This window comes from Melospiza melodia, chromosome 10 (assembly GCF_035770615.1).
Source record: "Melospiza melodia melodia isolate bMelMel2 chromosome 10, bMelMel2.pri, whole genome shotgun sequence".
NCBI classification, from domain to species: Eukaryota; Metazoa; Chordata; class Aves; order Passeriformes; family Passerellidae; genus Melospiza; species Melospiza melodia.
In genome coordinates this window covers 5,203,639-5,275,359 of record NC_086203.1, presented here as the reverse complement: position 1 = coordinate 5,275,359, position 71,721 = coordinate 5,203,639, and positions in this window count along the sequence as shown.

Genomic DNA, 71,721 nt, shown 5'->3' with positions numbered 1-71,721 from the left:
CTCCTGTGCCAGTGCCCAGAACACAGAGCAATGAGCTCCGCTTTGGAGAGGGGGGGCAAGTCCAGCCATTGGACACAACTGCCAGGCAGGATGAGCTCCCTCCCAGAGAAGGAAAATTCCAGCCATGAGCAATCTGGTATTGCTGGGAGAGAAAATCGTGTTTTGTAATTCTCGACCTCAACCAGCTTCCTTTAAATGCTTCTCATAGGCAGGGAACATTCCCAGTGAGGCTGCAGTGTAGGAGTGGCCAGTCCATGGTTGTCCAACGAACAGTGCTGAGGGTTCTGCTGCTGCCCAGAGCTTTCATTGGCCTCCTCATTGCTGGGCCTTGTCCTGGGGAGCCCGCTGGGGCTGCAGCCAGTGCTGGCTCCCACTGAGGCTGCCTGGCCAAGAGCAGCCCCAGGGGCACAGGGCAGAGGCAAAGCACGGTGGGGAGGAGAAAGGGCAGGGACGAGATTGCCCTTGAAAGGCAGAGGCGCTCTGGGGCCCGCTCCTGGCCAGGGAGCCTGCCCAGAGCCGTGCCCTGCTCGCCAGGGCCTTGAGGGGCAGCTGTGCAGCTGGGCCAAGCTGTGCCAGCAGCTCCAGCCGTGCTGGGGAGCCTTGCCAGCTCTGGGCCCTGCTGTGCAGGAGGCTCCCTGTGTGCCACTGGCAGCTGGGACCTCAGCCGCCTCCTCTCTCCACAGGTGCTCCTGTGCATCTACAGAAGAGAGGCCTAGCAACTCGGGCAAAGAGAACTTGGCCTGTTATTCCAGGTCTCCACTTATGCCCTTATCTGGCCTGCCGTGGCTGCAGCACCATCACGAGGCCTTCCCAAATTACTCTCCCCCAAAACGAGACCCTAAACCTCAGGACCCCCTTGTCCTGTTCCCCAGCCAGGATTGAAGGTGGGCAGCTCCTGTCTGCCAGGGCCGGGCTTGGCCCACATTTTATATTTCAATAAAGAAATGGAGTTTTCACAGCTCTGTCCAGGTGATAGCAGCAGGAAAGCCCACACGGCACCAGCACAAGCTGAGGTCCATGGCCAGGAGCAGCCGTGGATGCCCACGGTGTGGGCAGGCAGGAGCCAGGCAGGGGCTGCTGTGACCAGCGGCGGGGCCCCGAGGGCTGGGGGAGCCCATGCTGAGCGTCCCTGGGCTGAGGGCACATTTCCTTCCCTGGCATCAGCTGGGCCTGGAGCTCCTCCAGTGGCATGCCCAGGGAAAGAGGGAAGCCATCAGGAGTTGCTTTCATTGAGAACAATGGAAAGAGGCTGGACTCTGAAGGAAGTCCTTCATAGCCTGAGGGATGAACTCAGAGCCCGACAGACACTGGGCCTGTGGTAGCCCCGGGTCTCTTATCAGCATAGAGGGGATTTGCCCCCCAGGCCTCATCTGTTCACCCAGGGACACATGGTGAACACACACACACAGAAGATGGCTCAGCACTGGTGCTGCTCCCTGAGTGTTATGTTTGGGTTTCTCTAAAGGCATGCAGGGGCTTTGGGTCACCTCTGTGCTGTGCAGGGGACTGGGGACACCAAGAAGTTGTGCAGGGAGTTTAATGTATGTACCAAGTTGTGCAGGGGCATCTGTAAAATTGAGCAGAGATCCTATGTCTTTCTTCGAGGACATACGGGGATTTTAGGGTGGCTGAGGACACCCATAAGATGTGCACAGGATTTGGGTGTCCCCTAAAGTGTGCAGCTACCCTGAAGGCCTGTGTTGCATTATTTTTGTCAGCTTTGGCATCAAATTCTTCACTTTTTAAATACGGGCCAAAGGGCAGCAAAGTGCACAATAGGGAGTTGGTGTCAGCATGGCAGGGCTGCTGCTGCCTGCGATAGTGGGAATCACCAAAATGAGTGGAATTTTGACTTGACATTGCTGTTATATGTAGAACCACAAAAAGTCTCACTTGTGGAATATCGTGTAACTCACTTGAGAAAAAAACCGAGCTTGCAAATAGGTACCGGGTGGGATATCCTCTCCTCGCTGGAAGGGCACCGCTGGAGATCCATTCCAATGAAATCCTGCCCCAGCCATGAGGTCACAGCAGGCTCTGAGGTCACAGAGGTGCCAGAGCCCTGTGGTTGCACAGCAGCACAAGGAGCGAGCAGTCAGTGCTTGAGCACAACTGTTGCGGCAGCAGCAGCGGCGGTGGCAGCAGTGGTGCTGACATTGGGACAGCGGTGTCAGGACAGCGGTGGCAGCAAGAGCTGCGGGACTGGCAGAGGGCAAGGCAGCATGGCCCTTGCTCTGCGCCTCTTCCTCCTGCTCCTCCTGGCCGTGGCCCTGCCTGCCAGGGCTGCCCAGGCTGCTCCGCTGCAAGCGCGGCGAGCAGGTGAGCCGGCAGCCTGGCTCCCCTTTCCCGGGACAGCGCTCCCTGCTCCCCGGGAAGCGCTGGGGATGGTTTTCCCCAGGCCTTCAGGGAGGGTTTCCTCTGGGGGAGGGAGACAGCCCCCACAGGCCCTGGGCTGGCCCTGTTTCCTCTCCAGGGATGTGTCACAGGGCCTGCAAAGAGGGTGGAGAGTGACCAGGAGCCTGCCCAGAGCTCCCCAGGCCCGTGTGCAGCTCTGGCCTTGTCCATTGACATCTGGCTCCCACAGCCTTACCCGATCCCCTTGCAGTGCCCAGGTCCCATAGGCAGAGGGGGGATCCTAGGACACCATGGAAATGGTTTTTGGTGTTTGCCTCCCTCTAGATGAGCTTGCTAGGGAGGTTTCTCCAGCAGCTTGGCTCCATGACGATTTGCAGTCTCTTCAGCCTCCTGCAGGTATGTTGTCAATGTTCCCCTAAGCGGATAATCCTTGACAACCTGGCAGGAACCAGGTGACAGAAGCTTCTGTAGCTGTTGTGTTACAGGAGTCTCTGCAGAGAGGACTTATCAAGCTCCTTTCTGGGTTGCTGCTCACAAGCCCAGCTCCCATCGCAGGGGTGAGTATTGTGTCCCTGCTGACCCCACGGGCTGAGCCCTGCTTCTGTGGGATCCGCTCTTCTGACATGCAAACACGTCACTTAAGGCCCTCCAAGAGGTAGGAACAAGCATGGAGGAGGCACTAATTCCCTAGAGGCGTCCCAATACATGGAAAGGACCCTGAGTGACGTGGAGAGACGCCATGGTGGGTGCATTTCCCTCAGCCTTGTCCTGGGGCTCAGCAGCCGGGGGCTTTGGCTGCACATCTGGACACGCCGTGCCCGGCACAGCGGGAAGGGATCCATGGCAGCCTCGCTGCCCCGCTGCTGCTGCCATGCCCTGCAGGGCTGTTTGCCAGCCTGGCCTGGCTGCAGCGCCTCCCCAGCCTCTGCAGGAAGGCATTTGGCATCTGCAGACAGAGAGCCCAAACTGCACCATGGGCCTGTGATCCCCTGCAATTTCCCTGTCTCTGAGCACATCTGGAGGAGCAGCTCTTTGGAGGAGGGAGGACCCTGCAGCAGCCCCAATAACCTGATCTTTCTTCTGCATCTTATCCATTACTTGGACATGCAGTTCCTCCTGCAGATGCCACCTTCCCATTGGGGAACAGACCCCCTGATCCAGCTGCCCCTTTTCCTTTCTGCAGAGATGGAAGGAGAGGATGCGCTGAAGGCTCAGTTTCCCGGAGGAAGCAGGGGCTCACTGACAGCCTCTGCTGCAGGAAGGGAGGCGATGCCAGGCACAGCCACAGGAGGTAATTGCTGTGCCTCTGGGCCTGAGCCCTGCTGAGGCTTGAGCTGCCCTCTCTGCTGCTTGGCACTGCTGGCACGCAGCATTACCTGACTCCCTTCCAGTGCTGGGTTCCCTATAGAAGGGGATCCCAGCACAGCATGGAACGTTTCCCATCTGTGCTCCTTTCTAGACTGGGATCCTGACTTGAGTCATTTCGAAATGGTGGTAAAGCAATACTTAAGGATGTTGGAGCTTGGTGAAGGTAGGCTACCAGCAATCCTTCCCTAACAGAGTAATCATTGTCCAAGTGAAATCCTTGTTCAGAGTAATATTCCTGTGTCATTTCCCTCAAGATCCGCTGAAGTTTGATAAATTGTGGGAATCCTGGCTTCCAAATTTCTGCTCCTGTGTCCAACAGTGATCCCACTGGATCTCAGTCATAGAGAAAATGGATCATTTATCTGTCCATCTCCTTCCCATGTGCAATGCCACTGTGTCCTTCTGTGTGCTCTGTGCAGCCACGGAGAAGAGCACAGAGGGAAGGGGCTGGGCCCAGGGCTGTTCCCCGTGGCTGAGCCTTTCTCAGCTCCTTTACCGGCCCCAGGGAGCCTGAGCTGCTCCTGCTGTGACTGCCAAGCCCTGGCCCTGCCTGGGGCTGGGTTTGGAGCTGCAGCAGCTCCAGGGAGTCCATTCTGCCCCAACTGCCCTGCAAAGGGCTCCTTACATCCCAGTATGGGGCCACTGCAGGCACGAGGTCCCCCTGGCCCTGCTCCTGAGTGGAAGGCAGAGCTGAGAGAGTGCCTTGGAGGGCACCAATCACCCAGGTGCCCTCACTGCCACTCCAGAAGGAAGCAGAAATGGAACAACTTTCTATTAAGGTCCTCCTAGTTCGATGAACCAAGGGACAGGAGACAAGAAATCCCTGGAGGCAGCCAAACTTCTGGACGAGATGCTCAGTGACCTGGAGAGGCCCCATGGTGGGTGCATTTCCCTCAGCCTTGTCCTGGGGCTCAGCAGCCGGGGCCTTTGGCTGCACATCTGGACACGCCGTGCCCGGCACAGCGGGAAGGGATCCATGGCAGCCTCGCTGCCCCGCTGCTGCTTCCACGCCCTGCAGGGCTGTTTGCCAGCCTGGCCTGGCTGCAGCTCCTCCCCAGCCTCTGCAGGAAGGCATTGGGCATCAGCTGACAGGCACCATGGTTCATACATGCCCTGAGATCCCCTGCAATTGCCTGGACCATGGGGATGTCAGGAATGACAGCAGTTTTGAGAAGGGCAAATCCTGGCCAAACCCAAAATTTTTTATGATTTCCTGCTCCTTATCCATCAGTTTGACCTGTATTGCCTCCTGAAGATGCCACCTCCCAGAAAGGGGAACATCTCCATCTAATTTAGCTGTCCCTTTTTCTTTCTCCAGAGATGAACCGAAAGTCTGTGCCGAAAACAGCATTTCCTGCAGGAAGCAGGGGCTCATTGGCAGCCTCTGCTGCAGGAAGGGAGGTGATGCCCAGCACAGTCACAGGAGGTAATTGCTGTGCCTCTGGGCCTGAGCCCTGCTGAGGCTTGAGCTGCCATCTTGGCTGTGCGTCAGTGCCTGCCCTCCAGGGATGTCAGACAGGCCCTGCAAAGAGGGTGCAGAGTGACCAGGAGCCAGCCCAGAGCTCCCCAGGCCCCTGTGCAGCTTTGGCCTTGTCCATTCACATCTGGCTCCCACAGCCTTACCCGATCCCCTTGCAGTGCCCAGTTCCCTAAGGCAGAGGGGGATGCCAGCACACCATGGAAATGGGTCTGGTCTGTGCTCCCTTCCAGATGAGAGTGGTGCCATTGCTTTGCCAGCAGCTGGAATGGAAGATGGTTTGGAACCCTTGGAAGCTTCGGCAGGTAAGTGCTGAGAGAATAATCACTGGCAACCTGGCAGGAACCAGGTGACAGAAGCTCCTGTGGCTCTTGAGTTTCAGGTGTGTCTGCAGGGAGGATCTTCCCAGGTCCTTTGGTGGATGTTGCACACAAGCCCAGCTCCCATCGCAGGGGTGAGTAGTGTGTCCCTGCTGACCTCACGAGCTGGGCCCTGCATCTGTGGGATCTATTCCTGGTTAAATGGAAATACTTTCTCTTAAGGTCCTCTGAGAGGGAGGAAAAAACCTACAAAACAGAATGTGCCCCTGGAGGAATCCAAACAACTGGACCAAGTCTTGATTGACCTGGAGAGGCACCGTGGTGGGTGCATTCCCTCAGCCTTGTCCTGGGGCTCAGCAGCCGGGGGCTTTGGCTGCACATCTGGACACGCCGTGCCCGGCACAGCGGGAAGGGATCCATGGCAGCCTCGCTGCCCCGCTGCTGCTTCCACGCCCTGCAGGGCTGTTTGCCAGCCTGGCCTGGCTGCAGCTTCTCCCCAGCCTCTGCAGGAAGGCATTGGGCATCAACTGACAGGGAGTTCAAACTGCACCATGAGCCTGGGTTTTCCCATTCTCTGGGCAGATCCGGAGTGGCAGATCTTTGGAGGAGAGAGGGCCCTGTGGCAGCCCCAAGAGCCTTGGCCTTTCCCTGGTCCTTATCCATGTCTTTCACAAGTGGTATCTCCTGAAGATGCCACCTCCCCCGTGGGGAGTGGCTCCACCTGATCCAGCTCTCCCTTTTCCTTTCTCCAGAGATGGACCAAAAGTCTTTCCAGAAGGCAGCACATCCTGGAGGACGCAATGTACCTGTACTAGCCACTGATACAGGAAGTGAGGAGATGCCAGACAGTGCCACAGAAGGTGATTGCTGTGCCAGGCTCAGCCGGTCTGAGCAGTCCTGCTGGGGTCCCCCCGTGTGGGACATGTCCTGAAACCTGGGAGCGATTGCATGGGGTGCCCATGGTGGGGAAAGGGCAGAGGGGGAGAGCAAGGCTCCATTGTGTTTTTAGAGGGCCTGACTGTGTGTCCCTGGCGCTGGGGGAGCTGTCACGGGGCAGGGAGGGCCAGGGCTGGCAGTGGCTGCTCAGGGATGGCTTTGGCCCGTGTCCCTCCAAGCAGTGACTGCCCAAGCAGCTGTGCTGCCCCCGGGCTCTCCTCCCGGCCTGCTGGGCTTTGTTGGGTGGCACAGCCTGTGCCAAGGGGCAGCAAGGTGCCTGCAGGCCCCAGCTCTGGGGGAAACGGAGAACGTCCTGCCCGCATCCACCGTGCTGCCAGCTCAGCAGTCCAGCACAGCACGGGCTCACGCTCCCCATTGCTCCCACAGACGTTGTCACTGAAGCAGGAATATATGGCCCGGATCCAATGCGCCTCCCAAGAATTGTCTGTCCCCAGGATGTGCGCAGAAAGTGCATGATAGGCACAGTGGTGATAGTGTTCACTGTGCCACTTGTGCTGCTAGGCTGCTATCTTGGCATTCGCAAGCTGTATGAGATCAGACGGTCAGTTGCTGATTTTTCTCCACGGTTTTCTTATAACTTTGCTCCATAGCATTGCTGGCCTGACTCATAGTCATGCTGCTGTGGAGGAGTGGCCAATCCATGATTGTCCAAAGAACTCTGCTGAGGGTTCTGCTGCTGCCCTGAGCTTTCATTGGCCTCCTCATTGCTGGGCCTTGTCCTGGGGCCCGCTGGGGCTGCAGCCAGTGCTGGCTCCCACTGAGGCTGCCTGGCCAAGAGCAGCCCCAGGGCCACAGGGCAGAGGCACAGCAAGTTCTCAGCAGTGTTTGGGCAGCACAGTTCAGGACAGGGCAATGCTTATTTTGTAGCTAATGTAATGTTTAATGGCAACGGTGTTGCAGCACAAGCAAATATGCTCCAGTTCAGTGTTAAAACATATCCAACCTTATGAAGGTTTGGATTTGGCCCTGAAACTTTGCACTTTTTGTGAGCCCTGTTCTGGATTGATTCCCAATCAGTCTTGGAGCCAATTCTGGGTGAAGGCTCATCCCAGCCCTTAGTGTTTGCAGTTCTGGCCTCAAAGGGACAGCTGAGGCTGCACTGGACATGACTGGGAATCAGGGCTCTATTATCAAAGGGCTTTGAGAAGTTTAAATTCCTATGTTTTTTCTTCATGTTTTTCTTTATGAAATTCATTCACTTTTTCTAAACTTAGTTTTGAAACTAACTTGTTTTCCAGTGCCTATTCCAGTTTTTTGGTATAGTGAATGATGGCCTAATTATCCCATGGCTGATTTAAAAGACTGTAAGTACTATAAAATGGGATGATTTTTACCATCTTATGTCTTTCACAGACTCATGAAACTTTTGTTGGTTTGATGTGACAAACGGAAGAGTTTTTCTCTACTTTTAATTCAAACAAGAGCAGAGCTGGAACCTGTTGAGAAGAGTCTCTTCACTTCATTGCTAAAGCAAACTGCCTGGGTTCTTTATTGAGCAATATAAAATCTATATTTTATGTATATACTCCTGTCAAGTGACTGATAGATATGAGGGATTTGGACTCTGTGGGAAGTACTGACCAGCTGTGCATTGGCTCTCCATAGCTCAGTCTGTAATAATCAATCTTTTTCAGAAGAGAATGTTCAGTTTCTTCCTGGCACTCACTCTTGCATTTGTACTCAAAAACACTTCTTGACAGAAATTTACAACGGCTCTTTATGCTCCCTTAGATGACTTTTCTCTCTTTCTCCATAGATGCAGATGAAAATCTGGATGATTCCATTAAGAAAGCTGCAAAGCAGATCCTGGAGAAGAGGGCATATATCTGCTCCCACCCTCTGGACAGGACCTTCTGATCCCTCCCTGACAGCAGGCACTCATCACTGTCAGTCAGGGAGGAATTTGCTGCAGTTTCCATATTTGACAGCTTAAAATGATCTGTTATTTACTGTCTTTAATCAATGTAATTGTACAAAATAAAACTTCTTTCTAAACACTACTTCATAGGATAAGGATAAATAAAGAGATTTAATTTAAAGCTGAAATTATTTTGTCAGATAGATAGATGGGTAGACATGTAGGAAGATATGTAGATACTTAGATCGCTAGATAGTTAAATAACTAAGACAGACATAGATAGATAGATAGATAGATAGATAGATAGATAGATAGATAGATAGATAGATAGATGGATAGATAGATAGATGGATGTATATATATGTTTGTTCCTCTTGGAGTGGGATAAAGACAGGGAGAGGAAGTTTGGATGGGGAGATATTTCTTCCCAGGGAAGGGACTGTGTGGTTTCTCAGTATCTTTTCACTTTAGTGAGCTCCTCATTCCCTGAGCAAGTCTGAAAGACTTGGGCAATCACAACAGTTCTGTTTTGGAGGCCCCTCCAGCTCTCTTGTCCAGCAGCACCACCAGGACACTGAGTCCCCAGTGTCCAGGAAGTTTCTGCTGTCACCCTGAGGGACACCACTGGTCACTGACGTCTATCGGGCCTCTGAGCCATTGACCACAACCCCCTGGATGTGACCAGCCAGGCAATTGCTCATTCTCCAAACTGTGCCTCCATCAGATCCATAGCTCACCAAAGGAGGGACAAGGATGCTGGGCAGGGCTGATGTGTCCAGGGCATGGCAGAAGTCCAGAGTGGTGCCATCTCTAGCTCTTCCCTTGTGCACTGGGGTGTAACTTCGCGGCTGGGTCACAGGCAATATGTTCTCTGGCCAGCTCACTGCCTCAGTCCCATGGACAGTCACAAGAGAGCCTGCCCCTGGATCCCTACAGGGACCTTCCCGAGCCTTCCCTACAGGGGCTCGCAGCTCCCTGCAGCCGACACCTGTGGCACGGGTGACACAGCAGCAACCCAGTACGAGGGACCAAGGTGAAGGAACCGAGAGAGTTCACTTGTTTGAGTTCTAAGGAAGGTTTATGTCCCCAGAGGAGGCAGGGACAAGTGACAATAACTGAGGGCAAAACACTGATTTTTAAGGAAGGGAGGGAAGAAGGGGAGTGACACAACTTTTCACCAAGGGGAAGGCATTGGGGAAGGAGTGCAGGGCAAGGGCTATCCAATAGAAACCAACAAGGGGAAGGAGCAAACCTTGAAATCCAATCTTGCTTTGAGGAAGGGATGAACTACAGGGTACACACCAGAACAAAAGGCTGTGCTTTGTTGGACAGGGGCATTGACATATACTTGGTGAATAAACAACTCAGGTCTGAACCACCAGAGAAACCAAGTGGGATACGTGGAATGAAACATTACAAACATATAACAAGGAATATTTTAAACTTACTACAGAAGAACAAACTGTAAAATAACAGACTACCACACTGGGGTGTTGCAGTGTGTCTCTATTGTGTTTTCAACTGCAATTCAGTTTCAATGTTCAGTTCTAAAATCCACCCCCCACCCCCCCGGCTTTTGTATTTTTATAGCATATTTTAACCCTTAATGGATTGTTCCTTTGCACCTCTCTTGTTGGTTTTGCCCTGGTTTTCCATCTTCCCAAAGACCTGCCCTTTGTTCCTCAATGTTACCTGTTCCTTCTCCCAGGAGGAACCTTGTCAGTTCCTCCTCATGCCTGCCCCTTTCTCCAGAAACTTCCCTGTCATTTTTGTATCCCTTGAGGTCCCATTGGTTTGTTTACCCTCTTCCCCTCCCCTGTAATTCCCAATTGGTTTAAACACTGTATTCCCTGCCTTATGCTTCTCCCCAGGTTTCTCCCACTTGGTTAAAGTTTTGTACTCTCCTCTTGAACCTCCCCTTGTTGAAAAACCCCTTCTAGAGCCTGGACTTGTATCTTTCTGTGCCTGACCTTCCTGGACATAAACACCTTTGGGAGTCATACAGAAGACCTCTCCTTATTCCTTGTCCCTGCCCTTGAAGAATTCCACCTGTGCCATTGAGCAAATGTGACCTATAGCAGCACCCAAATTGTGTGGCTTTTTGGGGGCAGCCCTGTCGCAGACATTTTTTCACAGAAATCCTTTCTTTCAGATTTCTGTGTCTTCTGGAAGGCAGAGGCCTCAGAAGAGAATGTAAACAATTGTTATCAGCTCCTGTGGAATGCAATAGGATTGCATTTGTGATTGGTTCATGTTCCATGTTTATGGTTAAGAGCCAATCACAAGGCAAGCTCTCTGGGACACAGGGACAGAGAATTCTCTTGTTTTTAGATTCTTTCTGGATATTCTCAGCCTAGCAGCAGCCTCTGCAACTTCTCTCTTTATTCTATTTAGTATAGTCATAATGTATTCTATATCATATATCAATAAATCCAGCCTTCTGATCAAGAAACAAGATTCCCGTCTCTCTCTCACCAGCAGCGACCCACTCAGGACGCTGTAATACAGCCCCCTCCTGGTGACAGTGCTGGGAGCAGCCCAGGCTGAAGAAATCTGGCACCGCGTCACTGAGGCAGCCACTCCATCATGGAAGGCCTCTGGCTTTGTCAGGCTGCACACACCAACCCTATGTTCCTCAAGGTTTTTTTTGGCATATCCAAGCATTGAAGAGGTTGGGTGGTTTTTCCCCCTGTTTTATTCACTGTGTCCTTTGAGGACCACAAGAGGAAGCAGTGCCTTAAATTGCATATGAAGAGCAAATGGTGAAGTAAAAGCTTCACCTTTCCTATGAAACCAAAGGGCTGTGCTAGCCATGGCCTCCCCAAGGTGCCAAATTTCCATCTGGGAAGCTGCTGACAGGAGGGAATGTGGCACTTGTCTCCAGCCAGAGATCACTCACTCCTCAGCATGCTGGGCTGTGCCTGGCAGTGCCTGAGGAGCTCAGAAATCATTGGATGTGATCTCCTGTGCCAGTGCCCAGAACACAGAGCAATGAGCTCCGCTTTGGAGAGGGGGGGCAAGTCCAGCCATTGGACACAACTGCCAGGCAGGATGAGCTCCCTCCCAGAGAAGGAAAATTCCAGCCATGAGCAATCTGGTATTGCTGGGAGAGAAAATTGTGTTTTGTAATTCTCGACCTCAACCAGCTTCCTTTAAATGCTTCTCATAGGCAGGGAACATTCCCAGTGAGGCTGCAGTGTAGGAGTGGCCAGTCCATGGTTGTCCAACGAACAGTGCTGAGGGTTCTGCTGCTGCCCAGAGCTTTCATTGGCCTCCTCATTGCTGGGCCTTGTCCTGGGGAGCCCGCTGGGGCTGCAGCCAGTGCTGGCTCCCACTGAGGCTGCCTGGCCAAGAGCAGCCCCAGGGGCACAGGGCAGAGGCAAAGCACGGTGGGGAGGAGAAAGGGCAGGGACGAGATTGCCCTTGAAAGGCAGAGGCGCTCTGGGGCCCGCTCCTGGCCAGGGAGCCTGCCCAGAGCCGTGCCCTGCTCGCCGGCACCTTGAGGGACAGCTGTGCAGCTGGGCCAAGCTGTGCCAGCAGCTCCAGCCGTGCTGGGGAGCCTTGCCAGCTCTGGGCCCTGCTGTGCAGGAGGCTCCCTGTGTGCCACTGGCAGCTGGGACCTCAGCCGCCTCCTCTCTCCACAGGTGCTCCTGTGCATCTACAGAAGAGAGGCCTAGCAACTCGGGCAAAGAGAACTTGGCCTGTTATTCCAGGTCTCCACTTATGCCCTTATCTGGCCTGCCGTGGCTGCAGCACCATCACGAGGCCTTCCCAAATTACTCTCCCGCAAAGGGAGACCCTATACCTCAGGACCCCCTTGTCCTGTTCCCCAGCCAGGATTGAAGGTGGGCAGCTCCTGTCTGCCAGGGCCGGGCTTGGCCCACATTTTATATTTCAATAAAGAAATGGAGTTTTCACAGCTCTGTCCAGGTGATAGCAGCAGGAAAGCCCACACGGCACCAGCACAAGCTGAGGTCCATGGCCAGGAGCAGCCATGGATGCCCACGGTGTGGGCAGGCAGGAGCCAGGCAGGGGCTGCTGTGACCAGCGGCGGGGCCCCGAGGGCTGGGGGAGCCCATGCTGAGCGTCCCTGGGCTGAGGGCACATTTCCTTCCCTGGCATCAGCTGGGCCTGGAGCTCCTCCAGTGGCATGCCCAGGGAAAGAGGGAAGCCATCAGGAGTTGCTTTCATTGAGAACAATGGAAAGAGGCTGGACTCTGAAGGAAGTCCTTCATAGCCTGAGGGATGAACTCAGAGCCCGACAGACACTGGGCCTGTGGTAGCCCCGGGTCTCTTATCAGCATAGAGGGGATTTGCCCCCCAGGCCTCATCTGTTCACCCAGGGACACATGGTGAACACACACACACAGAAGATGGCTCAGCACTGGTGCTGCTCCCTGAGTGTTATGTTTGGGTTTCTCTAAAGGCATGCAGGGGCTTTGGGTCACCTCTGTGCTGTGCAGGGGACTGGGGACACCAAGAAGTTGTGCAGGGAGTTTAATGTATGTACCAAGTTGTGCAGGGGCATCTGTAAAATTGAGCAGAGGTCCTATGTCTTTCTTCGAGGACATACGGGGATTTTAGGGTGGCTGAGGACACCCATAAGATGTGCACAGGATTTGGGTGTCCCCTAAAGTGTGCAGCTACCCTGAAGGCCTGTGTTTCATTATTTTTGTCAGCTTTGGCATCAAATTCTTCACTTTTTAAATACGGGCCAAAGGGCAGCAAAGTGCACAATAGGGAGTTGGTGTCAGCATGGCAGGGCTGCTGCTGCCTGCGATAGTGGGAATCACCAAAATGAGTGGAATTTTGACTTGACATTGCTGTTATATGTAGAACCACAAAAAGTCTCACTTGTGGAATATCGTGTAACTCACTTGAGAAAAAAACCGAGCTTGCAAATAGGTACTGGGTGGGATATCCTCTCCTCGCTGGAAGGGCACCGCTGGAGATCCATTCCAATGAAATCCTGCCCCAGCCATGAGGTCACAGCAGGCTCTGAGGTCACAGAGGTGCCAGAGCCCCGTGGTTGCACAGCAGCACAAGGAGCGAGCAGTCAGTGCTTGAGCACAACTGTTGCGGCAGCAGCAGCGGCGGTGGCAGCAGTGGTGCTGACATTGGGACAGCGGTGTCAGGACAGCGGTGGCAGCAAGAGCTGCAGGACTGGCAGAGGGCAAGGCAGCATGGCCCTTGCTCTGCGCCTCTTCCTCCTGCTCCTCCTGGCCGTGGCCCTGCCTGCCAGGGCTGCCCAGGCTGCTCCGCTGCAAGCGCGGCGAGCAGGTGAGCCGGCAGCCTGGCTCCCCTTTCCCGGGACAGCGCTCCCTGCTCCCCGGGAAGCGCTGGGGATGGTTTTCCCCAGGCCTTCAGGGAGGGTTTCCTCTGGGGGAGGGAGACAGCCCCCACAGGCCCTGGGCTGGCCCTGTTTCCTCTCCAGGGATGTGTCACAGGGCCTGCAAAGAGGGTGGAGAGTGACCAGGAGCAAGCCCAGAGCTCCCCAGGCCCGTGTGCAGCTCTGGCCTTGTCCATTCACATCTGGCTCCCACAGCCTTACCCGACCCCCTTGCAGTGCCCAGGTCCCATAGGCAGAGGGGGGATCCTAGGACACCATGGAAATGGTTTTGTGTGTTTGCTTCCCTCTAGATGAGCTTGCTAGGAAGGTTTCTCCAGCAGCTTGGCTCCATGACGATTTGCAGCCTCTTCAGCCCTCTGCAGGTATGTTGTCAATGTTCCCCTAAGCGGATAATCCTTGACAACCTGGCAGGAACCAGGTGACAGAAGCTTCTGTAGCTGTTGTGTTACAGGAGTCTCTGCAGAGAGGACTTATCAAGCTCCTTTCTGGGTTGCTGCTCACAAGCCCAGCTCCCATCGCAGGGGTGAGTATTGTGTCCCTGCTGACCCCACGGGCTGAGCCCTGCTTCTGTGGGATCCGCTCTTCTGACATGCAAACACGTCACTTAAGGCCCTCCAAGAGGTAGGAACAAGCATGGAGGAGGCACTAATTCCCTAGAGGCGTCCCAATACATGGAAAGGACCCTGAGTGACGTGGAGAGACGCCGTGGTGGGTGCATTTCCCTCAGCCTTGTCCTGGGGCTCAGCAGCCGGGGGCTTTGGCTGCACATCTGGACACACCGTGCCCGGCACAGCGGGAAGGGATCCATGGCAGCCTTGCTGCCCCGCTGCTGCTTCCACGCCCTGCAGGGCTGTTTGCCAGCCTGGCCTGGCTGCAGCGCCTCCCCAGCCTCTGCAGGAAGGCATTTGGCATCTGCTGACAGAGCCCAAACTGCACCATGGGCCTGTGATCCCCTGCAATTTCCTGGTTTCTGAGCACATTTGGAGGGGCAGCTCTTTGGAGGAGGGAGGACCCTGCAGCAGGCCCAATAACCTGATCTTTCTTCTGCATCTTATCCATTACTTGGACATGCAGTTCCTCCTGCAGATGCCACCTTCCCATTGGGGAACAGACCCCCTGATCCAGCTGCCCCTTTTCCTTTCTGCAGAGATGGAAGGAGAGGATGCGCTGAAGGCTCAGTTTCCCGGAGGAAGCAGGGGCTCATTGCCAGCCTCTGCTGCAGGAAGGGAGGAGATGCCAGGCACAGCCACAGGAGGTAATTGCTGTGCCTCTGGGCCTGAGCCCTGCTGAGGCTTGAGCTGCCCTCTCTGCTGCTTGGCACTGCGGGCACGCAGCATTACCTGACTCCCTTCCAGTGCTGGGTTCCCTATAGAAGGGGATCCCAGCACAGCATGGAACGTTTCCCATCTGTGCTCCTTTCTAGACTGGGATCCTGACTTGAGTCATTTCGAAATGGTGGTAAAGCAATACTTAAGGATGTTGGAGCTTGGTGAAGGTAGGCTACCAGCAATCCTTCCCTAACAGCGTAATCATTGTCCAAGTGAAATCCTTGTTCAGAGTAATATTCCTGTGTCATTTCCCTCAAGATCCGCTGAAGTTTGATAAATTGTGGGAATCCTGGCTTCCAAATTTCTGCTCCTGTGTCCAACAGTGATCCCACTGGATCTCAGTCATAGAGAAAATGGATCATTTATCTGTCCATCTCCTTCCCATGTGCAATGCCAATGTGTCCTTCTGTGTGCTCTGTGCAGCCACGGAGAAGAGCAGAGAGGGAAGGGGCTGGGCCCAGGGCTGTGCCTCGGGGCTGAGCCTTTCTCAGCTCCTTTACCGGCCCCAGGGAGCCTGAGCTGCTCCTGCTGTGACTGCCAAGCCCTGGCCCTGCCTGGGGCTGGGTTTGGAGCTGCAGCAGCTCCAGGGAGTCCTTTCTGCCCCGACTGCCCTGCAAAGGGCTCCTTACATCCCAGTATGGGGCCACTGCAGGCACGAGGTCCCCCTGGCCCTGCTCCTGAGTGGAAGGCAGAGCTGAGAGAGTGCCTTGGAGGGCACCAATCACCCAGGTGCCCTCACTGCCACTCCAGAAGGAAGCAGAAATGGAACAACTTTCTATTAAGGTCCTCCTAGTTCGATGAACCAAGGGACAGGAGACAAGAAATCCCTGGCGGCAGCCAAACTTCTGGACGAGATGCTCAGTGACCTGGAGAGGCCCCATGGTGGGTGCATTTCCCTCAGCCTTGTCCTGGGGCTCAGCAGCCGGGGGCTTTGGCTGCACATCTGGACACGCCGTGCCCGGCACAGTGGGAAGGGATCCATGGCAGCCTCGCTGCCCCGCTGCTGCTTCCATGCCCTGCAGGGCTGTTTGCCAGCCTGGCCTGGCTGCAGCTTCTCCCCAGCCTCTGCAGGAAGGTATTGGGCATCAGCTGACAGGCACCATGGTTCATACATGCCCTGAGATCCCCTGCAATTGCCTGGACCATGGGGAGATCAGGAATGACAGCAGTTTTGAGAAGGGCAAATCCTGGCCAAACCCAAAAGTTTTTATTATGTCCTGCTCCTTATCCATCAGTTTGACCAGTATTGCCTCCTGAAGATGCCACCTCCCAGAAAGGGGAACATCTCCATCTAATTTAGCTGTCCCTTTTTCTTTCTCCAGAGATGAACCGAAAGTCTGTGCCGAAAACAGCATTTCCTGCAGGAAGCAGGGGCTCATTGGCAGCCTCTGCTGCAGGAAGGGAGGTGATGCCCAGCACAGTCATAGGAGGTAATTGCTGTGCCTCTGGGCCTGAGCCCTGCTGAGGCTTGAGCTGCCATCTTGGCTGTGCGTCAGTGCCTGCCCTCCAGGGATGTCAGACAGGCCCTGCAAAGAGGGTGCAGAGTGACCAGGAGCCAGCCCAGAGCTCCCCAGGCCCCTGTGCAGCTTTGGCCTTGTCCATTCACATCTGGCTCCCACAGCCTTACCCGATCCCCTTGCAGTGCACAGTTCCCATAGGCAGAGGGGGATCCCAGCACACCATGGAAATGGGTCTGGTCTGTGCTCCCTTCCAGATGAGAGTGGTGCCATTGCTTTGCCAGCAGCTGGAATGGAAGATGGTTTGGAACCCTTGGAAGCTTCGGCAGGTAAGTGCTGAGAGAATAATCACTGGCAACCTGGCAGGAACCAGGTGACAGAAGCTCCTGTGGCTCTTGAGTTTCAGGTGTGTCTGCAGGGAGGATCCTCCCAGGTCCTTTGGTGGATGTTGCACACAAGCCCAGCTCCCATCCCAGGGGTGAGTAGTGTGTCCCTGCTGACCTCACGAGCTGAGCCCTGCATCTGTGGGATCTATTCCTGGTTAAATGGAAATACTTTCTCTTAAGGTCCTCTGAGAGGGAGGAAAACACCTACAAAACAGAATGTGCCCCTGGAGGAATCCAAACAACTGGACCAAATCCTGATTGACCTGGAGAGGCACCGTGGTGGGTGCATTTCGCTCAGCCTTGTCCTGGGGCTCAGCAGCCGGAGGCTTTGGCTGCACATCGGGACATGCTGTGCCTGGAACAGCAGGAAGGGATCCATGGCAGCCTCGCTGCCCCGCTGCTGCTTCCACGCCCTGCAGGGCTGTTTGCCAGCCTGGCCTGGCTGCAGCTTCTCCCCAGCCTCTGCAGGAAGGCATTGGGCATCAGCTGACAGGCAGCCCAAACCGCACCATGAGCCTGGGTTTTCCCATTCTCTGGGCAGATCCGGAGTGGCAGATCTTTGGAGGAGAGAGGGCCCTGTGGCAGCCCCAAGAGCCTTGGCCTTTCCCTGGTCCTTATCCATGTCTTTCACAAGTGGTATCTCCTGAAGATGCCACCTCCCCCGTGGGCAGCGGCTCGACGTGATGTGGCTGTCCCTTTTCCTTTCTCCAGAGATGGACCAAAAGTCTTTCCAGAAGGCAGCACATCCTGGAGGACGCAATGTACCCGTGCTAGCCACTGATACAGGAAGTGAGGAGATGCCAGACAGTGCCACAGAAGGTGATTGCTGTGCCAGGCTCAGCCGGTCTGAGCAGTCCTGCTGGGGTCCCCCCGTGTGGGACATGTCCTGAAACCTGGGAGCGATTGCATGGGGTGCCCATGGTGGGGAAAGGGCAGAGGGGGAGAGCAAGGCTCCATTGTGTTTTTAGAGGGCCTGGGTGTGTGTCCCTGGGGCTGGGGGAGCTGTCACGGGGCAGGGAGGGCCAGGGCTGGCAGTGGCTGCTCAGGGATGGCTTCGGCCCGTGTCCCTCCAAGCAGGGACTGCCCAAGCAGCTGCGCTGCCCCCGGGCTCTCCTCCCGGCCTGCTGGGCTTTGTTGGGTGGCACAGCCTGTGCCAAGGGGCGGCAAGGTGCCTGCAGGCCCCAGCTCTGGGGGAAACGGAGAACGTCCTGCCCGCATCCACCGTGCTGCCAGCTCAGCAGTCCAGCACAGCACGGGCTCACGCTCCCCATTGCTCCCACAGACGTTGTCACTGAAGCAGGAATATATGGCCCGGATCCAGTGCGCCTCCCAAGAATTGTCTGTCCCCAGGATGTGCGCAGAAAGTGCATGATAGGCACAGTGGTGATAGTGTTCACTGTGCCACTTGTGCTGCTAGGCTGCTATCTTGGCATTCGCAAGCTGTATGAGATCAGACGGTCAGTTGCTGATTTTTCTCCACAGTTTTCTTATAACTCTGCTCCATAGCATTGCTGGCCTGACTCATAGTCATGCTGCGGTGTCGGTGTGGCCAGTCCATGGTTGTCCAAAGAGCTCTGCTGAGGGTTCTGCTGCTGCCCAGAGCTTTCATTGGCCTCCTCATTGCTGGGCCTTGTCCTGGGGGCCCGCTGGGGCTGCAGCCAGTGCTGGCTCCCACTGAGGCTGCCTGGCCAAGAGCAGCCCCAGGGCCACAGGGCAGAGGCACAGCAAGTTCTCAGCAGTGTTTGGGCAGCACAGTTCAGGACAGGGCAATGCTTATTTTGTAGCTAATGTAATGTTTAATGGCAACGGTGTTGCAGCACAAGCAAATATGCTCCAGTTCAGTGTTAAAACATATCCAACCTTATGAAGGTTTGGATTTGGCCCTGAAACTTTGCACTTTTTGTGAGCCCTGTTCTGGATTGATTCCCAATCAGTCTTGGAGCCAATTCTGGGTGAAGGCTCATCCCAGCCCTTAGTGTTTGCAGTTCTGGCCTCAAAGGGACAGCTGAGGCTGCACTGGACATGACTGGGAATCAGGGCTCTATTATCAAAGGGCTTTGAGAAGTTTAAATTCCTATGTTTTTTCTTCATGTTTTTCTTTATGAAATTCATTCACTTTTTCTAAACTTAGTTTTGAAACTAACTTGTTTTCCAGTGCCTATTCCAGTTTTTTGGTATAGTGAATGATGGCCTAATTATCCCATGGCTGATTTAAAAGACTGTAAGTACTATAAAATGGGATGATTTTTACCATCTTATGTCTTTCACAGACTCATGAAACTTTTGTTGGTTTGATGTGACAAACGGAAGAGTTTTTCTCTACTTTTAATTCAAACAAGAGCAGAGCTGGAACCTGTTGAGAAGAGTCTCTTCACTTCATTGCTAAAGCAAACTGCCTGGGTTCTTTATTGAGCAATATAAAATCTATATTTTATGTATATACTCCTGTCAAGTGACTGATAGATATGAGGGATTTGGACTCTGTGGGAAGTACTGACCAGCTGTGCATTGGCTCTCCATAGCTCAGTCTGTAATAATCAATCTTTTTCAGAAGAGAATGTTCAGTTTCTTCCTGGCACTCACTCTTGCATTTGTACTCAAAAACACTTCTTGAAAGAAATTTACAACGGCTCTTTATGCTCCCTTAGATGACTTTTCTCTCTTTCTCCATAGATGCAGATGAAAATCTGGATGATTCCATTAAGAAAGCTGCAAAGCAGATCCTGGAGAAGAGGGCATATATCTGCTCCCACCCTCTGGACAGGACCTTCTGATCCCTCCCTGACAGCAGGCACTCATCACTGTCAGTCAGGGAGGAATTTGCTGCAGTTTCCATATTTGACAGCTTAAAATGATCTGTTATTTACTGTCTTTAATCAATGTAATTGTACAAAATAAAATTTCTTTCTAAACACTACTTCATAGGATAAGGATAAATAAAGAGATTTAATTTAAAGCTGAAATTATTTTGTCAGATAGATAGATGGGTAGACATGTAGGAAGATATGTAGATACTTAGATCGCTAGATAGTTAAATAACTAAGACAGACATAGATAGATAGATAGATAGATAGATAGATAGATAGATAGATAGATAGATAGATAGATAGATAGATGGATAGATAGATGGATGTATATATATGTTTGTTCCTCTTGGAGTGGGATAAAGACAGGGAGAGGAAGTTTGGATGGGGAGATATTTCTTCCCAGGGAAGGGACTGTGTGGTTTCTCAGTATCTTTTCACTTTAGTGAGCTCCTCATTCCCTGAGCAAGTCTGAAAGACTTGGGCAATCAGAACAGTTCTGTTTTGGAGGCCCCTCCAGCTCTCTTGTCCAGCAGCACCACCAGGACACTGAGTCCCCAGTGTCCAGGGAGCTTCTGCTGTCACCCTGAGGGACACCACTGGTCACTGACATCCATTGACCACAACCCCCTGGATGTGACCAGCCAGGCAATTGCTCATTCTGCAAACTGTGCCTCCATCAGATCCATAGCTCACCAAAGGAGGGACAAGGATGCTGGGCAGGGCTGATGTGTCCAGGGCATGGCAGAAGTCCAGAGTGGTGCCATCTCTAGCTCTTCCCTTGTGCACTGGGGTGTAACTTCGCGGCTGGGTCACAGGCAATATGTTCTCTGGCCAGCTCACTGCCTGAGTCCCATGGACAGTCACAAGAGAGGCTGCCCCTGGATCCCTACAGGGACCTTCCCGGCTGGCGGTGCGTACAGGGGCTCGCAGCTCCCTGCAGCCGACACCTGTGGCACGGGTGACACAGCAGCAACCCAGTACGAGGGACCAAGGCGAAGGAACCGAGAGAGTTCACTTGTTTGAGTTCTAAGGAAGGTTTATGTCCCCAGAGGAGTCAGGGACAAGTGACAATAACTGAGGGCAAAACACTGATTTTTAAGGAAGGGAGGGAAGAAGGGGAGTGACACAACTTTTCACCAAGGGGAAGGCATTGGGGAAGGAGTGCAGGGCAAGGGCTATCCAATAGAAACCAACAAGGGGAAGGAGCAAACCTTGAAATCCAATCTTGCTTTGAGGAAGGGATGAACTACAGGGTACACACCAGAACAAAAGGCTGTGCTTTGTTGGACAGGGGCATTGACATATACTTGGTGAATAAACAACTCAGGTCTGAACCACCAGAGAAACCAAGTGGGATACGTGGAATGAAACATTACAAATATATAACAAGGAATATTTAAAGCTTACTACAGAAGAACAAACTGTAAAATAACAGACTACCACACTGGGGTGTTGCAGTGTGTCTCTATTGTGTTTTCAACTGCAATTCAGTTTCAATGTTCAGTTCTAAAATCCACCCCCCACCCCCCCGGCTTTTGTATTTTTATAGCATATTTTAACCCTTAATGGATTGTTCCTTTGCACCTCTCTTGTTGGTTTTGCCCTGGTTTTCCATCTTCCCAAAGACCTGCCCTTTGTTCCTCAATGTTACCTGTTCCTTCTCTCAGGAGGAACCTTGTCAGTCCCTCCTCATGCCTGCCCCTTTCTCCAGAAACTTCCCTGTCATTTTTGTATCCCTTGAGGTCCCATTGGTTTGTTTACCCTCTTCCCCTCCCCTGTAATTCCCAATTGGTTTAAACACTGTATTCCCTGCCTTATGCTTCTCCCCAGGTTTCTCCCACTTGGTTAAAGTTTTGTACTCTCCTCTTGAACCTCCCCTTGTTGAAAAACCCCTTCTAGAGCCTGGACTTGTATCTTTCTGTGCCTGACCTTCCTGGACATAAACACCTTTGGGAGTCATACAGAAGACCTCTCCTTATTCCTTGTCCCTGCCCTTGAAGAATTCCACCTGTGCCATTGAGCAAATGTGACCTATAGCAGCACCCAAATTGTGTGGCTTTTTGGGGGCAGCCCTGTCGCAGACATTTTTTCACAGAAATCCTTTCTTTCAGATTTCTGTGTCTTCTGGAAGGCAGAGGCCTCAGAAGAGAATGTAAACAATTGTTATCAGCTCCTGTGGAATGCAATAGGATTGCATTTGTGATTGGTTCATGTTCCATGTTTATGGTTAAGAGCCAATCACAAGGCAAGCTCTCTGGGACACAGGGACAGAGAATTCTCTTGTTTTTAGATTGTTTCTGGATATTCTCAGCCTAGCAGCAGCCTCTGCAACTTCTCTCTTTATTCTATTTAGTATAGTCATAATGTATTCTATATCATATATCAATAAATCCAGCCTTCTGATCAAGAAACAAGATTCCCGTCTCTCTCTCACCAGCAGCGACCCACTCAGGACGCTGTAATACAGCCCCCTCCTGGTGACAGTGCTGGGAGCAGCCCAGGCTGAAGAATTCTGGCACCGCGTCACTGAGGCAGCCACTCCATCATGGAAGGCCTCTGGCTTTGTCAGGCCGCACACACCAACCCTATGTTCCTCAAGGTTTTTTTTGGCATATCCAAGCATTGAAGAGGTTGGGTGGTTTTCCCCCCTGTTTTATTCACTGTGTCCTTTGAGGACCACAAGGGGAAGCAGTGCCTTAAATTGCATATGAAGAGCAAATGGTGAAGTAAAAGCTTCACCTTTCCTATGAAACCAAAGGGCTGTGCTAGCCATGGCCTCCCCAAGGTGCCAAATTTCCAGCTGGGAAGCTGCTGACAGGAGGGAATGTGGCACTTGTTTCCAGCCAGAGATCACTCACTCCTCAGCATGCTGGGCTGTGCCTGGCAGTGCCTGAGGAGCTCAGAAATCCTTGGATGTGCTTTCCTGTGCCAGTGCGCGGAACACAGAGCAGTGAGCTCAAATTGGGGGGAGGCAAGGCCAGCCCTTGGACACAACAGCCAGGCAAGCATGAGCTCCCTCCCAGAGAAGGAAAATTCCAGCCATGAGGTCCATCCCCAAGCAGGCCATGAGGTCACAGCAGGATTGTGAGGTCACAGCTGGCTCTGGGGTCACAGAGCCGCGTGGTTCTACAGCATCACAATGTCCAACCCCCGGTGCCCGGCACAGCGGGAGGGCATCCATGGAAACCTCACTACCTTGCTGCTGCTTCCATGCCCTGCAGGGCTGTTTGCCAGCCTGGCCTGGCTGCAGCTTCTCCCCAGCCTCTGCAGGAAGGCATTTGGCATCAGCTGGCAGGGAGCCCAGGCTGAAGCATGGGCTTAAGATCTGCTGGGGCTGCAGCCAGTGCTGGCTCCCACTGAGGTTGCCTGGCCAAAAACAGGGCAGAGGAAAAGCAAAATGTGGAGGAGAAAGAGGAGGGATTAGATTGCCCTTGAAAGGCAGAGGTGCAATGGGGCCCGCTCCTGGCCAGGGAGCCTGCCCAGAGCCATGCCCTGCTCGCCGGGGCCTTGAGGGACAGCTGTGCAACTGGGCCAAGCTGTGCCAGCAGCTCCAGCCATGCTGGGGAGCCTTGCCAGCTCTGGGCCCTGCTGTGCAGGAGGCTCCCTGTGTGCCACTGGCAGCTGGGGCCTCAGCCACCTCCTCTCTCCACAGGTGCCCCTGTGCATCTTCAGAAGAGAGGCCTAGCAACTCGGGCAAAGAGAACTTGACCTGTTATCCCAGGTCTCCACTTCTGCCCTTATCTGCCCTGCCGTGGTTGCAGCACCGTCACGAGGCCTTCCCAAGTTCTAAATTTGTTTTCCCCTCCAAAACAAGACCCTCTGTCCCAGAGCTGGCAAGTCCTGTTTCCCAGCTAGGAGTGAAGGTGGGCAGCCCCTGTGTGCCAGGGTAGGGCTTGGCCCACATTTTATATTTCAATAAAGAAATGGAGTTGTCACAGCTCTGTCCAGATCGTAACAGCCGCAAAGGCCACCCCGCAGCAGCACAAGCTGAGCTCCATGGCCAGGAGCAGCCGTGGATGCCCACGGTGTGGGCAGGCAGGAGCCAGGCAGGGGCTGCTGTGACCAGCGGTGGGGCCCTGAAGGCTGGGGGAGCCCATGCTGAGCGTCCCTGGGCTGAGGGCACATTTCCTTCGCTGGCATCATCTGGGCCTGGGCCCCATGAGGAAGGCATGGATATTTTGGGGTCCCTGCTGAGGGGTGCCGTGGTCACTCATGAATCACAAAGGAGTATTGATGGCCACTCCTAAGGTGTGCAGGGATCCCTCATGAGGTGTGCAGCGGGGTTACATTTGAGGGGGTTTTTTACTCTTCTCAGCACAGCAAAGGGTCACTTGGCCGAGGTTTTGTAAAGCTGTGAGAAAGCCTCTTGCAAAGCCTTGGGCCCGGCCTGCGGGCACAGCGGACAGGCGGAGCTCATCCCCTGGGGCCAGGCCGGGCTGCTCAGGCCGGGCTGGGCCGCACCAGGCTCGGGGCCCGGCAGGGAAGGGCCGTGGCCCTGGGCTATGAAGAAGCTGCTGAGCTCCGCCCTGGCCCTGTGCTGCAGCCCAACACATTTACAGCCAGGGCCGTGCCCTGGCCCACAGGAGGCACCCGGGGCTGCAACTGAGGTCGTGCCTTCTCCAAATCAAGGGGGCTGGCTCTGTTCCTTTGGAGGATCCCAAGACGTCTACCTGGGCCTGATGGTGAAAAGATCCCCCCCCCCAGCATCCCTGAGCTGGCAGAAATAAAGGCTTTGTGCTCATTAATATGAAAAGCTGTATGGGTGGCCTGCAACTAATGTTCTTTTGTTGCCTGGACCCCAGTCAGTGCTCGAGTCTAAATAAATGACCCAGCCTGAAGCTGGCCTTAAGACTGATTTGATGAAAGGAACTGAAGCTCTGTTGACTACAAATTCTCCAGGAAAAAAGTGCAGGAACTTGGATAAAGCTGGTGACAAAAGCAGAGTGCAGAGTTGAACCTATGAGGCCACCTCAATGCCTCCTCCCCAAACCCTTTTATTTTTATTTTGTTTAATATTCTGAGGTCCAGTTCTTGCATGAAATGGGCCCTCAGCAAGGAGCTGCTGGGCCTCCTGGCTGTGTCCGTTTGTGCTCCCTGTGCTTCTGGTCGCCAGGGCCAGCACCTCTGGGGACAGGGGGTCCTGCTCTGGGTGGTGGTGGCAACAGCATGTCCCCAGCAATAAGCCGGTAGCGCAGCCGTGGAAGGGACAACCGACACTGGCACAGAAATGAGAGATGACAGGTCTAGTTTTCCCTGCCTGAGTTATTTGACAGGTCTTGTGAAGCTGCAGAATCATCCCTGTGAAGAGAGGAGGAGGCTGGGGAATTGGGAAAACAATGGGGTATGCATAAGTTTTTGTATATGCCCCATTCAGCATAGGCATTTTTAGGAAGTGATTTATTGGAGGAGTTTTGAAGCAACCATTACATTCAAAAATGGAGAGGGTCCTCTGGAGCTGAATGATCAAAAGTACATCGAGGTATTAAGTTTAACCTTAACAGCTGTTGAAATTGAGGGGGAAATTGATGAAGAGATACTAAGTCAAGTATTTCCCAGGGTATGGACCTCTGGTTTACCAGGGATGGCGAAAAATGCGTCCTCCATAGTAATTAAGCTTAAGGAAGGGAAACAACAAGTCAGAATTATGCAGCAGTACCCCCTAAAGAATGAAGACAGGGAAGGAATCAGCCCAAGAATTAAAAATTTTCTGCGGTTAGCATTTTTAAAAGAATGCCAATCTGATTTCAATACTCCCATTTTACCCACAATCTGATGGGGCAGACCAGATAGTACAGGATTTGAGGGCTGTCAATAAAGTAACAGAAGATCTGTATCCTGTGGTAGCCAATCCATATACTTTATGAACTTATTTAACACCTGAGCTAACCTGGTTAACCATTTTAGAATCAAAAGATGCCTTCTTTTGCCTCCCTATCCACAAAGTCAGCCAGAAAATTTTTGCATTCAAATGGGAAAGCCCTAAAAGTGGGCGCAAAACCCAGCTCACATGGCCTGTGCTTCCTCAGCGCTTCAAAATTTCCCCTACTCTGTTTGAGGAGCAACTTGCAAAAGATCTGGAGTTTTGGGAAGCTCCACAGGAAGAAGGAAGGCTTTTGTAGTACCTGGATGATCTTCTAGTAGCCACTCGGACTAGGGAAGCATGTCTGGCCTGGACAGTAAGCCTTTTGAATTTCCTAGGACTCCAAGGACACAGAGTGTCAACGAAAAAGGCACAGGCAGTGAAAGAGAAAGTAATCTACCTGGGGTACCAGGTGAGTGCTGGGCAACGGACGTTAGGGCAGGCTCGCAAGGAGCCATATGCCAAACCCCAAAATCCCAGACAATAAAGGAACTCCAAACCTTCTTAGGCATGGCAGGGTGGTGCCGGCTGTGGTTTATAATTATGGACTGCTCGTCAGACACCTCTATGCTCTTATTGCCAGTGGAAACAGAGATCTCCAGTGGACAAAGGAAGGCACATGGGCCTTTCACCAGCTAAAGAGTGCCCTCATGTCAGCTCCAGCTTTGGGACTTCCAGATGTAAGTGAACCATTCTTTCTGTTTTCCCATGAAAGACAGGGCATTGACCTAGGAATATTGGCTCAGGACTTGGGTCCATATCAGAGGGCAGTTGCTTACCTCTCCAAGCAGCTAGATGCATCAGCCAAAGGATGGCCAGGTTGCCTCAGAGCTGTAGCAGCAGTCATGCTGAATATTCAAGAGGCACACAAGTTTACCCTGGGACAAAAATGGCTGTGCTAGTGTCCCACACAGTGTCCGCAGTACTGGAAGCAAAGGGTGGCCTCTGGCTTTCACCACAGAGGTTTCTGAAATACCAGGCCATCATGGTAGAGCAAGATGATGTAGAGATAGTGGTGACTAATATTGTCAACCCAGCTTCTTTTCTCAGTGGAAATCCAGGAGAAGTAGTACACCACGATTGCCTGGAGACTATTGAAGCTACTGTCTCCAGATGCCCAGACTTGAAAGACACTCCGCTGGACGATACAGAGACCTGGTTCACTGATGGCAGTAGTAGCCACGTTGCCAGTGGAAAGCGACATGCTGGATTCACAGTGACTGCCTGCAGAGAAGTAATAGAATCCAGGCCCTTACAGACAGGCACCTCTGCGCAGAAGGCCGCAATAATTGCCCTGACCCGTGCCTTGGAAATGGCAAAAGGAAAGAGAATAAACATCTTTATGGACTCGAGGTATGCGTTCAGAGTTGTGCATGCACATGGAGCCATCTGGAAAGAGAGGGGACTGCTAACCTCACAAAAAGAAGAGACAATGCAGCTGCTGGAAGCAGTTCAGCTGCCTGAAAAGGCGTATTAAGGCACACCATAGAAAGAGCTCAGCACTGGAAGAAGGAAATGAGCTAGTGGATGGAGAGGCAAATAAAGCAGCAAAAAGTGGAGTAATTATGGACAGATTTCCCTCAAAAGTAAGCCAAAATATAATAGTACTAATCAAAAGAGGCATGCAACCACAAGGGGTGGGAGACCATTGAAAGACAGCCAGTAATCCCTTCCCATTTTGTGATCACTAGTGAAAGAAGAGCACCAGAAAACACACTGGGGCCTAACTACTTAAAAGCTTTTATAAAGTGTGGCTCCTTTCCCAGAATGACCAAGACTGCCAGTGATACAGAGTGCATCAAAATAAAGTGTTGACTTTTAAGTAGTAGTTTCCACAGGCTTTCTAAAATGCATATCTGATTGAAAGAATCATTGCCAAGAATTAGCATGCCACTATTACTCAGGTAAACCAACAGTGAGATCCTTGCCTCCAGACTAATGCCAAAAATACCCCCAGGCCGAAACTCGGTCAAATTAAGAGAGGCCATGGGCCTGGACAGCCGTGGCAAATTAACTTTTCAGAACTCCCAAGGAAAGGGGGGTATCTGTATTTATTAGTATTGACAAATACATTTTCAGGCTAGCCAGAAGCATTCCCCACCAGAACTGTCAAAGCTCTAGAGGTGACCAGGGTATTATTACAAGAAATAATACCATGCTTCAGAGCTCCAGCCACAATGTCCTCGGATTGAGGATCACATTTCATTTCCAAAATAGTGCCACCGATTAGTAGCCACCTGGGCATAGATTCATATATTGAGAACTTCACACTCCATACCTCCCGCAATCAAGCAGCCAGGTGGAGAAAATGAATCATTTGATTAAGCAGCAGATTGTAAGACTGGGGCAGGATGTTAATCTGCTCTGGCCCCAAGCTCTTCCACTGGCACTACTGCGAATTCAGACTAAACCACGAGCTAAAGAAAAGCTGAGTCCTTTTGAAATGCTTTATGGAAGACCATATGGAATACGAAAGAGAATGTCCACCCACATTGGAGAGATAACCCTGGCCACCTGCATGGCGGCTTTAAGCAAACAGCTCAGAGAAATTGAGAAACACATGGCTAGAACTCGGAGCAAAGAGCTAGACAGACCAGTACATAACATACAGTCTAGAGATTATGTATATGTTAAGCCTCTTGCAGAAAAGACTTTGGATGCACAGTGAGAGACATCACTGCAAGTGCTTCTCACCACCTTCACTGCAATCCAGATCAAGGAGCAGAATGCCTGGATCCATCGCTCTCGAGTGAAGAAAGCCCCAGGAGCCCCTTAGAGAGGGACATCAAGAAACAATGAACTGAGATTAAAACTTACTCAGGCAAAATGAGTATATTGCAGCCAGGGGTTGTTTGTCATTTCAATTATAGAATTGATTTGTATGTAATTATAACTGGAGTCTTAGAATTAGAGAGTACCTCTATCCAAAGCAATGCTGAATGGCCTTGGTCCCAAGCTTTCAATCTGTATACCGGATCCATGGGAGAACTTTCTGAGATAAAAGAGCTAAACCTATCCACTGTAGTAATTAATGAAGATCAGGTATATGAGGAGCAAGAGTGGCAAGAACGAGAACTGTGGACACTTCAGGAGATCAAGAGAGAAGAAATCAAAATAGAGTGCTAGGTAGTCAATGAGACAGCTTATGAGAAACCTGATGAAATTAGTGTCTCAACCTTCCCGTATACAGGCACCAAGAAGTTTGTGATAGCCCAAGTGAATCAGACTGTTGGTGTAATTTCTCCTTGATACAGCCTGTAGAAGTGACCTGCCTTTAAGCTCGAGATGCTATCGAGCTCTCATTTAAATTTTAAATCGACACTTCACTTTTTACAATGGCAGGACCTTATACAACCCACACTGGTAATCAAATAGTTCAGACCCACACCACACCTGAAGTGTGAGAAACAGGCCCCTACGTAGTGAAGAATGTAAGTGAAAACAACTGTTGTTCAATCCAGAACCGTCTCTCAAACGTGTTGAGTTGCTAGTGCAAATTAACATCTCAAAAATCCAACCAGCCTGCTCCTCTTTCCTAAGAACATCCTTTGAGGGCTGCACAAGGTGGTTATAAAGACAGCTATAGCTCAGGAGCAGAATAAGAAATGATCTAACTGGGATGTTAGGGAATGGATTGAGAGTTTTAAATGGAATTGATTCAGAAATACTGATGAATAAGCTGGCCACTGCAGCAGGTGACCTAGCAAAATTGAAGCGGCTTTTACAGTCATCTCTATTGGCTTTGGGAACTAGCCAGTGGCAGATTTCCAAAGTACTGACTGCCAAAGTGGGAAAAGGTCGGAGGCCTAGACCACAAGCTAATATTAGAAGCACTTGGTACAGTTGAAAATAATGTGTCTTTAGCTTTCAGTTGTATACAAGCACAGTTATAGATACAGGCAACAGCAGCTCTGATCATACAGGAAGGGGGTGAAGGTAATTTTCCAGCAGAAATTCGGAAAGTTGTCTGGGAGAATGTGATTGATTTTGAAAAGAAGTTTCAATCCTGGTGGACTATAGTAAATTTCACCTATGATCCTGCTTCTTATGTGGCAACTGTCTTTGTCCTTACCATACGTAATGCCACTGTTTATGTTATCTGCCCCATCATTGCACTGGGATTAAATAATGAAAAAAGATTGCTCTACCCTTCAGCACATAGGGTGCGGGCAGGAAAGGTGAATGAAAAGTGGCCAACAGTAAAGTTAGAATCCTGCATTACTAGAGAACAACTAGGATTCATTTGTGAAAGCAGTACAATCAATGCCCAAGATGTGTGTCGAGACAGTGAATATAGTATTTGCCACTTTGAGATTCATCCAGTCACTGATCAGAAAACTGTGCTCGTATATACTAGTAAATGTTATGTGTGCCTGAGAACTGCTTGTGCTGCTGTAAAAATTGATAACAACGATGTGTTTTTGTCTAGAAGAAATAATTTTAATTTTTGTATTTGTAATTTTGTTAGGATTATCAGGTATGATTTTTCGTACGTGGCCCCAGTGACATCCCACCAGTTGATTAAAACCAATTACCCAATGTAACACAGACTATCACCTACTCCTATTGGGATGGACCTTACATTGATAAAACAATTAATTAAGCACCAAGACCTAGTGGAAATCTTCAAAGAAATCCAAGAAAGCAGAGAAAGCCCTAATTACTGTCCAACATGATAACAAAGAAATAACCAGAATTCGGCAAAGAATAAAACAAAATGCAGATCATCACTGGTGAGATGTGATCTTTGGGTGGTCACCAAATACAATAATCCTTAATAAATGGTGTCATCCCATTGTAGTTTTGTTAATATTAGTTGGACTAAGTTTAGGGTTATCCATTATATTGCTAATATGAAATTGGAGAATACTACAGCGAACAGCTGTGTTAACCTCCTTATCAAACGTACATGTTAAAGCATTAAGAGACACTTATTGTCGTAGGCATTTGCATTAGATAAAAGAATTTAGTTATTTCTAGGAAAGCGGGGAAAAGAGACAGAGTAGAAATTTTCCAGAGTAGAAATCCATTTTGATTTAGGAGAAATGTACATCTTTGAGTAAAGTCAGTAGTTGGAAAATATAGCTGTTTAGTCTGGCTGGTAAAAAGCCTAAGCTCAGAGAAACTGCTTCAGTCAAGGACAGAGATAAGGGGCTGGCAGGGGACACAGAGACAGAGGAACTGCTATGAGAACAGGCCAACCTGACCTGGGAATTCTTTCTGATAAAGATTAACTTGCGGTAAATGTCCAACCAAATTTGTAAAAATGAATATGTATGAACCTATCGTAAAATTGGATGCATATCTATTTGAGAGGGTGATAAAAAAGGATCTGGAGTTCCCAGAGGGACGCATGTCTTTTAAGGAGAGGAATCTCCACATGCATCCAGCACAGTAATAAACATACCAACTTTACAACTTCCACAAAGTCGTGGAGTTGCGTTTATCTCCGCAAAAGAGGCCCAGGTGTCAGCTGGCTCACAGAGACCCTCCTGCACATCAGGAGATTCCCACTGTGCTCACAGTTTGCCTCTGAAGACTGAGAGATGAGCTTGTAAGAAATCCCGGAAATTATCAGGGAAAGGGCTTTAACTCCATTGTTGTCACTAGGTAAAAATCTCCAGTGGGAAAAGAGCCTCTCCAGTACACTGGGTGTCTTGTGATGACTTAGTTCATCTAAGAGTAATGAACACCAATTATTGCAGTTTTATTTTCTATTTGGCAAGTGTAAAAGTGTTCCAAATTTTTCAGAATTCTAAAACTACTTTGAAAAATCCTAAATTACAATGGGAAAAGGGAAGAAATATTTGGGGATATTTTTCTACAAAAAATGTTTCTAAATATTTCTAAAATCTTCAGCTGTGTATAAATGTAAAAGAAAGACAAAATGAGGTTGCTTTGTCTCAGGAGCCCCGTGCTCAGCTGCTGCCTTCCCAGCCCTGGCTGTGCCCAGACAAGCCGCTCTGCCAGAGCTGGTGGTAGCACAGACACACCTGAGCTGAACCCCAAAGATGATGCCAGGCTCAGGCCCTTCACTGGTGGGAGGGCTGCAGCTCCTGGCCTGGCTGGACACCAGGGGCAGCACCTTTGGGGACAGAGGCTCCTGCTCTGGGTGGTGATACCAACAAGCTGTCCCTAGCAATGAGCTGGTAATGCAGCCGTGGAAGGGACAACGGACACGGGCATGGAGATGCGAGATGACAGGACCAGTTCTCCCTGGCTGAGTAATTTGGCCAGTCTTGTGAAGCTGCAGAGGCATCCCTGTGGAGAGAGGAGGTGGCTAAGGCCCCAGCTGCCAGTGGCACACAGGGAGCCTCCTGCACAGCAGGGCCCAGAGCTGGCAAGGCTCCCCAGCTTCTCTGGACAATCACAGACTGGCAACAACCCCACAGCAGCCTCTCTGGGAATGTTTCCTGTCTACAGCATTAGACTTTTAAGAGAAGGTGTTTGAGGGAAAGGTGAACAAAACACTCACCGTTTTCTCTTCCAGCAAGTCCAAATTTGGACACAGCATAAGATAAAAATAAGCTCCAAAAAAAGCAGGCCTGCCATTAATCCTATCCAGCAGCCTGTTCCCTGACAGAAACCCCTTCCAGGGCCCTTCTGGGAATCAGGAACACGTGTGGTGGGGCCAGCTGCACCTGTGGGAGCAATGGGGAGCGTCAGCCCGTGCGGTGCTGCACTGCTGAGCTGGCAGCACGGTGGATGTGGGCAGGACGTTCTCCGTTTCCCCCAGAGCTGGGGCCTGCAGGCACCTTGCCGCCCCTTGGCACAGGCTGTGCCACCCAACAAAGCCCAGCAGGCCGGGAGGAGAGCCCGGGGGCAGCGCAGCTGCTTGGGCAGTGGCTGCTTGGAGGGACACGGGCCAAAGCCATCCCTGAGCAGCCACTGCCAGCCCTGGCCCTCCCTGCCCCGTGACAGCTCCCCCAGCCCCAGGGAACTGACTGACACAAACTCCACAGACAGCAAAGAGATTGTCCCAGTAATTGTCTGCTGCTCTTCTTCCCTGCAGTTGATCCCAGAAACATCCCTCACACTGCTCTAAATGCCCACACATGGGCTGACCAGCCCCTATGCTTTTCCAGTCTGCTCTCTGAAATTTTGCAACAAATCCACCAATAAATTACAGGTTACCTCTGGGAATTGCACACTACAGTTTGCTTCATTTTTTCCCAATACCTGGAATGTCCTGTATATAGTAATGCTCTTAAGGATCTCTGGTACTTTACAGCAATTTTTTTGTACTGAGACAGATGAAACAGCCTTACTGGTTTTACTTTTGGCAGGTCTGGTTTCTTCCTTAGCGTGATGGTTTACTTATTATCTACATGTAAACTTATTTTTATTTATGTCTTTTTGTTCCCCAAGCAATTATTTTGACAATCTGTCATTCACTTCTTAGTCACTGTTACATGTATGAACAATTTTGAATCTCTTTCTATAGGAATAGAAAGCTGTATTTGTAATTTTGATCGCACTCTGGCTTCACACCACAGGCCTGATTTGTGGCTCAATGCCTGGATGCCTGTCTGAATTAAAACAATGTTTGTGAGGCAGCTGAAGAGCTTAGACCTCAGAGATTAAAATTCCTGGGAGGAGGAGAAAGAAGAAAGTATAAAATTGTGTTTCAAAGGCTGTTTTTTCACTTCTAGTATGCCAGAAGTGTGGTAGACTACACATGTCTTCAAGTGCCATTTAATTCCAGAACAACTCTCTACAGTGCCAGACACCAGGACAAATTACTCAAGACTTTGCCTCCCAATGCATCAGCTTTAGTTCTAGTGAGAGGTAGGCCTTAATTCCTGTCCGATTAGAGCAAATCCACAAAGCAACCTTGCCACTGTGTGAATGGCAAGAAGAATTTGCTTGTGAACAGGTGAATATGTCCCGCTCAATCATGACCAAAATTTGCCTTGACTTGGAAGCAAGTAGACAAGGAGCAATGCAGTATTTAGGTTTTATCTAGTGATTAATGGGGCAAGAAGCTGTACAACTTCCCTGTTTTACAGGACACAAGTACTGATACAGCCAATAATGCACCCACATGAAGGGATCTTCAGGACATTGCTTTATTTCTTAACCAGGAATAGGCAGCAAAATGGTGGCACTTATCTGAGCTGGAAGCCGTGTTCCTCTCCTGTTTTTCCTTTATTGGAATTACCAATGTTATAAATGATCAAATCATGAGCCAAAATTGTCAAAAATTTAGCAAAGGTTTATTAATTTGTCTGTGAATTTTGGTCCTTGAAACCACCACAGCCAAAGAGACAGCGTTGAGCCCGGGAAAGCCGCCGGGTGAACCTGTATCTGATCTCCCGAGTGTCAGAGTCTACCCAGTTCACGCACGCTGCTTCTTGCAACGAGGTTTTATGCAGTTTATTCTGCCCGAGGCAAAGATGACCAAATTTCCTTTGTATCTCTTCACGTGCATTGCTGTTTCCTTCCATGGGCAGAGCTGGACAAAGGCCGAGTCCAGGTGTGCCATCGGCGTTAATCGGGTCCAGGGATGCCGTGTATTCAGCTGCACCAATTTGGCACCGCTGACTATCTTGATAGATGCAACTGGCAAGGTGATAATCACTCTTAGGTGGCTCCCCATGACTCAAGAAACCAGTGATCATCACCATGGAAGCTTCTATTCTTACGTTAAGGTGTTGATTGTTATCTTAACTTGTGTCCAGGAGCTAGTTGAATCTAAATAGAGAGCTGCTCCGAGCCAAGATGGTCAAAGATATGATTTTGGATTTCACAATATTTTATACCATTCATTAACAGCATGAATTATCCCTACCATATATTACACCAATACTACTGATGGCACATGCCTTGGCTTGTCTGGCCCCTGCAGCTGAACCAAATAGCAGCAACTGTGATGTTCCACCCCAGAGACATTTTCGGCCAGCTGGATTTGCAGCTGGGCACGTGGGAACAAGTCCAGCCATGCCGGGACTCCGGTGCCGTTGGGATGGAGCTTCCTCCCCTGGAGGGTCTGCTCCTCAGGCTTCCCTCTGCCAGAGAAGCTTTAAGGCGGTAGTGAAGGAAAGGAGTCGGTTCTGATGGAGGGTTTTAATCCAGAGCTTTATTCTGGCCCACAGGCCACTGAATCCAGCAACTGCTCCAATGGAACACCTGGACCGCATGGTTGCTCGTCCTTTTCCCCGAGGGAGGGGAGGAAGGAAGGGATAGGGAACCCACCAACCTGGGACAAGAGAGGAGATCTCGAGGGACAAATGACACCTGGATGGCCCAATGCCTGCCCTGCCCCCCAGGGTAGAGGGCATCTTTTGAATCTGCCAATCACTCAATGACGTTCTGGAATTGCAGGATTGGCAGACAGTGCTCAGCAGGGGTCAGGGTGGGGAAAGGAGGGATGATGGACACACCTGGGAGGGAATCTTCAGGGGAGAAACCCGGGGTTCTGGGGTAAACCATGAAATCACACTGCAACACTCCTGGAGCACACTGTCTGTTATTTGCAGACTTCACTGCCTAGACCATGAATGCTCTCAGGGCCAATTACTAAAGGACACAAGTCCCAAAATACAGGTGCCACATAATCACCCCAGCACTAATCCAGCACTGCTTTGATGGTGCCCAGGAGCACAGAATGGCTTGGCTTGGAAGGGACATTTAAAGGCCATCTAGTCCAATGCCCTGCAGTGAGCAGGGACACCTTTAAGTAGGTCAGGTTGCTGAGAGCGTGAGCTTGAATGTCTGCAGGGATGGATGTCCACCTCTTTGGGAAACCTGTGCCAGGCTTTCAAAACCTACAGTAAAAAAAATGGGTTTCTTTTGTCCAGTCTGAATCGACCATCTTTTGGACTAAAAGCATTCCCTCTCGGTCTGCTCACAAAAGGCTCTACTAAAAGTGCTGTCCCATCTCTTTTACAAGCCTCCTTAAGGAACTGAAAGGAAGCAATGAAGTCTCCCTGGAGTCTGCTCTCTTCAAGGCTGAACGCCACCAGCTCTCCCAGCCTGTCTCCAAAGCAGAAGGGCTCCAGCCCTCAGAGCAATTTGTCCCTCCTCTGGACTAGATCCAACAGGACCATGGCCTTCCTGTGTGGGGAGCCCAGAGATGGATGCAGTAATCTGTCGCGGTACAGACAGAGACAGTACAAAGCAACACACTCCGTTTCCAGAAGGCTTCAAACACTGTTTTTATTCTAGCATGCATGCTTGTTCTACATTCTTACAAAGCTCATAATTTACACTTTACTCACTGATCACGAGAGGCAAGCAAAGTGCTTCTTGGAATAAGCAGTTACAAGTTTTCCTTATTTATCCTACTTTCTTTCTTGCTTTCAGTGTAAAAAAACTTGATAATAAATGCTTTGAGGGGTAAACCTGGATCCTCTTGCCAAAGTTCTCAATGGCTCACAGAGGTCACTGTAAAACCTCTTCCACAGTACTCCAGATTGGGTCTCACCAAAGCAGAGGGATGGAATCACCTCCTTCAAGCTGCTGGGAACTCTCCTTTGGATGCACATGGCTGGCTCATGTGCAGCCTCTCATCTTGCAGCACCCCCAAGTCCATCTTGGCAGGGCAGGGCTGCTCTCCATCCCTTCATGGCCCAGCCTGTGAGATCAGCTGGGCTGGGACTGTGTCACAGCCCTTGGACAGGGCAGCTGGGAACGATGAGCTCCCTACCAAAGAAGGCAGATCCCACTCCCCACACAACTCCACCCTGGCCATGAGGTCACAGCAGGCTCTGAGGTCACAGATGTCCCAGACCCGGTGGTTGCACAGCAGCACAAGGAGCGAGCAGTCAGTGCTTGAGCACAACTGTTGCGGCAGCAGCAGCGGCGGTGGCAGCAGTGGTGCTGACATTGGGACAGCGGTGTCAGGACAGCGGTGGCAGCAAGAGCTGCGGGACTGGCAGAGGGCAAGGCAGCATGGCCCTTGCTCTGCGCCCCTTCCTCCTGCTCCTCCTGGCCGTGGCCCTGCCTGCCAGGGCTGCCCAGGCTGCTCCGCTGCAAGCGCGGCGAGCAGGTGAGCCGGCAGCCTGGCTCCCCTTTCCCGGGACAGCGCTCCCTGCTCCCCGGGAAGCGCTGGGGATGGTTTTCCCCAGGCCTTCAGGGAGGGTTTCCTCTGGGGGAGGGAGACAGCCCCCAGGGCCCTGGGCTGGCCCTGTTTCCTCTCCAGGGATGTGTCACAGGGCCGGCAAAGAGGGTGCAGAGTGTCCAGGAGCCAGCCCAGAGCTCCCCAGGCCCGTGTGCAGCTCTGGCCTTGTCCATTGACATCTGGCTCCCACAGCCTTACCCGACCCCCTTGCAGTGCCCATGTCCCAAACGCAGAGGGGGGATCCCAGGACACCATGGAAATGGGTTTGGGTGTTTGCTTCCCTCTAGATGAGCTTGCTAGGAAGGTTTCTCCAGCAGCTTGGCTCCATGAAGATTTGAAGCCTCTAAAGCCTCCTGCAGGTATGTTGTCAATGTTCCCCTCAGAGGATAATCCTTGACAATCTGGCAGGAACCTGGTTACAGAAGTTGCTGTGGCTGTTGGGTTACAGGAGTGTCTGCAGGGAGGACTTATCAAGATCCTCTCCTGGTTGCTGCTCACAAGCCCAGTTCCCATCGCAGGGGTGAGTAGTGTGTCCCTGCTGACCCCATGGGCTGAGCCCCGCTTCTGTGGAATCATTTCATCTGACATGCAAACACTTCTCTTAAGGTCCTCTGAGAAGGAGGAACAAGCCTGGAGGAGACAGAAAGTCTCTAGAGGTATCCAGACCCATGGCCAGGATCCTGAGTGACCTGGAAAGACGCCATGGTGGGTTCATTTCCCTCAGCCTTGGCCTGGGGCTCAGCAGCCGGGGGCTTTGGCTGCACATCTGGACACGCCGTGCCCGGCACAGCAGGAAGGGATCCATGGCAGCCTTGCTGCCCCGCTGCTGCTTCCACGCCCTGCAGGGCTGTTTGCCAGCCTGGCCTGGCTGCAGCTCCTCCCCAGCCTCTGCAGGAAGGCATTTGGCATCTGCTGACAGGCAGCCGAAACAGCACCATGGGCCTGTGATCCCCTGCAATTTCCTGGTTTCTGAGCACATCTGGAGGGACAGCTCTTTGGAGGAGGGAGGACCCTGCAGCAGCCCCAATAACCTGATCTTTCTTCTGCATCTTATCCATTACTTGGACACGCAGTGCCTCCTGAAGATGCCACCTTCCCATTGGGGAACAGCCCCCCCTGATCCAGCTGCCCCTTTTCCTTTCTGCAGAGATGGAAGGAGAGGATGCGCTGAAGGCGCAGTTTCCCGGAGGAAGCAGGGGCTCATTGCCAGCCTCTGCTGCAGGAAGGGAGGCGATGGCAGGCACAGCCACAGGAGGTAATTGCTGTGCCTCTGGGCCTGAGCCCTGCTGAGGCTTGAGCTGCCCTCTCTGCTGCTTGGCACTCCTGGCACACAGCATTACCTGACTCCCTTCCAGTGCTGGGTTCCCTATAGAGGGGGATCCCAGCACAGCATGGAACGGTTCCCATCTGTGCTCCTTTCTAGACTGGGATCCTGACTTGAATCATTTTGAAATGGTGGTAAAGCAATACTTAAGGATGTTGGAGCTTGGTGAAGGTAGGCTACCAGCAATCCTTCCCTAACAGAGTAATCATTGTCCAAGTGAAATCCTCATTCAGAGTAATATTCCTGTGTCATTCCCCTCAAGATCCGCTGAAGTTTGATAAATTCTGGGAATCCTGGCCTCCAAATTTCTGCTCCTTTATCCAACAGGCATCCTACAGGATCCCACAGGATCACTGTCTGTGAGAGGAATGATCATTTATCTGTCCATCTTCCTCCCGTGTGCAATGCCACTGTGTCCTCCCATGTGCTCTGTGCAGCCACGGAGAAAAGCAGAGAGGGAAGGGGCTGGGCCCAGGGCTGTGCCTCGGGGCTGAGCCTTTCTCAGCTCCTTTACCAGCCCCAGGGAGCCTGAGCTGCTCCTGCTGCCACTGCCAAGCCCTGGCCCTGCCTGGGGCTGGGTTTGGAGCTGCAGCAGCTCCAGGGAGTCCTTTCTGCCCCGACTGCCCCGCAAGGGGCTCCTTACATCCCAGTATGGGGCCACTGCAGGCACGAGGTCCCCCTGGCCCTGCTCCTGAGTGGAAGGCAGAGCTGAGAGAGTGCCTTGGACGGCACCAATCACCCAGGTTTCCTCACTGCCACTCCGGCAAGAATTAGAAATGGAACAATTTTCTATTAAGGTCCTCCTAGTTCGATGAACCAAGGGACAGGAGACAAGAAATCCCTGGAGGCAGCCAAACTTCTGGACCAGGTGATGAGTGACCTGGAGAGGCTCCATGGTGGGTGCATTTCTCTCAGCCTTGTCCTGGGGCTCAGCAGCCGGGGGCTTTGGCTGCACATCTGGACACGCCGTGCCCGGCACAGTGGGAAGGGATCCATGGCAGCCTCGCTGCCCCGCTGCTGCTTCCACGCCCTGCAGGGCTCTTTCCCAGCCTGGCCTGGCTGCAGCTCCTCCCCAGCCTCTGCAGGAAGGTATTGGGCATCAGCTGACAGGCAGCCCAAACTGCACCATGGTTCATACATGCCCTGAGATCCCCTGCAATTGCTTGGACCATGGGGAGATCAGGAATGACAGCAGTTTTGAGATGGGCAAATCCTGGCCAAACCCAAAAGTTTTTATTATGTCCTGCTCCTTATCCATCAGTTTGACCTGTATTGCCTCCTGAAGATGCCGCCTCCCAGAAAGGGGAACATCTCCATCGAATTTAGCTGTCTCTTTTTCTTTCTCCAGAGATGAACCGAAAGTCTGTGCCGAAAACAGCATTTCCTGCAGGAAGCAGGGGCTCATTGGCAGCCTCTGCTGCAGGAAGGGAGGTGATGCCCAGCACAGTCACAGGAGGTAATTGCTGTGCCTCTGGGCCTGAGCCCTGCTGAGGCTTGAGCTGCCATCTTGGCTGTGCGTCAGTGCCTGCCCTCCAGGGATGTCAGACAGGCCCTGCAAAGAGGGTGCAGAGTGACCAGGAGCCAGCCCAGAGCTCCCCAGGCCCCTGTGCAGCTTTGGCCTTGTCCATTCACATCTGGCTCCCACAGCCTTACCTGATCCCCTTGCAGTGCACAGTTCCCATAGGCAGAGGGAGATCCCAGCAAAACCATGGAAATGGGTCTGGTCTGTGCTCCCTTCCAGATGAGAGTGGTGCCATTGCTTTGCCAGCAGCTGGAATGGAAGATGGTTTGGAGCACTTGGGAGCTTCTGCAGGTAAGTTCTGAGAGAATAATCATTGACAACCTGGCAGGAACTGTGTGACAGAAGCTCCTGTGGCTCTTGAGTTACAGGTGTGTCTGCAGGGAGGATCTTCCCAGGTCCTTTGGTGGATGTTGCACACAAGCCCAGCTCCCATCGCAGGGGTGAGTAGTGTGTCCCTGCTGACCTCACGAGCTGAGCCCTGCATCTGTGGGATCTATTCCTGGTGAAATAAAAATACTTTCTCTTAAGGTCCTCTGAGAGGGAGGAAAACACCTACAAAACAGAATGTGCCCGTGGAGGAATCCAAACAACTGGAACAAATCCTGATTGACCTGGAGAGGCACCGTGGTGGGTGCATTTCCCTCAGCCTTGTCCTGGGGCTCAGCAGCCGGGGGCTTTGGCTGCACATCTGGACACGCCGTGCCCGGCACAGCAGGAAGGGATCCATGGCAGCCTCGCTGCCCCGCTGCTGCTTCCACGCCCTGCAGGGCTGTTTGCCAGCCTGGCCTGGCTGCAGCTTCTCCCCAGCCTCTGCAGGATTGATTGAGGCATCTGCTGATGGGCAGAATAAACTACACCATGGGCATGAAATTCCCTGGGATTTCCCGGTCTCTTGGCAGATCCAGAGGGGCAGATGTTTGGAGGAGGGTTGAGCCCTGTGGCAGCCCCAAGAGCCTTGGCCTTTCCCTGGTCCTTATCCATGTCTTTCACAAGTGGTATCTCCTGAAGATGCCACCTCCCCAGTGGGGAGTGGCTCCACCTTATCTGGCTTTTCCTTTTCCTTTCTCCAGAGATGGACCAAAAGTCTTTGCGGAAGGCTGCACATCCTGGAGGACGCAATGTACCTGTGCTAGCCACAGATACAGGACGTGACGAGATGCCAGACAGTGCCACAGAAGGTGATTGCTGTGCCAGGCTCAGCCGGTCTGGGCAGTTCTGCTGGGGTCCCACCATGTGGGACATGTCCTGAAACCTGGGAGAGACTGCATGGGGTGCCCATGGTGGGGAAAGGGCAGAGGGGGAGAGCAAGGCTCCACTGTGTTTTTAGAGGGCCTGGGTGTGTGTCCCTGGCGCTGGGGGAGCTGTCACGGGGCAGGGAGGGCCAGGGCTGGCAGTGGCTGCTCAGGGATGGCTTTGGCCCGTGTCCCTCCAAGCAGCCACTGCCCAAGCAGCTGCGCTGCCCCCGGGCTCTCCTCCCGGCCTGCTGGGCTTTGTTGGGTGGCACAGCCTGTGCCAAGGGGCGGCAAGGTGCCTGCAGGCCCCAGCTCTGGGGGAAACGGAGAACGTCCTGCCCGCATCCACCGTGCTGCCAGCTCAGCACTGCAGCACAGCACGGGCTCACGCTCCCCATTGCTCCCACAGACGTTGTCACTGAAACAGGAATATATGTCCCGGATCCAGTGCACCTCCCAGAAATTGTCTGCCCCCAGGATGTGCGCAGAAAGTGCATGATAGGCACAGTGGTGATAGTGTTCACTGTGCCACTTGTGCTGCTGGGCTGCTATCTTGGCATTCGCAAGGTGCAGGAGAAAAGACGGTCAGTTGCTGATTTTTCTCCACGGTTTTCTTATAACTCTGCTCCATAGCATTGGTAGCCTGACTCGTTGTCGTGCTGCTGTGGAGTTGTGGCCAGTCTGATATTCCAAAGAGCTCTGCTGAGGGTTCTGCTGCTGCCCTGAGCTTTCATTGGCCTCCTCATTGCTGGGCCTTGTCCTGGGGGCCCGCTGGGGCTGCAGCCAGTGCTGGCTCCCACTGAGGCTGCCTGGCCAAGAGCAGCCCCAGGGGCACAGGGCAGAGGCACAGCAAGTTCTCAGCAGTGTTTGGGCAGCACAGTTCAGGACAGGAGAGTGCTTATTTAGTAGCTCATATATAGTTTCATCGGATTTGCTCCAGTTCAGTGTTAAAACAAATCCAACCTGATGAAGGTTTGGCTTTGGCCGTGAAACTTTGCTCTTTGTGTGCGCCCTGTTTTGGATTGATTCCCAATCAGTCTTGGAGCCACTTTTGGGGGAAGGCTCATCCCAGCCCTGAGCCTTGGCAGTTCAGGCCTCAAAGGGACAGCTGAGGCTGCAGTGCATATGACTGGGCATCGGGGCTGCATTATCCAAGGGCTTGGGAAGTTTAAATTACTGTAATTTTTCTATATGTTTTTTTTCTATGAAATTTGTTCACTTTTTCTAATTTTAGTTAAAAAAAAAAAAAAATTTCCAGTGCTTTTTGCAGTTATTTGATATTGTGAATGCTGCCATGATTATCCCATGGCTGAATTAGAAGACTGTAAGTATCATAAAATGGAATAATTTTTACACTCCTATGTCTTTCACAGGCTCATGAAACTTTTGTTGCTTTGATGTGACCAACAGAAGAGTTCTGTTCTGCTTTTAATTCAAACAAGCAGCAGGGCTGGAACCTGTTGAGAGGAGTCTCTTCACAGCTACAGCAGCCTGCAAGGTTTCTTTGTTGAGGAATATAAATCTTTATTTTATGAATATATTTGTCTTGGTTTGGAAAGACAGGTGCCTGCTAAGGAAGGCAGTAGCGTCCCCTGAAATGGAGAATGTACCCCCTTTGAATTGTTATAAATTTTAAATTAAGGGCCTCAGGCAAAAAAATGTGGGAGCAGGAAATAACAGTTCTTTAACAGGGAAGAAAATAAAAGTATAAAATAAACAATGCAGTAAACTAAAACAACTCTGACAGAGTCAGAACACAACCCGACACCCAGTGGGTCAGGGTGTTGGTAGCAGTCCAAGTGGAATTATGGCTGCAGTCCTCCTGGAGTGTCAGGTGTTGTTCTGCTGGAGCAGGAATCCTGTAGAAAAGGCTGTAGTCTTCCTCTGAAGATCCAGGGGAAGAAGAGGCAGCTGCTGTTTTTCTGGGAAAGCCAGTGGAGAAGCTGTCTTGGTGTTCCAGAATCTCCACATTATATCTCTGGCAGGAATTTCCTCTGGGGCAGAGCATCTCTGACTGGGATGCTGTAGTTCTTATCAGTCATGCAGTGACATTCAATAGCCTGTTATCAGCAGATGTTTGTGTCCCCGCCCCCTCCCCCAAGGCAGGAGTGGGTGTGGAAGAGATAAGGCAAACTGGCCACTTAACAGAAGACAGCTGCCATACAGATAGAAAACATATTGCTTTGCAGTCTGGGACACTATGCACCCCTTATTCTATTGCCATCTGCATCACAATGAAACTTGACACACAACTCTAACTTAATACCAGGTTTTTCTGTGGTACACAAGGATCTTCATCTTCCTGCATTACCCACCAAGTGTAACCATGTTCTTGAGCAAAAACAATTCCATGGATGGGTTTTTCTTTGCCTGAGGTGGGATTAATCCAAACAGTCTTTCCCAAAATACCTTTCATATGTACAACAGGGACATTATTTCCGTCCACTGTGTGCAGGGGTTCAGACTGGGCAGGACCAGCTCAATTGATGGACCCTTGGGTGTTGATCATCCAGGTGACTTTTGCTAAGTTCATTTCCCTGTTTGTAAAAGTCTCCTCCCCAGGTGCCTTCAGGGTAGTCTTAAGAAGTCCATTGCACCATTCACCTTTCCTAGCAGCTGGTGCATCATAGAGGATATCCATTCAATGCCATGTTCCCTGGCCCAGGTGTTGATAAGGCCGTTCTTGAAATGGGTCCTGTTGTCCAATTCAATCCTTTAAGGGGTGCTGTGTCTCCACAGAACTTGCTTTTCAAGGCCCAGGATGGTGTTCCAGGCAGTTGCATGAGACACAGGGTAGGTCTCCAACCATCCAGTGGTGGCTTCCACCATGGTCAGCACGTAGCGCTTGCCCTGGCGTGTCTGGGACAGTGTGACGGAGTCAATCTGCCAAGCCTGCCCATACTTGGACCACCACCCCTACCCTACCATAGGGGCTTCACCTGCTTGGCCTGCTTGATGGCAGCACACGTCTTACAGTCATGGATAACCCTAGAAATACTGTCCATGGTTAAATTCACCCCTTGGTCTTGTGCCCACTTAGAGGTGGCATCTCTGCCCTGATGGCCTGAGGCATCATGGCCCCATCAAGCTAGGAACAACTCCCCCTTATGCTGCCAATCTAAGTCTGTCTTCAACACCTCTATTTTTGCTGCCTGATCTACCTGTTCATTGTTTCGGTGTTCCTCATTAGCCTGACTCTTGGGGACATGGGCATCTACATGATGGACTTTCACAGGTAGCTTCTCCAATCGAGCAGCAATTCATCTGCAGCCCAGACTGGTTTTCCCCTATGCTGCCAGTTGACCTTTTTCCACCTTTCCAGCCAGCTCCACAGAGCATTGGCTACCATCCACAAATCAGTATTAAGGCAGAGCTTTGGCCACTTTTCTCTCTCATCAATGGCCAGGGCCAGCTGAACAGCTTTGAGTTCAGTAAGTTCCTTGAACCACCTTCTCCTTTAGCAGTTTGTGCAACCTATTGTGGGGGGCTCCATACGGCTGCTTTCCACTTCCAGTTCATCCCTACGATGCGACAGGAACCGTCAGTGAAAAGAGCGTAGCGTGTTTCCTCTGCTGGTAGATGGTTGTATGGTGGAGCTTCTTCAGCACGTCTCACTTGCTCTTGTTCACCAGTGAGACCAAAGTTTTCACCTTCCGGCCAGGTTGTAATTATCTCCAAAATCCCACAGCAATTCAGGTTTCCAGTATGGGCGTGCTGTGTGATAACAGCAATCCATTTGCTCCATGTGGTGTCAGTGGCATGGTGGGTAGTGGGAATCTTTGCTTTGAACATCCACCCCAGCACCGGTAGTCAGGGTGCCAGGAGGAGTTGTGCTTCCGTGCCAATCACCTCCGAGGCAGCCTGGACTCCTTCATAGGCAGCCAAGATTTCTTCTGTTGGAGTGTAGTTGGCTTCAGACCCTCTGTAACTTTGACTCCAAAATCCCAGTGGTCGACCCCAAGTCTCCCCAGGCACCTTCTGCCAAAGGCTCCAGGACAAGCCATGGTTCCTGGCTGCAGAGTAGAGCACATTCTTCACCTCTGGTCCTGTCCTGACTGGGCCAAAGGCTACTGCATGAGCGATTTCCTGCTTAATCTGGGCAAAAGCTTGTTGCTGTTCAGGGCCACAGTGGAAATCATTCTCTTGCAGGTGACAAGGTAAAGAGGGCTCATGATCTGAACTGTACTCAGGAATTGGCATTCTCCAAAAACCGATGGTGCCTAGAAAGCTTGTGTTTCTTTCTTGCTGGCTGGTGGAGACATTGCTGTGATCTTACTGATGACCTCAGTGAGAATCTGACACTGTCCATCTTGCAACTTTACTCCCAGGAACTGGATCTCTCGGGCACGTCCCTTGACTTTACTCTTCTTGATAATGAAGCTGGCTTCCAGGGGAATCTAGAGGATCCTCTCTCCTTTCTCAAATACTTCCATTGCTGTGTTCCCCCACACAATGATGTCATCAATATATTGCAGATGTTCTGGAGCCTCACCCTTTTCCAGTGCAGCCTGGATCAGTCCATGGCAGATGGTGGGGCTGTGCTTCCACCCCTGGGGCAGTCGGTTCCAGGTGTACTGCACTCTCCTCCATGTGAAGGCAAACTGAGGCCTGCATTCTGCTGCCAGAGGAATGGAGAGAAACGCGTTAGCAATGTCTATAGTGGTGCACCACTTTGCTGCCTTGAACTCCAGCTCGTACTGGAACTCCAGCATGTCCAGCCCAGCAGCGCTCAGCCGTGGAGTCCCTTCATTCAAGGCACAATATTCCACAGTCAATCTCCATTCTCTGTCAGATTTGCACACAGGCCAGATGAGACTGTCGAAGGGTGAGTGGGTTTTGCTGACCACCTCCTGGCTGTCCAGCTCACGGATCATTTTGTGGATGGGGATCACAGCATCTTGATTCGTCCGATACAGCCGGCGGTGCACTGTCGAGGTGGCAATTGGCACTCGTTGCTCTTCTACCTTCAGGAGTCCTACTGCAGATGGGCTTTCTGATAGTCAGGGCAAGGTGTTCAACTGCTTAATGTTCTCTGCCTCTACAGCAGCTATTCCAAATGCCCATCTGAGTCCCTCTGGGTCTTTGTAATAGCCATTCTGGAGAAAGTCTATGCCCAGAACACAGGGGGCCTCTGGGCCAGTCACAATACGATCTTTTTTCCACTCTTTCCCAGTCAGGCTCACCTCGGGTCCCAACAGGATCAATTGCAGTGATCCCCCTGTCACCCCGGCAATGGAAACAGGTTTTGCCCCCCACATGTCCTGATGGTATCAGGGCACACTGTGCACCAGTATCAACTAAGGCATCGTATTTTTGTGGCTCTGATGTGCCAGGCCAGTGGATCCACAACATCCAGAAGATCCTGTTTTCCCATGCCTTTCCCTGGCTAGAGGCAGGGCCCCTCTAACCCTGGGTATAAGTGGTAGAGATATCTTCAAGAGGATCTGACAGATCATACTCAGCAGCTCGGTCATGGGAGGTTGAGGCTACCTTTACTGGAATTCCCTCAGTTAGTGTTTCCCTCCTTGAGTTGACTCACCCGTACTGCCAGGACAGAAGTGGGTTTCCCATCCCACCTTCCCATATCTCTCCCATGGTTACACAGAAGGAACCACAGGTCAGCCCGTGGGGTGTACCCTCTCTATCTAGCTGGGGAATGTTGGGCTCTGACTCTGGGGCCTGTGAGTGGTACTGGTGCTATGTGGGAACTGTTCCTCCTCACCTCCTCCCTCATCTCCTCTCTGAGTTCTTGGACAAGGGCAGAGACATGAGCCTGCATTGGGCCATTGATCATACTCACACAATTTCTAAGCTTGGTGGCCACAGAACCCACTGTCTCTTGGTTGGTGTTGGCATTAATTGTTGCAACGAAGGTGGTGTATTGAGATGGCCCCAGATTTGCCAGACTCCACAACATTTGGCCTGCGCACCTGACCTTGTTGGGGTCATTTTCATGCTGTCCATCCCTCACAAAGAGTACCTCCAATACTGCCACTTCTCTCACCTGTTGGATCCCCCCCTCAAGGGTCTTCCAGCACATTCTATGGTGGTGCTCCTGCACTGTCTCCCTGTGGACAAACCTGTGGAATCCCAGGGCACCAGGAATATTTCTCTGTCTGCTCTGGAGTGCCCTGACCCCCAGGGAAGCTCTGACTTTGAGGGCACTCTCTCTAGCTGGCGAAAGGCTCATGTGGTGTCTTTTGTCTACTGGAGATTTCAGTTTCCATTGGCAATAAGAGCATAGAGGGGTCTGGCGATCAGTCCATAATTATAAACCCACAGCTGGCACTACCCTACCATGCCTAAGAAGGTTCGGAGTTCCTTCGTTGTCTGGGGTTTCAGGGTTTGGCGTACGGCTTCTTTGCCTTAAAGTCTGCTGCTCAGCACTCACTTCTTACTCTAGGTAGATTACCTTCTGTTTCACTACCTGTGCCTTTTTTTTTGAGACTCTGCGTCCTTGGAGTCCTAGGAAATTCGAAAGGCTTACCGTCCAGGCTTCTCCTGCTTCCCTTGTCCGAGTGGCTACTAGAAGATCGTCTATGTACTGCAACAGCCTCCTTTCCTCTTGTGGAGCTTCCTGGGACTCTGGGTCTTTGCAAGCTGTTCTCTAATCGGAGTGGGGAATCTTGAAGCCTTCAGGCACATGGACTATGTGAGCTTGAGTTTGAATGCAAAAAATTTTCTGGCTGGCTTCGTGGATAGGGAGGAAAAGAAGGCATCTCTTAGGCCTAAAACAGGGAACTAGGTTAGCTCAGGTGTTAAACAAGTTAGTAAGGTATATGGATTTGCTACCACAGGGTATAAATTCTGTGTTATCTTATTAACAGTCCTTAATCTAGTACTATCAATTATTGGGCTGATTCTTTCCTTATCTTCTTTTTGAGGGTACTACTCAGTTCTCACTAGTTGTGTTCTTTCTTTAAGCTTGATGCTCATGGGGGAGCATCTTTCACTCTCCCTGGTACACCAGAGGCTTATACCCTTGAAAACACTTATTTACTTATTCTAATATCTCTTTACTAATGTCTTTCTTAATTTCAGTGTCTGTTAATGTTAAGCCTAACATCTTTATATCATTTGCTTCTAGAGTAACCTTTCTCATTTGAGAATGTTTAGTAAATTGAGCAAATTGTACAAAAGCTTTTAGGTACGCATAGTACACATGTTACTTTAAAGGTTTGCACAAGTATGCTTTCTCAGACTGGCCAGTTGTTCATTCCCCACACTACAACATAAACATTCTCCACAGGTACTAAAGCTTTATTAAAACTGAATATACAACCCTTGTGTCGACAAAAATTCTTCCCTTTTTGGGAGGTCATCTTTACTCTTCCTCCCTTACCTTGGGAGGAGCTTTTAGCAAATCATATGTACTCATTTTGTGAACTGTGATTGCTTTGCATTTCAGCATGATAATCTTTGCCTGATTTCATACGTTGCTATCTTATGCTGCATGCTGAACAAAATGTTTGATTTGCTTTCTCTTTGCCTTGTTTCCTTTTTCAAGGGCCAAGACTGGAGGGAGGTCTGATCTTACAGTCTCGTTGCCATTCTGGGTGATTTCTTAAAACAAAAAGACATTTCAGCATACAAAAACTCTATCTCATTTATCTTCTTATTTTAAAACAGTACTAACAGCAATGAAGCATTATAAATCTTTTTATTTTCTGAGCTGCTCTTACTGGCAGCTTTCTCTTAGTGAGCCCCTCCCAAAAGGGGCGAATTTAGGAACCTCTTTGCTCCGGTCAGTTCTCATTATTTATTTCTCCTTGCTTTATCTCGCTTCCACTCAAACTTTTTTACAGACCTTCACAGTAGTTTCTCAACTTTCTTCTTATACACACAGCTCTAGGTGGCAGGTATCAGATGTTCCCACACACAAGCTCTAAGACCTTAGGTTCTGAATCTGCTTGACTAGAAACTTCTAATTTACACTCGGGGCATGTGTCCTGACAGCAAAACAGCAATACCAGTGTTTCTCATAAACACCACACTGCAATAATACCTGCACATCTAGCTTTTGCTCACAGGCCATTCCCGTGTTCCCTGGAGAGACGGGGCAGCCAGAGCTGTCCCTGTGCCCAGGGGACAGCCACTGTCACCTCACACAGCATGCTAATCAAAAACATGACATAGACACTATGTTCTGATCAAACAAAATATCAGTCTTTTCTAGTTCTCTTCTTGTACAATCTAATTAAGTACTGTGCTTACTTACACTTCTTTTACTGCTTTGCAAAAAGGCTGTGCTAGTCACAGCCGAAACTCTGATATGCTCACAGACACGGACACATGCACCCACACCCCCCCTTTATCTCAAATTCGCTAGAGCCAAGGCTTGAATTGCTGTGAGGGGGAGAATTCTTGGAATTCCTTTAACTCGCTTTATCGTAGTTAAGCATAAATCACTGTACTATAGTTCTCTTATGTAAAATGCCACTTTTGTTGCAACAAAATCTTAAAATCTCTACAAACACTACTATACAATCTGAGAATCAAATTACCACAATGCAGCAGAAGAAAATCTCCACACAAAATCACTGGGAAAGGGCATATCTCTCAAAGTGCTCACTTTTCTCAACACAACAGAGCATACCATAATTCAGCATTTACTCACATCAATTTTTCTTTGACACAATCAAAATAACAGCATACAGTCTAGAGTTCAAGTCTAAACATCTAAGGCAAAGGAACTCTCTGAGCTCATACTCACGGTTAAAATGTACTAAATCTACACAAACTACTACATTTAAACACGATAAATACCATCACTGACATTCCTCCACTCGCTTCTCTGCGGGGCAATTTTCTCTCTGCCCCCACAGCCTGCTGCAGCTTCAGGCTTCACTCGGCTGCTTTAAACACGGGTAGTACTCACCCCCCCCCCCGCACTGTAGGGCACTATAGATTTATTCTCTTTTATACACCATACACTTATACACTTGCACAATTAGAAACACAGTGCACTGACCACACAATGCACACATTAACTATACAGCAACACAGTGTCCGGACATCACACACACACAAAAACAAAACACACACGGGCTCAGCGGTTCTGCTCCATCAGAACAATGAACCCCCAACACACACATACACGGGTTCACCTGGCTCACCCCCAGAACCGCTTGCGGTCTGCTCTATCAGAACGATGAACTCCGTCTCTAATACAGCTGCTCTATCAGCTGAACCCAGACGTCTCTGGGTGGTTTATTCCCTTGCTCTCCTTTCCCTCCCCCAGGGGCATCTCAGTACATACCGTATCTTCCTCCGCAGGCCAGCAGGTCCTTGTCTGTCCTCGCAGGTGGCAAGTTGAGATGAGCGGAGCCCCACCAGGAAAAAATCCTAGGGCGCGCCTTGGAGGTCCGTCTATCCCCCCTGCCCCTGCGGGGACAGAGAACTCCTGCCTGGCTCGCCATAATGTTTTGCGGAGAAAAGAAGAAACATCACAACTTTATAAAAGTTGTAGAGCCCGGTATGCTTTTATTACGACGCGCGCCAGACGCAAGTCCCCCAACAAGGCACGCGTACCTCTGAAGACCTCGGGTCTTCTTTTATCCCCCTTCCAAATGCATATGCATACAGTTTCACAATAAGTTCATACATATTCATTCCGCGTGACATGTAGCACCAGTTCTTCTTTATCAAAGGAATTTCTAAGTCGGGGGGCAAATCGACCTTGTAGTCTTTTCTGTTTTTCTTTCTCTGTCTCCTTGCTGTCTCGGCATGCGAGTTTTTCTTTCAGCTTTGGCCTCACAGACTTTTCACTTTTCTTAGACACTTCACCTAATTCAGAATGGATCTTTACTCTGTCTCACTCATTCATGGAGAAAGTTTCCTACACTTCAAGATAAACTAGAATCCACAAAAGTGTGAAATAGATTATAGAGAGTAGTGTAGTTATATCACTTGGTGAGAAATTTAGTTTTGGGATTTTTAGTATTTTGTGGATGAAAGCAAGATGGAGGGCACAGGGTGTCATCTTGGGTTTCTTCTTCATGCTTCTTCTTCCTCCTTCTTCATGGGTTTGGGTGGCATTTTGTAATTGGGCAGAAAAGTCCACATTGCAGCTCTTTGGGATCAGTTATTGGGTTAAAAGGTAAAATAATCTAGGTGTCAGTTCTTAATTGGATAGTTTAGTCTTAAAAGACCTTGGAACAAGAGCTTGTTGGCCATTTTGTGCCTTCTAATGAAAAGCTGCCGAACTCACCGTAATGAGACTGTTTTACTGATAAGAAATAATAAACACTTGAGTCTGAACAGAAATTACCGTCTCAAGTGCCTTCAATCCAGACCCAGAAAAACCAATGACTGGGACCCCCACACAAACCTCTCTCTGACACTTACTAAAAGCCACTCCCAGAGGGAAAGGGACCCTGGCTCCCTTATAAAAATCTGATTCATACCGGAGTCCTGGGTCAAGGCTCCCAGATTCCTTGCCTCACCACCATCCAGCTGGACACGTGTCCCCATAAGGTCCCAGACCCGGAGTAGCCAGGTTGTACAAGCCTCACATCCCCGTCATACAATGTCTTTGTGCAGATTACGGAGACTTTCATACATTAGGGACTCGGTGATGATCGCAACCTCTGGCTCCCCTATGGGTTTTGAGGGCCCTCCCCTATCTGGGTGCTCTGCTTTCATCTTAGATATTCTTGTTTCCACAGGGGTGACTGCTGCTGGCTGTGTCTGCCTTTGCAGTTCACCTGGAACCTGGACAGTTGTAACATCTGTGGGTTCTGCTGCTGCACTATTAGACTCTCCCTCTTCAAGGCAGGGGGAGGACTTCTCACCAGGTGGGGAAGTGTATTCCTTCAGCATCTGGCCCATATCACGCATCTCCTTCACCAGATCCCCCGCCCAATCTGGGTAGTTCACATCTGGGATGGGCTGTGGGGCAGGGTCAGGCTCTGGGGCAGCAGCATCCCAAGGCTCTGGTGCCATGTCAGGTTCTGGGGTAGGTGTCAGGGTAGTTATCCAGGTTAATCTTCCCTTCTCTCTAAATGCTAAATAGAACAGGCCTATCAGCAACACCAGCAACTGCATGATATTGTTAGTATTGAGAGTGGATCTGAACTCTTCAAAAACTCGTGGGGCAGACCCAAAGAGATGATTAAAGGGCTGGGAGAAAATTTCCTCCCGTGTCATTTCCTTACACCAGCTGCCATTAATAAAGTAACCCCAAAAACATACAGTTAGTGTGTGATAGCTGTGAATCCATGTACCTGCTTTCCAGAGCAAGTTAAAAATCCATTAATTCCTCACCTTATTCACCCATAAAACAAACCAGATAACAGACACAGTAGCTTTGGTTATAGGACCCATGTTTAGATAAGGGCTTGCACATGGGAGGAATACAGCCAGTACCACGTGCCACCCAAACCAGGGCAAGCTGGACCCCATGGGGTCGCTTAACAAGGTTTCTATAGTCGTACACAGAAAAATTGATTACTCAAGAACTGTTATTCGCTTTTTGTTTCTGTGCCCTCGAGCCTCACGGTGGGCACCAAAATCGGTCTTGGTTTGGAACAGACAGGAGTCTGCTAAGGAAGGCAGTAGTGTCCCCTGAAAGGGAGAATGTAAGTGCCCCCCCTCCCCCCCAACCTCCAAATTGTTATAAATTTGAAATTAAGGGCCTCTTAGGAACAAAAATATGGGAGCAGGAAATAACAGTTCTTAAATAGGGAATAAAATAAAAGTATAAAATAAACAATGCAGTAAACTAAGAACACAACCTGACACCCTGTGGGTCAGGGTGTTGGTAGCAGTCCAATTGGAATTATGGCTGCAGTCCTCCTGGAGCGTCAAGTGTGGTTCTGCTGGAGCAGGAATCCTGTAGAAAAGGCTGTAGTCTTCCTCTGAAGATCCAGGGGAAGAAGAGGCAGCTGCTGTTCCTCTGGGAGAGCCAGTGGAGAAGCTGTCTTGGTGTTCCAGAATCTCTACATTATATCTCTGGCAGGAATTCCCTCTGGGCAGAGCATCTCAACCGGGGATGCTGTAGTTCTTATCATTCATTCAATAGCCGGTTATCAGCAGAGGTTTGTGTCCTGTTCCTGAATGTCCCAGTCCCGCCCCCAATCCCCCCTAACCAATCCCCCTCTGCCCACCCACACTTCCCCCACCACCCCACCCCCCAAATGAGGAGTGGTTGTGAAAGAGATAAGGAAAACTGCCCACTTAATTGAAGATACAATCTGGGACAATACTCCTGTCAAGTGACTGATAGAAATGAGGGATTTGGACTCTTTGGGATGTGCTGACCAGCCGTGCATTGGCTCTCCATAGCTCAGTCTGTAATAATCAATCTTTTTCAGAAGAGAATGTTGAGTTTCTTCCTGGCACTCACTCTTGCATTTGTACTCAGAACCACTTCTTGAAAGAAATTTACAACTGCTTTTTGTGCTCCTTTAGTTGACTTTCCTCTGTTTCTCCAGAGATACCAATGACAATCAGGATGATTCCATTAAAAAAGCTGCAAAGCAGATCCTGGAGAAGAGGGCATACATCTGCTCCCACCCTCTGGACAGGACCTTCTGATCCCTCCCTGACAGCAGGCACTCATGAAAGTCAGTCAGGGAGGGATTTGCTGCAGTTCCAGAATTTGACACCTTGAAAGCATCTGTTATTTAATGTCTTTAATACATGTAACGGCATAAAATAAAACTTCTTCATAAACACTACTTCATAGAAAAAGGAAAAATAAACAGATTTTATTTAAAGTGGAATAGATATACATATATATGTCTGTTCCTCTTGGAGCTGGATAAAGACAGGGGAGGTTTGGAGGGGGAGATGTTTCTTCCCAGGGAAGGGACTGTGTGGTTTCTCAGTATCTTTTCACTTCAATCAGCTGCTCATTCACTGAGCAAGTCTGAAAGACTTGGGCAATCAGAACAGTTCTGTTTTGGACGTCCCTCCAGCTCTCTTGTCCAGCAGCACCACCAGGACACTGAGTCCCCAGTGTCCAGGAAGTTTCTGCTGTCACCCTGAGGGACATCACTGGTCACTGATGTCCCTCGGGCCTCTGAGCCATTGACCACAACCCCCTGGATGTGACCAGCCAGGCAATTGCTCATTCTCCAAACTGTGCCTCCATCAGATCCATAGCTCACCAAAGGAGGCACAAGGATGCTGGGCAGGGCTGATGTGTCCAGGGCATGGCAGAAGTCCAGAGTGGTGGCATCTCTAGCTCTTCCCTTGTGCTCTGGGGTGTTGTGGTGTCTCTCTATTGTATATTCAATTGCAATTCAGTTTTAACAGTCAGTTCTATAATCCCCTGCAGTCTTTTGTATTGCTATAGCATATTTTATCCTTAATGGATTGTTCCTTTGCACCTCTCTTGTTGGTTTTGCCCTGGGTTTCCATCTTCCCAAAAACCTGCCCTTTGTTCCTTAATGTTCCGTAGTCCTGCTCCCAGGAAGAACAATGCCAATCCCTCCTCATACCTGCCCCTTTCTCCAGAAACCTCCCTGTCATTTTTGTATACCACGAGGTCCCATTGGTTTGTTTACCCTCTTCCCCTCCCCTGTAATTCCCAATTGGTTTAAGCACTGTATTCCCTGCCTTATGCTTCTCCCCAGGTTTCTCCCACTTGGTTAAAGTTTTGTACTCTCCTCTTGAACCTCCCCTTGTTGAAAAACCCCTTCTGGAGCCTGGACTTGTGTCTTTCTGTGCCTGACCTTCCTGGACATAAACACCTTTGGGAGTCATACAGAAGACCTCTCCTTGTTCCTTGTCCCTGTCCTTGCAGCATTCCCCCTACGCCATAGAGCAGTTGTGCCCTACAGCCGCACCCCAAATTGTGTGGCTTTTTGGGGGCAGCCCCCTCCTGGTGACAGTGCTGGGAGCAGCCCAGGCTGAAGAACTCTGGCACCGCATCACTGAGGCAGCCACTCCATCATGGAAGGGCTCTGGCTTGGTCAGGCAGCACAGACCCACCTTGTGCTCCTCAAGGTTTCCTTTGACATATCCAAGCATTGAAGAGGTTGGGTGGTTTTTCCCCCTGTTTTATTGGCTGTGTCCTTTGAGGACACAGTGCCTTAAGAGGAAGCAGTGACTCAAATTGCACATGAAGAACAAATGGTGAAGTAAAGGCTTCACATTTCCTATGAAACCAAAGGGCTGTGTTAACCATGGCCCCCCAAAGGTGCCAAATTTCCAGCTGGGAAGCTGCTGACAGGAGGGAATGTGGCACTTGTCTCCAGCCAGAGATCACTCATTCCTCAGCATGCTGGGCTGTGGCTGACAGTGCCTGAGGAGCTCAGAAATCATTGGATGTGATCTCCTGTGCCAGTGCCCAGAACACAGAGCAGTGAGCTCAACTTGGGGGGACGCAAGGCCAGCCCTTGGACACAACCGCCAGGCAAGCATGAGCTCCCTCCCAGAGAAGGAAAATTCCAGCCATGAGGTCCATCCCCAAGCAGGCCATGAGGTCACAGCAGGATTGTGAGGTCACGGCAGGCTGACGTCCAAAGAGACTCTGGGGTCACAGCATCACAATGTCCAGCCCCTCAGTCCTTAGCAATTCTTGCACATGGGTGTCAGGACAGCGGTGGCAGCAAGAGCAGCGGGACTGGCAGAGGGCAAGGCAGCATGGCCCTTGCTCTGCGCCTCTTCCTCCTGCTCCTCCTGGCCGTGGCCCTGCCTGCCAGGGCTGCCCAGGCTGCTCCGCTGCAAGCGCGGCGAGCAGGTGAGCCGGCAGCCTGGCTCCCCTTTCCCGGGACAGCGCTCCCTGCTCCCCGGGAAGCGCTGGGGATGGTTTTTCCCAGGCCTTCAGGGAGGGTTTCCTCTGGGGGAGGGAGAGAGCCCCCATGGGCCCTGGGCTGCCCCTGATTCCTCTCAGGGGATGTGTCAAAGGGCCTGCAAAGAGGGTGCAGAGTGACCGGGAGCCAGCCCAGAGCTCCCCAGGCCCCTGTGCAGCTTTGGCCTTCACATCTGGTTCCCACAGCCTTACATGACCCCCTTGCATTGCCCATTTACTATAGACAGAGGGGGATCCCAGGAAACGATGCAAATGTTCTGGTCTATGCTCTCTTCTAGACTGGAATGATAAGATGGCTTATATGGAAAAGCTGGTGAATGACAATATGAAGACTCTAGGGCATGGTGGAGGCAAGTTCTCTGTGTGTCTTTCCTGAAAAATAATCACTGTCCATGTGGCAACGGCTGACTCATGAGCCCACTCCCTTAACATAATCTCTGGGTATAAAGAATCTGGACATCTTGCCCTGCTCCCTTCTGTGATCCCACAGGATCGCGGTCAGTGGGAGGAAGGAGCATTTATCTGTCCATCCTCCTCCCGTGTGCAATGCCACTGTGTCCTTCTGTGCGCTCTGTGCAGGCACAGAGAAGAGCAGAGAGGGAAGGGGCTGGGCCCAGGGCTGTTCCCCGTGGCTGAGCCTTTCTCAGCTCCTTTGCCAGCCCCAGGGAACCTGAGCTGCTCCTGCTGCCACTGCCAAGCCCTGGCCCTGCCTGGGGCTGGGTTTGGAGCTGCAGCAGCTCCAGGGAGTCCTTTCTGCCCCGACTGCCCCACAGGGGGCTCCTTCCATCCCAGTGTGGGGCCACTGCAGGCACGAGGTCCCCCTGGCCCTCCTCCTGAGTGGAAGGCAGAGTTGAGGGAGTGCCTTGGAGGGCACCAACCATCCAGGTGCCCTCACTGCCACTTGGGCCTGAAGGAGAAATGGAACTTTCCATTAAGGTCCTCCTAAATGGAAGAACCGAGACATAGGAGAAACGAAATCTCTGGAGGCAGCCAAACATCTGGACCAGATGCTGAAAGACCTGGAGAGACGCCGTGGTGGGTGCATTTCCCTCAGCCTTGTCCTGGGGCTCAGCAGCCGGGGACTTTGGCTGCACATCTGGACACGCCGTGCCCGGCACAGTGGGAAGGGATCCATGGCAGCCTCGCTGCCCCGCTGCTGCTTCCACGCCCTGCAGGGCTGTTTGCCAGCCTGGCCTGGCGGCAGCTTCTCCCCAGCCTCTGCAGGAAGGCATTGGGCATCAGTTCACAGGCAGCCCAAACTGCACCATGGTTCATACATGCCCTGAGATCCCCTGCAATTTCCTAGTCTCCAGTCAGATCAGGTGTAGGGGCTTTTTCGGTCAGGGAGGGCCCTGGCCCAGCCCCAATAACCTGGCTATTTTCCTTATCCTTATCTATGACTTTACAAGTATTGTCTCCTGAAGTTGCCACCTCCTGCAATGATTCCATTGGATCCAGCTGTGCTTTTTCCTTTCTCAAGCAATGGAGCAAAAGTCCATGCAGATGGGGCCATATCCTGTAGGAAGCAATGGCTTTGTGCCAGCCACTGATGCAGGAAAGGAGGAGATGCCAGACATGGGCACAGGTACAGGAGACAATTGCTCCGCTAGGCTCAGCCCTTGGCGGGGCTGTGTGGCAGCAGCTCTTCCCCCAGGTCCTGCCCTTGCCCGGCCAGGCAGCAGCCAAAGCTGGAGGAGCCTCTGGAGGCTTGGAGGCCTCCGGAGCTCGTTCACAGCCCCGGGGAAAGGGGACTCGTGCACCAACGTCCCTCCCACTGCAGCTGCTCTGGAGCTGGCCCTGAGTGCCCCGAGGCCCAAGGCACAGGAGCAGCCCCGAGCGGGAGCCCTGCCGCGAGCCCAGGGCCAGAGCCGGCCTCGGCTCCCAACTGGGCAGGGGCTGCACTGGGTCCTGACAGGGCCTGACTCTGTGCCCTGGGGCTGGGGGAGCTGTCACGGGGCAGGGAGGGCCAGGGCTGGCAGTGGCTGCTCAGGAATGGCTTTGGCCCGTGTCCCTCCAAGCAGCCACTGCCCAAGCAGCTGCGCTGCCCCCGGGCTCTCCTCCCGGCCTGCTGGGCTTTGTTGGGTGGCACAGCCTGTGCCAAGGGGCGGCAAGGTGCCTGCAGGCCCCAGCTCTGGGGGAAACGGAGAACGTCCTCCCGCATCCACCGTGCTGCCAGCTCAGCATTGCAGCACAGCACAGGCTGACGCTCCCCATTGCTCCCACAGAAGTGCTTGGCAAGTCAGACACTGATGCCCAGAATCCACGGAAAACTTCAAGAATTATCTGCCCCCAGGACGTGCGCAGGTCCTGCATGATTGGCACGGTAGTGACACTGTTCACTGTGCCAATTTCCATGGTGCTGTGCTGTGTTGGGTTCTGGTGGTGGAAGGGAAAGAAACGGTAAGTTGTTGCTCATCTCTACCCACCAGCTTCTTTAAAGGCCGCACACAGTCAGGGAACATTCAGGGAACAGAGAGGCTGCAGTGTCGGTGTGGCCAGTCCATGATTGTCCAAAGAACTCTGCTGAGGGTTCTGCTGCTGCCCAGAGCTTTCATTGGCCTCTTAATTTTTGAGCCTTGTCCTGGGGGGCCCGCTTGGGCTGCAGCCAGTGCTGGCTCCCACTGAGGCTGCCTGGCCAAGGCAAACCCCAGGGGCACAGGGCAGAGGCAAAGCACGGTGGGGAGGAGAAAGAGCAGGGACGAGATTTCCCTTGGAAGGCAGAGGCGCTCTGGGGCCTGCTCCTGGCCAGGGAGCCTGCCCAGAGCCGTGCCCTGCTTGCCAGGGCCTTGAGGGACAGCTGTGCAGCTGGGCCAAGCTGTGCCAGAAGCTCCAGCTGTGCTGGGGAGCCTTGCCAGCTCTGGGCCCTGCTGTGCAGGAGGCTCCCTGTGTGCCTCTGGCAGCTGGGGCCTCAGCCGCCTCCTCTCTCCACAGCGCTGCCGCCGCTCCAGCATCCCGGCCGAGAAGGCGTGCCTCTCCCTCGCCCCCAGAGAGCCCAGAGACCGTCGCCTTTGACAGCTCTCACACGAGGCCTCGGCAGCAGCAGTTGCCCAAGAAAGCAGAGCACCAGCCCTTCGTGCCTCCCCCACGGCCCCCCAGCCCGGCCTTGAAGCGGAAGCCTCCCGAGATCCCCCCACCTCCTCCCCTCCCGAGCCCACCGCCCTGGTCCAACTAGGACTGCAACTGGGCCAGCCACGCAGGGCTTGGGCCACCAACAGCTTGGCCACCTGCCCTCCTCTACAATGAGCATGTGTTACCTAAGGGCAACAGCCAGAGTCAGTTTTCATACTCTTGGACCTTCCACAGGAAGGGCTGAAGATTCTTCCCATGCCCTTTCTCATCCTTTACCTCTTTGCTTTTCATACAGTTGGGAGCTAGTTGCATCTCTTAAAGCTTTATTAGCACTGCATCTTTACCTTACCAGTTAAGGGGAAAAAAATAAAAAAATTCTTCAGTTTTGATTTAATTTTTAGTGTGGTTGGGCTGCTCACATTTTCAGCAATTAATTTTCCACAGTACTGCTTCCTTTTTCTGTACTATCCACAAAAAGTTAATCTGGACATAAAAATCACCAGCATTACTGAGATTTACCTCAAAGCCCAGATAGAGAATCTAGCACCAAATATTCTCCCTGTGTACTGCACAACAAGAAATATTCAGAAGAATATTCACTGGCAGCTGAGGCTCGTGGAGCTCCCAGAATACTGAGCCTGCAGAGGAGGCAGACAGCTCTGGCAGTGGCTGAGGGGACTTCTCGTCACAGACTCCTCTGAAAGGGTGTCACTCCAGGAGGAGAAAGCATTTAAACCTGTGCCTTACCTTCCTCCTGTGCTAAAATGTAAGGTTCCTCCTGAGCTACAAACAATTCTCCATTCCTCAACAAAGCTACTCATGTTCTTGACTTATCTTAAAGAGCAATAGCAAATGTGGTCAGAAATTTCTCATCAAAGCCTCTTTGCAGAGAAACGCTGCCATATGTGAGATAGCATCAGCTCAGTCAAAAGAAAGCCAACAATTGAGCAGTGCTTTAAATGAACTTGAATTCTCTTTCCTCACCTATCAGCCGGATTGGTTTTGTGGTAAATAGGTATGAATTTTGCTGCCAAAATTTAAACACTAATTAATATTGATACAGTAATTAATATTGGGAAATAATAAAGCAGTTAAAATGTGTCATGCCAAGAAAGAAAGGGAGAGGAGGGTTTCCACCCTCCCCCCTTTCCTGCAGTTGTTCAAGGACACGAAAAAGCAAGAGATAATAGTTACTAAAAATTAACAGAAAGAAGGGAAAATCTGGTTGGGTCCCAGGAAAATGCCAGCCATAAAAGATTTATTGCTTTGATGCTTAAATGTGGTAATATGTTAGTTTTGCCTTACATTCTACTGGCTTGATGCGCATGTGTAACCCTAGTGTGAGTTAAGGACATCAAAGAAGAGGAGAGGCCTTCATCAAAAATGACCCCCAAAGAGAAAAGGAGGCCGTGAGTATCACCAGGTTTTGGGTCTGGGGGGCGACTGTATGCATGTGTGAGTGTGTGTGGAGTATCTGAGACAGAGGCTGGGCAGTCCTGGACCCCTCAAGCGGGTGAGGCCTCCCGGTACCGCGTTTCCAAGATATCCGCAAGGAGACTGGCCAGTAAAGGAGGGAAGTGAAAGAAAAGTGAACGAGTGGAGACCCCAGGAGGGTTTGACCCAGGGGGAAGGAGGGCGTCCCTGGTCCAAGCACCTGTGCGAAGGTCCTTGAGCAGGAGGGATTGACTCAGTAGGGAGAATGAGAAGGAGAGTGATTTAATAGGTTCAATTTCCTTGGAGGGCTTGGTAGCTGGCAATTTAGTATGAGATTAGATGGTGAGAGGACGTGGCTAATAGATTGAGAAAGAGTGAGAAATAGGAGTGGAACAAGTAGATTGAAAAGGCAGTGAGACAGAGTAGTAAGTGAGGAAGTTGAATCATGAGGTGAGTGTGGAAAACCAAGACTCTCTTGGTACCGGGGATCTCTTAGTTTGTTGCTGCCAGAGATGGGTCAGGGAAAAAGTAAGTCCTTAGACCCAGGGGCTGCAGATTGTGTGAAAGAATCGCAGGAGTTTAGGGTATCTGGGAACTTTGAGGGGGGTTCTCAGGAAGGGAGCATTCCTCAGGACAGCCCACTGGCGATGATGATACGGTTTTGGGATGGAATGGGAATCCTGAAGGGGAAAAAGTAAACAAAAATGATTAAGTATTGCATGTTTGAATGGACAAAGGAAATGATCCTGAAAGATATATTGGCCTAAGTTTGGATCATTTGAGGATTGGATTTGCCAGGCTCTAAATATATATGTGAATTCGAAAAACCCTGTTAATCAGCAGGCGAGTGAGTATGCTGCCTTATGGAGTCCTGAGGGGAGAAGTAGGTTTGTTGTTCAGAGGCAGGAAGCTGGGGGTTGCCGATGTTTCCTTTATTAACCAAAGGGAAGGTGGTTAAAAGGAACAGGCAGGAGCCGTGGGACCCACTAAATCAACTCCCACCCCCTTATGGACAACCCAACCAGCTAGCTCAGCCACAGGCCCCTGAGAGTCCCCCCATAAATCCAAATGCACCTCCTATTCAAGAGGAGCTGGTGGCACACAGAACCAGAGGCAGAGGGAGACAAGGGGAGGAAAATGATGGAGATGAGGGGGAAGAAAGGGAGAATCAATTGTACCCACTTAGAGAGGTTCCCATTGTTAGTGTTCAAAAACACATAATCATGGAGCAATTATATGCGGTGCTTTTTATTAAGAGCTCTGGGAATCAGGGTATATTCAACCCAAATCTGACTCCGACCATACATCCGAATTGATCATGTTTTATACTCTATCGTTACATAACTTTCATGTTAATTATTAAACTTATATTGTTCTATTGTATACATAAATTTAGCCCCTCTCTGAATTTCCAACATAGTTTCTCACTATTCTTCTTATGGTTATATAATAATTACATTTAATTACTAAACAATCATCACATCTAACAATTCTATAGTTTATCATACTGCTTATGCAGGTGCAGTTGATCTGGGAAAGCACAAAGTCTAACATTTTAGATTCTATCTTTAACTTTTTCCATGGTTCCACTATCATTCTCCCCCCTTTGAAAGCATTTTCACTTCACTATAGGTGTAAATGTTTTCACTTGATACAGTCCTTTATTCCTCAGTTCGTACTTGGTTCTTCAAATCCAGGGTTGATTTAAATGTTGTCGTGGATGCTGTTATAAACTGGAGAACCAGAAGATGGTGGGCGTGGATCTCGTGTTAGTGCCTTTATTATCCTCTGGTTCCAGGATGTTTTCTTCTGTATCTCTCCCTTTAAGATGCTGTAAACTAACCAAATTGCTAAGAATACCTAAGAATACAATTAGTAAGATTATCACACTCTCAATGATAGATTTAATCCATGAGCTCACATTCCACCCTAATCCTTTAAAGATTTTTTCCTAACCAGCTTGTAGCCAAATCCTTTTGCTTTTCTTGTGCTTCATGATCTATTTGTTTCAACTGATTGATGTCATATTCTACATCTGCAGTTACATTTGGGATATGAACGCAGCAACGATCAACTTGTCCCTTTAAAAATCCACATACTCCATGCTCTTTCAGGAGTAACATATCTAGGGCCAATCGATTTTGTAAAGTCAGTTTTGTGGTGGCTTGTAACTGTATATTTAATTCTTTAAATCCTTCCCGGGTGACTCTTGCCAGTCTACCTACCTGACCTGTAAGTTTGTACAGCATCTCTCTGCTCTTATAGTTTGCTATAGGACCAAGCAATGACTCTAGGGCCCATCCAAATTTCACTCCACTAGAGGGTTCTTGCCAAGTGTCATCTGGATTTTCATTGTCTAGAACTTCTCGTCTTGCTCTTATCTGCAGAAGTTCATGTTTTCCATTAAATGGGGACTTTTTCCAAATTGGACATAAGGTTGGGAGGCCTAAAGTAATCTCCTTTACTTTCCCATCTACAGGCAGATGTGTTGTCCAGGTACCATCACTTGCTGCCCATACAAATTGTCTTGGACCTCGGATTGTAATCCTGGTACACCCTATAATTACTTTATAATTCACTCTGCCTTGGTTATGTTCGATCCCTCTGCAAGCACAACCAATTTGTAGGGCTATTGCCAGGGGTGGCATCTGTTTCATCTCTTCATCATCTGAAGTGCAGTCGTAAGTTTTATTACATGCCCACCAACTTACTTTGTCTGCCCTCGTTCTGCTACTAGTGTCAGTGTTTGTTATTGCTGGATCTGTTTCATTCTCAGGGCCTTCCCACTTAATACAGCAAGCGGTGTTTGCCATATCTTGGAATCTTTGAAGAAAACTCACAGACCACGCACTGTCCCAAGGTTCTATCTGATCTTTCTTATCCTTGGCCTCACATTCCCATACCAGAGTTGTTTCTGTAACTTGCCTTGATTTGGGTACCAGTTTACATGTAATTGTTTTGTTCTTTTGTATTTCAGGTAGTTTTGATGTTATGATTCCCCAGTTTACTGGGTCTCCTCCTGCCTTTGGTATTGGCAGACAGGCAGTTATTCAGCTGGTGTTTTGCATTTTGGCAAAATCTTTGACTAATCCAATCATTACATTCTCAGCCTTAACTGCATTAGAAACCTTTATCACCTGTGTTTCCGTTTGTACCTCTCTCTTCATTCTAGAATGAAGAGTGGTTAGTTGATCACTTTGCATTCCACATCCCAAAGATAATAATAACCATAATGTTAGCACAATTACTGATAGCATTCTGAAAGCAATTAAACACTTCTTATCTGCAGCCTTTGTTCATTCCAGAGTTTATACAGTCTGTGATCCAGAATGGACTTTCTTCACTCGGGTATAGTGAATCCAGGGGTCCACGCCGGCTACTTTGACTGCTGTAAAGGTGGTCAGTAGTACCTGATGGGGTCCACTCCACTTTTCTTTCAGCGGTTCCTCATTGCAGTTCTTGATGTACACCTCGTCTCCTGGATGTATATTATGGACTGGGTTCTCGAGAGTCAGTGGTCTATTCCACACAAGGATACTCCGGAGCCGAGCTAAAGTTTTCCCAAGAGACAGAACATAATTATACACTTCCTGCTTTCCTGTGACATGTACACTAGGGTTAGGCTCAGGAGATTCATATGGTTTCCCATACAATATCTCATAAGGACTGACTGACATCCCACTCCTAGGCTTTATCCGAATCCTCAACAGTGCTATTGGCAAAGCCTGGGGCCACTGCAATTTGGCTTCTTGGCATATTTTACTGATTTGCCTTTTTAGTGTCCGATTCATCCTCTCTACCTGTCCACCTGACTGGGGTCTCCACGGTGTGTGGAGGTCCCAATTTATCCCCAACAATCTACTTACCTCTCTTACTACTGTAGCTATGAAATGGGGTCCCCTATCTGATGATACCCCTAGGGGTACCCCAAACCTGGGAATAATCTCCTGTAGTAACCACTTAACTGTTTCCTTTGCTTGGTTCGTGCGACAGGGAAGGGCTTCTGGCCACCCAGAGAATGTGTCAACCCCCACTAAAAGGTATTTGTATCCTCGAGTCCTTGGTAGTTCTACAAAATCTACCTGCCAATAGTTTCCTGGCTCTATTCCTATCCGAATTCTTCCTAGCTGTGCCTGTCGCCTGGCCACCGGGTTGTTTTTCAAGCAGATATCACATTTTGACATTACTGATTTTGCCATTGTTAACATCCGTACTGAAATTAAACTCTGCTTTAGCAATTTTACCAATGCCTCTGCTCCCCAGTGACATTCGTTATGTTTAATTTGTAGAACTTCTCTCATTATCAAGGGGGGTACCACTATTTGTCCTTGTGTAGTTACATACCATCCCTCTGAATTCTTTTGTGCATTTAGCAAAAGTGCCAGTCTCTCATCTTCTACTGAATATTTTGGTTTTGGAGGCAAATTGAATTGGGATACATTAAGCTTCAAAGGTATCAATGCCATTGTTGTTTGTACCTCTCGAGCAAACTGTCGGGCTGCCCAGTCTGCCTTTCGATTTCCCTCACAGATTTTGGAATTTCCTGATTGGTGTGCTTTGCAGTGTATGATTGCCACTTGTTCAGGTTTTTGTACTGCCTTTATCAATTGCAGGACTGCATCCTGATGTTTAATGTGCGTATCCCGAGAAGATAACAGTCCTCTTTCTTTCCACAGTGCTCCCTCCGTGTACATGCACCACTCCAAAAGCATATTTTGAGTCAGTCCAGATATTTACCTTTTTCCCTTCACTTAATTCTAGTGCCCTGGTTAAAGCAACCAGTTCTGCCTTCTGGGCAGATGTATTTGGTGATAATGCCTTTGCCTCCACTACTGCATTGACTGTCGTTACCGCATATCCAGCATATCTGGTTCCGTTTTCCACGAAGCTGCTCCCATCTGTAAACAGCTCCCACTCCGGCTGCTCTAGTGGGACGTCTTTCAGGTCTTCTCTTGCTGAATAGGTGTACTCTATTACTTCTACACAGTCGTGTTCTAATGGGCCTTCTTCAATTGTGGTACCTAGGAACAAAGCTGGATTCAAAAGGTTAGTTGTTTTTAATGTGATATCATCCTGTTCAGTCAGGACTACCTGGAATTTCATCATCCTGCTGGGAGATAGCCAATGGCCCCCCTTTTGTTCTAAGACAGTGGTTACCATGTGTGGTACATAGACATCTATGTGCCTTCCCATAGTAAGTTTCCTGGCTTCTTGTATCAGGATCACAGTAGCTGCGACCGCCCGCAGACATGGGGGCCATCCGGCACTTATGTTGTCGAGTTGTTTGGAAAAGTAGCCCACCGGCCTTTTCCAGCTTCCCAGACATTGGGTCAGGACTCCTAGTGCTAGGCGCAGCCTTTCATGTACAAACAGCTGAAAATCTTTAGACAGATCAGGTAACCCTAATGCTGGAGCAGTTGTCAGTGCTTCCTTTAATTTTAGGAAGGCTTCTTTCTGTGGTTTGCCCCAGGTGAATGGCTGCGTCTTCTGAGCTTCATACAGGGTTTTGCAATCAGTCCATAGTCCATGATCCACAAGCGACACCATCCTGCCATCCCGAGGAAGACTCGCAGCTCATGTAAATTCTGGGGCTCTGGAACAGCACAAATAGCTTGGATACGATTACTAGTTTTCGTTGCCCTTGTGAAATTTCACATCTCAGGTAAATCACAGTCTGATGTGTGATTTGTGCCTTTCCTCTTGATACTTTATAGCCTCCCATTCCCAGTGAATTTAAAATCTCAACGGTTACCTTTATACAGGTTGCTCTTTCTTCTGTAGCTATTAGTATATCATCAACATACTGCCACAATAAGTATTGGTCTCTTGGTACTTGCCCATTTTCAGTCTAAATCTCCAGTTCCTTCGCCAGTTCGTTTCCGAATAGGGTGGGACTGTTCTTGTGGCCTTGTGAGAGTCGTGTCCAGGTGAGCTGGGTCTTTCTTCCGTTCCCTGGGTTTTCCCACTTAAAGGCAAACAGTTTCCTACTTTCTTTGTCAAGGGGGATGCAGAAAAAGGCATCTTTTAAATCAATTACGGTAAACCATTTATATATCTCCTTTACGGATGTTAGCAATGCATAAGGATTTGTTACCACTGGATAAATGTCCTTTGTTATTTTATTTATTGCTCTCAAATCCTGCACTAATCTATATTCACCATTTGGCTTCTTTACTGGAAGTATTGGTGTATTAAATTCTGATTCACATTCTTCTAAAATTCGGTATTTCAAGAATTTCTCAATAATCTTTACTATTCCTTGCTGTACTTCTGGTTTTATGGGATATTGTTTGACTTGTACAGCCCTTGCCCCTTCTTTTAACTCTACATGCACTGGTTGTGCCAATTTAGATTTCCCTGGTATATCTGTCTCCCATACAGAGGGAATCACTGCATCTTCTACCTCCCTAGGGATAGAGGGGACAGGTTTTTCTTTGATCATTAATATCTGTCTCGTCTTTGATTCAGGTATTTTCATTATAAGCTCTCCATTTTCAAAGGCAATTACTGCATCAAGTTTTGCTGGCAAATCTCTCCCTAAAAGCAGAATTGGACACTCAGGTACATATAAAAATTCGTGTATTATAACCTTGTTTCCAAAACACAAATCTAGGGGTTGCAGGAAAGGCCGTTTTTCCTCTTTCCCTGTAGCGCCGATTATTGTCGCTTCCTTGTCCCCAATTTGTCCTTGCAAATCATTCAATACAGAAAAAGTAGCTCCCGTATCTATTAGAAATCTGACCTCTTTATGCCCTAACTGTATATTTACAAGAGGTTCCTTAACTTGTTCTACCGGTTCTATGTCTAGTCAGCTGGTATACTCCCCCAGGACCATCTCCTTGGTAGCCTGCTGGAACTGATTGCCCTGGTCAAACTGGTTATTCAAACTTGGGCAATTTGGCTTCCAATGCCCCTCCTGCTTACAATATGCACATTGATTCAGGCTTAACCCCTGGGTAACTGGTCTCCTACTCCGACCATTCCTGTTACGTCCCCTGAAATTTGGGTTCCTTCTTCCCTGTATTACTGCCAAAAGATTCTGCTGCTGCCTTTTACTAGCTTCTTTTTCCCGATTGTTATATACCTTCCAGGCGACCTCGAGTAACTTATCCAAATTCCTTAATTCTTCCCCTTCTAATTTTTGCAATTTTCTACGAATGTCATCCTGTGATTGGCCCAAGAATATGAGAGCAAGCTGAACCTTTGCTTGCTCTGTATCCATTTGAAGGTCTGTATATTTCCTTGCTACCTCCTTAAGCCTCTCCAAAAACGCAGTGCGAGATTCCTTCTTTTCCTGTCTAACCTCATATAGTTTGGACCAATTTATAGTTTTGGGCACAGTGTTCTGAACTCCTATTTGGATCCACTCTTGGTATTTCCGTAATCTCCTCATATCGCACAATAAATTAGGGTCCCAATTTGGATCCTCAATTGGGAAATTCACATCTAAATTCCCTGTTACCAGCCCATTTCTAATATTTTCTCTTGCCCTGTCTTTGGCTGCCTTAAGTACCATTTCTTTTTCAGTAGAATCCATCAGAGTATCTAATATTACTTGTATGTCATCCCAGTCAGGATTTTGAGTTTTCATAACCATTTTACTACGCATGCCACTTTATCAGGATTTTCTCTATAAGTTCCGGCTGACTGTTTCCAAATAACTAAGTCTACCAGGGAAAAAGGCACTTTTACAAATACTGGCCCTTCCACTCTGGAAGGGGGCAATCACAGTCCGTTTCCTTATGCCATCTCTATGCACAACTGGAGCATGCTTTGCCCGACCCCAGGTTCTATGGGCTATTTGGGTCACTGATTCATTACCATTGCTATCTTTTTCACTCGCATACCTCTTTCCTCTTTCTATCACAGTTAGGTTTTGCTCATCTTCCGAGGAAGAGGGATCAGGTGATGATGGGAGAGGAGGATAAAGAGGGAAAGGTGTACTAGATGAGAAAGGTTCAGGGGTATGTGGGTGAGGAGCAGGTAGTGGGATAGGGACAGATGAAACAGGTGGGATAGGGTTAGGTTCTCTTGTTCCTATTGGAGCTACTTGTAAATCAATATCTGTATAATTTTCCCTACTCAAGCTTTCTCTTAACGCCAAGTGTTCTAAACAACGTTCCTCACAAACCCCACACTTTGCAGATGTTTTAACCACTATTAATCCACATTGATCCTGCCATTCTGGCTTTCCCCGTAAGTAGAAAAACAGATCAACATATGGGACTTCATCCCATTTTCCTTCTTGTTTACAAAACGACATTAACTGTGAAATAGTGTCATATTGCAGAGTACCGTATTTTGGCCATTTTTCACCATTCTCCAAGGCATATTATGGCCATCATGAATTACAATAATCAATCAACTTAGTTTTACGTAATCCTTCCCCAAAGTTACCTTGTTTCCAATGTGCTAATAAGCACCCCAAAGGAGAATTTTGCAGGATAGGGGTGTTACTGCCCAAAATCCCTTTAAGTTTCTCCATTTCAAAAATACCACAAATGCCGAACCCGCAACGCTTTCGCGATTGTCTTACGGAACGGCGCCTAGGCTTACACCAACAGGAATTCCTTTAGCCCAACCAAGCGTAGCTTTCGCTGCGTCTTATTGGCAGGCATCCAAACCAAAGTAAAAAGCACCTTACCTTTCTCCCAGGGACGTTTGTGAGCAGCGGAAGCGGTCGCGGCCGATGGGCTCCCCGAGAATCCCTCGGTGCCGGCTGGAGCGTGATCGAGTCGCAAACTTGTTCAGCAGCACTCACAAGGGTCCCTTCTGGGTTCGCCAAAATGTTAGCGTTCAAAAACACATAATCACAGAGCGATTATATGCGGTGCTTTTTATTAAGAGCTCTGGGAATCAGGGTATATTCAACCCAAATCTGACTCTGACCATAGATCCGAAATGATCATGTTTTATACTCTATCGTTACATAACTTTCATGTTAATTATTAAACTTATATTGTTCTATTGTATACATAAATTTAGCCCCTCTCTGAATTTCCAACATAGTTTCTCACTATTCTTCTTATGGTTATATAATAATTACATTTAATTACTAAACAATCATCACATCTAACAATTATATAATTTATCATACTGCTTACGCAGGTGCAGTTGATCTGGGAAAGCACAAAGCCTAACATTTTAGTTTCTATCTTTAACTTTTTCCAGGGTTCCACTATCACCATGGCAAATCCAGGACAGAGGCCACCTATTGGTTATGTGAGTGTTCCCCTAAAGACCGGGGATGTCAGGGAGTTTAAGAAGGAGATGGGTACACTGATAGAGGACCCCGTCGGAGGCAGAAAAGTTAGATCAGTTTTTGGGACCAAACACATATACCTGGGTGCAGATGCAGTCTATGCTAGGAATTTTGTTTACAAGAGAAGAGAGAGAGATGATCAGACAGGCAGGAATGTGGATTTGGGACAGAGAACTGAGGGACAAGGGCGGAGTGATCAGAAATGCCCTATCCAGGATCCAAATTGGAATAATCAGAATGCAGAGCATAGGTAGAATATGAGTGATCTCCGGTGGATAATAGTTCAAGGAATTTGTGGGTCAGTGCCTAGGGGGCATAATATAGGAAAAGCTTTGAGTGAGCAGCAGAGAAAGAATGAGTCCCTGGCAGAATGGTTAGAGAGATTAAAGAAAGACTTGCAATTATATTCAGGCATAGATACTGATACTGCAGCGGGGCAGGTTCTTTAAAAACTCAGTTTGTAGCAAAATCCTGGGGAGACATCAGGAAGAAGCTGGAAAAATTAGAAGATTGGCAGGACAGGAGACTTCAGGAATTACTGAGAGAAGCACAAAAGGTGTATGTAAGGAGAGATGAGGAAAAGCAGAAGGCAGATGCATGAATTTTGGTGGCGGCAGTTAAAGAAATGCAGGCAGCTTTGATTACAGAAAAACCTGCAGGAAAGAACAGAGCAGATGTCAGGATCTATTTTTAGGAACACAGGACCCATGTGTTTTTCTTGCCACAAGAAGGGGCATTTAAAAATTCTTGCCCTACCTTGAGGGGTGCAGGCCCCACCTGTTTTTACTGTCATAAAAAGGGGCACCTACAAAAAAGTTTTAGGAAGAAACAGCAAGAGGAGAAAAATTTTCAGGAGGATTAGGGAGGTCAGGGGCTCTATTTAATGAAGGGGACCAAAACACCACCAGAAGAGCCCTTGATAAAGTTCAAGATAGGTCCCCATAGTAAAGAAGTTGTATTTTTAGTGGATACTGGAGCTTCTCGGGCAACAGTTAGAAAATTACCCCAGGGATGTAAGATAAGTCATGAGCGAGTTCCAGTAATTGGAGTTAAGGAAGAGGCTTTTCCCGTTCCTGTAATTAAAGGGGTGCAAATTGAAACAGATGACAAATTTGGAGTAAATGATTTATTGTTGATACTGGAGGCCGAGAATAATTTATTAGGCAGAGATCGAATAATAGCCTTGGATTTACAGATAAAACCCTGTGAAGAAAAACTTAAAAGTTATTCTTTAACTGGAGAGGACAATCTGGAAATTAATGATACGGTTTGGCATTCGGGTGAAGGGGGGAACCTCAACATTCCGCCTATTAAAATTGAAATACAGAATCGAGAAGTACCAATCTGAGTGAAGCAATATTCAATATCACTAGAGGGGCGGAAGGGATTAAAACCAGTGATTGAAAATTTGATACAGCAAGGAATATTAGAACCTTGCACGTCACCCCCTAATACTCCCATCTTACCAGTAAAGAAACCTGACGGGAGTTACAGGCTGGTTCAAGATTGAAGGGCAATAAAACAAAGGACTATTACACATTTTCCAATAGTGGCTAACCCATATACTTTGTTGAGTCAATTGCCTCCTAATTACATGTGGTATAGTGTGGTGGATTTAAAAGATGCCTTTTGGCCTTGCCCTTTGGATGAGGGCAGTAGAGATTATTTTGCTTTTCAGTGGGAAGATTGGGAGACAGGTAGAAGAGAACAGCTCAGGTGGACGGTACTACTGCAGGGTTTCACTGAGTCACCTAATCTTTTTGGGAGAGCATTAGAAAATCTCTTAAAACTTTTGAGTTGCCTGAAGGAATCAAGTTGTTACAGTATGTGGATGATTTGTTATTAGCAGAGGAAAGGGAGGAGAAAACTAGGAGGAGCACTATTCATTTGCTGAATTTTTTTAGGTGAAAATGGTCTGAAAATATTCAGATCCAAATTACAGTTTGTGGAGTCAGAAGTCAGGTACTTAGGTCATTGGATCAGTAAGGGAAAGAAAAAGCTGGACCCTGAGAGAGTTTGAGAAATATGAAACATGGGACCCCTGAAATAAAAAATAAGACAGTTTTTAGGTCTTTTGGGTTATTGCAGACAGTGGATTGAAGGATTTAGTGGAAAAGTGAAATTTTTGTATGAAAAATTGCCTACAAACCATTTTAAGTGGACTACGGAGGATTAGAAAAAATTTGAAGAGGTTAAAGAAGTTTTGTTGCAGGCTCCTGTACTAAGTCTTCCTGATTTGGGAAAACCCTTTCAGTTATTTCTAAGTACAACTCATCAGACAGGGGTACTGACTCAAGACTGGGCAGGAAGCTTGAAACCAGTGGGCTATTGTTCAAAACTATTAGATCCAGTTAGTAAAGGCTGGCCAACATGTTTAAGGCTTTGGTAGCGCCTGCCTTGCTAGTGGAAGAGGCCCAAAAAGTAACCTTTGGTGCACCTTTGGAAGTATACACCCCTCACAATATTAGGGGAATTTTAGCACAAAAAGTTGAAAAATGGTTAAGAGATAGACGAATACTGAAGTATGAGGCT